Source organism: Polypterus senegalus, chromosome 2 (genome assembly GCF_016835505.1).
Source record: "Polypterus senegalus isolate Bchr_013 chromosome 2, ASM1683550v1, whole genome shotgun sequence".
Taxonomy (NCBI): Eukaryota; Metazoa; Chordata; class Cladistia; order Polypteriformes; family Polypteridae; genus Polypterus; species Polypterus senegalus.
In genome coordinates this window covers 299759840-299831928 of record NC_053155.1, presented here as the reverse complement: position 1 = coordinate 299831928, position 72089 = coordinate 299759840, and positions in this window count along the sequence as shown.

Here is a 72089-nt window from a genome sequence, read left to right as displayed (position 1 = left end):
AGGACGTGCAGCATTGGATTTCGTTCTCTCCTTCACTTTAACCTCTATGGGGTCGTGAGTGTGTCCCATGACTGAGCCTGCCCTTTTAATTAGCGTTTTAATTTAGTGGTCCTCTCTTGAAGTAACGTTGCTGGACCACCTCTAAATCAGGCTGAAAAGAAAGTTGAAAACAGTTATCAAGTTATTACAAATGTTGCTAATCCTCTTTTGAAAGAAACTTACTGTAGCGTCTTAGCATAAGAAATGAAAAGTAAAAGAGTTCAATACTTGTTGAGGTCAGACTGGACATTTGACTTCCTCCATTTCCTTCAGCTGTCCCAGGCTTGTAGCACTTCAGTAAGCCATGAGCAGGAAGGTGTTTCGCATGCAGGTGAGAATTGTGGCTGTGCTTGTGCCACACTATCAAACTTCAAAAACATTGGGAAAGTGAGGAATATTGAATATACTGAGACTTGAGTACGCAAAGCTTCAAGACTAAGCACTGAAACACTGAAGTCAGCCTTTTGATCATCAGCTTGAAAGCATGAAATGATGCTTGTTGCTTAGCAACTAAAGTAAGCAGCTTGCTAGAAGAAAAGCTGCCACTGTTCCAGTGTGGTGCTGAGGTGTCACCCGTTCCCAATCCAGGTGGTATGTCGTGTGGTGGGTGTGACAACACGCTGTAATCAGTGCCTGGCCCTAACCTAGAGGAGAGTCTAGCAATATTTGCTGGTTGGGGTACTGAGAGTGGGAATGCATTGTATGTTGGTCAGACATTTTAATGCTCTTTATAAAGTCATAGTAACACTGGAAAAAGTCCAGAGAAGAGCGACTAGGTTGATTCCAGAGCCACAGGGGATGAATTATGAAGAAAGATTAAAAGAGCTGAGCCTTTACAGTTTAAGTAAAAGAAGACTAAGAGCAGGACGGAATTGAAGTGTTTAAAATTATGAAGGGAATTAGTCCAGTGGATGGAGACTGTGACTTTAAAATGATTCATCAAGAACACGGGGACACAGTTGGAAACTTGTGAAGGGGAAATTTCACGAAAACATTAGGAAGTTTTTCTTCACACAGAGAAACACAGACACTTGGAATAAAAGACCAAGTAGTAGACAGTAGGACTTTAGGGGCCTTCAGAATTCCTTTTGAAGGAATTGCGTGACGAGCTTTGTTGGGCTGAACGGCTTGATCTCACCCAAATTCTTCTAATCTATACTAATAAAAGGCAAAGCCCTCACTCACTCACTCACTCACTCACTCACTCACTCACTCACTCATCACTAATTCTCCAACTTCCCGTGTAGGTGGAAGGCTGAAATTTGGCAGGCTCATTCCTTACAGCTTACTTACAAAAGTTGGGCAGGTTTCATTTTGAAATTCTACGCGTAACGGTCATAACTGGAACCTTCTTTAACACACTACTTCTCCGCTGCGAAGCGCGGGTATTTTGCTAGTATTCTAATATTCATGCTTTTGTTTCTGTGAAGCATATTGACACGACTTGATGTTTTTTTAGGTGGATTGAACTGTCAAGCTTTTATTGGCCTGAATGGCCTTGCAGTGATAACAGTAAAATGGCCAAGCAGTGAATTGAATTGCTGAGTAAAACAACCGTAAATGTAACACCAGGAAGGATAAAAGATACTCACATCGCCGAGTTACCTCTAAAATGTCGGTGTCTCTGAGATCCCGTTTTCGTCTGTGCGTTTCTTCCAGCTCTAGACCTCGTGGTTTTGATATCAATAGGAAGTTCGGAATGTGTTACAAGCTTGGAATTTGTAAACTGCTATGGGATTAAAATAAAGGCAGGAAACCAACATCCTGCTTTATTTTTGTTCTGTTGGCAAAAGAATGCTTTGAATTCAAAGCGAAAGTAATACTGTCCTCTTTATTTTCATGATAGAAGCTTACCAACCACAGGAAGCTTAGTCACTTGACAAATATTTGTTTCTTGTTTCCTTGTTAATCTTTAAATGTATAAATAATTAGTATGATACTTTTGAAACCTCTAATTTACAGACTTTGGTACATAGTTTGGTCAGGAGAGCTATATTTTAAAGCAATAAAATACGCAGATTTTTTTTTCTTTATTACACTGGACTGATGTTTATTCGATGTGACATTTTGCTAAATATAAAAATTTGATTAGGAAGTTAACATTTTCTTTTGGCTGACCCAAAAACGACTTGTGGACTTCTGTCCAGAGCCAGCAGCCCTGCCTCCTATGCTGCGCCTTCTTCATCCTTTATATAGGCAGCGCTAACCTCACCTTTAATCATACGTTGTGCTCTGCCAGAGACCCACCGATGGCTTCTTGATTACTTTTGCAGGGGGAAAAGAAAAAATGGAAAACATTTTACCCACCTCAGCCCATGCCAGGATTAACGTACAAAGGCCAAATTCAGTTTGTGGTTCTTAATGGCTGTCTTTAAAGGGAGCGCAGGGCTGAAGAAGGCCGTATACCTCCTGTCATTTGGAGTCCATCAAAAGGCAAATCTAAACAGCTGTGAACATATTTAGTTTATGGCAAATATGGTTGCCCGCAGAATGTTAAATTGGAACTTTGTAGACTTCATACTGTAAACGTCCTTCATCTTGTAAAATGTTCAGTGACATTTAGGGCCCATTCACACTTGAGCTTTGTAAATTTCCAGCATTCGTTTGGAATTTTTCAGGCTCTTTAATGGAATTTTGTATGTAATAACACCCACCACCCCCCCCAGAGATTAGAGGGGGCATTGCTGCTAACATTGTCGTCTCCTTTATTCCTCCACATACCTTAATGGGGGCATTTGGCCCCCACCCCTCTGGTTCAGCTATCATATAAACCTGGGCGCCCCAGAAGGTGGCGTCATTGGCTCGAGTGACCCACTGGACACAGCTCAGCTGAAAGCCACTAGACCACGCAGCCCACCTTACTGTTTAAAGTTTTCCCACATGCATTGAAGAGAGTTTTGATTTTCTGCTCTTTTTTGTTTTTGCTTTGTCCCCAGCCCTACATGTAGGCCCTCCAACCTGCAGGGAAACACCTGGGCGTTGGTGGCAGAATTGTCACTCCAGCCACCATAAAAAACGTCACACTGGTTCCATTCCTTCTGAACTAGTGTGGTGCTGAGGTGTCACCCGTTGCATGGCTGCACTCGGGTCCTAACCTGGGGTCCTGAGTTGGTTTGTCATGTGGTGGGTGCGGCAATGCGCAGTATCAGTGCGTCCTCCTAATCTCCTTCTTGGACAATAAAAGTTACGACCCAGTTGGCACCCCAAAATTTTCTACCTACCTCAGAACTGTCAGTCCTGCACCCAGCCATACTGTCAATTTTGTTCTTCAAAGTTTGCCAATTGTTGAAATATAACTCTTTATTCAAACTTGGGTGTCCGTTTGGGCGCCTGCATGTCTGAAGGAGTCTGTGGAGATGTCAGTTCTACTGTGAGTTACAGTTTTGTTTTCAGATGAAGTACAGGGCTCACCTGTTACAAGCTGCAGTTACACCATTTGCTCAGGAATTCCATAGTGGGTTACTGCATTTCGGTTAAATCTGCCGTGCTATCCTAACAGTCCCATTGTGACACTAAAAAGCATAGCAAAAAAGGGCAATGCTCACTTTGTCCTACACCAGCTCCCACTTTTTCCTTCCTGTGACGGGACAGCCAGAAGAATACAAGCAGCCCAGCTGAATTCCCTATAGCATCTGCAGCATCTGTCCTCCCCTGGTTCTTGCCTCAACTTCAATATTAACACAGAGGACTTAATCTCAGACTCTGCTTCGCCTTCTACCCTAGTCATGTAGCTTGCAGAAGTTTGCTACACTCAGCCAATAAATTCACTACACCAACAGAAGAAATCCCTCGCTAGGCCTTTTTAAATATCCTTTTGGGATACCTGCAGCCAATCAGACAACTCTCCAAGCCCTCCAATAGGGTGCCAGATTTGCACTGCTGCATCCAGTCTCTTGATTACAACTGCTGTTTCATGGGGTGACAAATTGTCCAGCATGTGCATGGCCTCACAGTGAAGAGATCCACAGTTCAGTCACCTTTCCTGAATGATGTTCAGGTAGAATCTCCCCTGAACCCTCTCTGGGCCCTTGTATGGCTTCATATTCACTGGTACCCCACTTGCTGCTCCTCTACCACGGGTGATGGGTCACCACCAGGGTGTTGGCACCATCCACAGACTTGTATTCATACACCCTTGTCTACAACTTCCACTCATGGAGATCTCCTGTGTCCTTCGCCGGCATCCTGAACTGCACCTTTAAGACGTGGTTTATACTTCACACTCAGAACGCATCATGGCTGCCACACGTTCCCAGCGTTCATTTGAGGCATCCTCTGAGCTCGTCCTCAGAAATTAATGTGACATGTACGTGAGTTGCAGTACCATCAAAAAGTCGGGGGGCACAATGTGATCAAGTCGGTACGTGTCTCTGTCTACAATCAACATGTGACAGAAAGCCACTTTGATGATCCTCCGGGATCGATGTGCGTGCTTTGATGTTTGATGAATGGTTCAATGCGGTGAAACAAAATGTCGACATAAAAATGCATTCGTGGTGCTTTTATATTCAAGTGTTGTATAATCCCCATTGTAATGACACGATACATTTTAAAAGTCTCACATGCCGTCTTTTTTTGTTTTTTTGCTCCTTCACAACAGCATCAAAATTTATGGCAGCGTATTTGAGCCACAGAGAAAAAAATTAAGGACACGGTGAAAAGGTCTGTTTTGTGATTAAAGTGGAAACTTCGGCTTTAATCTCGAAATGTCCACTTTAATCTCGTAGTTTATTTTATCATTAAAGTAGACCTTAACGTCATCTTAACTCTTTCAGGGCGGATGTCGACTTTTGTCACCAGGAAGTTTTGACAGTGGTAACAACTGTAAATGGAGGCAAAACCTAACCGTTATGCTTTAGTAGGACTATCTTTGCTAGGATGAAAGTTAGCTTCAGTGGGATTCAGCGAGATTCCCCACACTCGCGTGAGTAGCGATGCACAAACAGCAGCAAAAATGGCATTGACTTCTGGCGAGAGATCAAGGAGAATGCGTAAAGCAAAATACTCCGTGGACGACGTTTTGCACATTATCACTGAATTGGACTCTGACTTGTCGAACTCCGGTTTTGATACAAGTGATCGAAAATGAATGTGAGGTACCAGCATCAGCTGATTGTGGTGCTGAACAGGCGTTCGTGTAGCTGACACGCCGAGAGCAATATTCGCCTGGGTAGACCGCCACTTACAGTGACGAGAAGTACAAACCTGATTGTGACACACCATGACCGCCACTGCCATCCTTGCACCACAAAGACAGCCTGGCAACCAACCTGCTGCGCATTCCTGGCAAACTGGCAGCCACAGCACACAGCAACAGATGCCTTATGTTTATTTCTGTATGAAACCATTGCTTTATGTTTTTTGGAAAAAATATTCAGCCCTCAAAGAGTTAAAAACGACCCATTTGTTAACTGCTACCTGCTTCTGGGGCTTCCTCCTGACCTGACAGCAGCAATCGCCACACAGAACACGTTACATTTATGATATTCCAGCTCTCTGCACATTTACAATCCTTAATATTTATACTTGATATCACTCTCATGATGAAATGTGCTAGAGTGTGTATGTTACAATTTACAGATAAGTCCTTAACTTTACTTAAATAATGAATACTATTAAAAATTACACATGCCTGACACCTTATATTCCAAATCGTAACCTCAGATCCTCAAATGAGTGTCTCCTTAGAATTCCAAGAACAAAACTTAAAAGAAGTGGTGAGGCGGCCTTCTGCTGTTATGCACCTAACATCTGGAATAGCCTGCCAATAGGAATTCGCCAGGCTGATACAGTAGAGCAGTTTAAAACACTGCTGAAAACACATTACTTTAACATGGCCTTTTATAACTTCAATTTAACTTAATCCTGATACTCTGTATGTTCAATTCATCAGAATAACTATTCATGGTGGCTCTAAAATCGGTACTGACCCCTACTCTCTTTTCTGTTTCTTTTTCCGGTTTCTTTATGGTGGCGACCTGCGCCACCACCACCTACTCAAAGCTTCATGATGCTCCAACAATGATGGATGGATTAAAAGGCAGAAGTCTACGTGACCATCATCATCATCAAGCCTTTCCGTGAGAATCCTAAATCCACAGAGGACTGTTTCATTTATGTTAGGTAGAATGCCCAGAGGGGACTGGGCGGTCTCATGGTCTGGAACCCTACAGATTTTATTTTTTCTCCAGCCGTCTGGAGTTTTTGTTTTTCTGTCCCCCCTGGCCATTGAACCTTACTCTTATTCGATGTTAATGTTGATTTATTTTGTTTTATAATTGTGCCTTTCATTTTTCTATTCTTTAATATGTAAAGCACTTTGAGCTACTGTTTGTATGAAAATGTGCTATATAAATAAATGTTGTTGTTGTTGTTGATGTATTGGCGGCACAGTGGTGGAGGGGTAGCACTGCTGCCCTGCAAGGAGTTGCATCCCTGGTGTTCCCTGCCTGGAGGTTGCAAATTTTCCTGGTGGGTTTCCACAGTGGGCTCCGGGTTCCTTCCAAAGACATTAAGATTTGGGAATTTGGTGACGCTAAAATGACGCTAGTGTGTATGTGAGTGCTTGTGTTCACCTTGTGATGAGCTGATGCCCCATCTGGAGATTGTTTCTGCCTCGTTCCCGATGCTTGCTGGAATGGGCACATTACTGGATCGACTAATGTAATCATTAAGCATCCATCCTTTTCAGAGATATTGTGGCAGGGTGTCTTTGGGATTTAATGGATCTTTCAGGCAATTCATAACACAGCTAAGCCAAACATTTTCTCACCGTGATAATATCTTGCACTGCCACCTGGTGGAATCTTCCAGATTTACGTAAAGTATGCACACAAGTATAAACAGTAAAACGCTTGCATAGCAGTAGAGTCTGCTGGAGTGTGAGACGCGTGAAGTATAAACCTGGCCTGGCTCCTTCATTTCACTGAATAAATATAATTTCTTTTTTTTCTTCTTTTTAACTAGTCAAGCCCATGACATGTCAAGCCACATGACATAGGTGGCTTTTTATGGTTCCAAATCTTGTCAAAGGTAAACATCATTGTTTGTTCATTTTTACCAAACTGCATCAGTTAAGTAAGAAAACAATGAGATCTTTTAATTATGGCCTCCAAAACAAGATCAAGCCTTATCATTGTCATGATACACTATCGGTGATTCCTGATTATTTTGGAGTCTTTTTTGTTTTAGCTTTCATCTTATCTTTTAAGATCTTTGATTTGTGGTCTTTGATCCCCGCTGGTTGCTACAAACAATTCCCCTTTAGCATAGCTGCTATTCAAGAGCACAGTATTTTAGTTAATTAATAATCAAAACTTAAGTTAAAAATAAAAGAAAGCCACTCAAGTGAAAGAAAAGCTTGCTTTGATAAAAGAATAATGTAAGATTTCTACTAAAAGCACTCTTGTCCTTAAGAATCTTCTTTTGCTTCATCACAAATGTTTGCAAGAACTAATAACAGGTCCTCCAAGTCTTAATGCTTTGGTTTCTGGTTTTCCTGTTCATCCTCTTCCACTTAGAAAAATAACACAATGATATACCTTTTTTAGGAGAGACATTCTTAGAACAAAAGAAATTCGAGAAACGAGAGGAGAGGAGAGCTTTCAGTCCATCAAGCCTATTTGTTTAGCTAATAGCTGAGCTCTTCCAGTATCTCGTCCTAATTCTTCTTAAAGGTTCTCAAGGTGTTTCTCCATCAGCTTCAGCAGTGATCGCTGTTTTCAGACTCCCACAACTCTTTGCATACAGAAGTACTTCCTGGCTCCAGTCCTAAATGCACTTTCCCTTAATTTCCAATGATGCCCGTAGCCTGAACTGCCACAAAAGCCTGCATATTGTAATCTTTTTAGTTACCCAACAAAAGGCGTCATTTTGCTTGATTTCTCATTACTCTGATGTCCTCGAGTACGGGATTCACTGTTTAGTTAAAAGAATTCAACCGGATCTACTTAATCAATGCCTTTGACGATTTTAAATACCTGGATGAGGTCCCCACGTAAATCTCCTTTGCTGGAGACTCAACAGGTTTAATCCTCTGAATCTTTCACAGTAGGACATGTTCTTCAGTCCCATGATGCACTAGGTTGCTCGCCTCTGCACAGCTTCAAGTGCTGCTATGTCTTTCTTGTACTGCAGTGACCAGAACTGCACACAGTACTCAAGATGCATTTTATTCTGAGCATAACATCCCTTAATTTAAATTCTGGTGGTATTGACTACTGCAATGCGGTGTTCACTGGATGTTCAAATTGTTCTTTATAAAGCCTCCAGTTAATCCAAAATGCTGCTGCAAGAATTTTTACAAGAACATGAAAATATGAACATCTAACTTCAGTTCTTAAATTCTTACACTGGCTCCCAGTTAAGTTTAGGGCGGATTTCAAAATCCTCCTTTTAACATATATGTTACATTTAATGCATTTAAAGCATTAAATGGCCATGGTCTGGCTTACTTGTCTGAACTTATCATGCACATTAAGATCTCAAGATGCCGGTCTGCTTATGATTCCAAGGATTAATAAAATAACAGTGGGAGGCCGAGCTTTTAGTTACAGGGCAGCTAAACTGTGGAATGGTCTGCCTGCTTCTATAAGAGATGCCCCTTTGGTCTCAGCTTTTAAATCGCGGCTGAAGACTCACTACTTCAGTTTAGGACACCCTGACTAGAGCTGCTGATTAACTGTACAGACTTCATCTCTGTTAGTCATTAGCACTAAAACATAAGTAATATGATAGCCACGGCCCACCTGCCATGTTGTTTTACCTGCCTAAGGTAAAGTCATCCCTGATGGAGGATCGCAGCAATTGTTAGGTAGTGGGGTCCTTTCATCGGATTGGCTGGCACAGCGCTATCCCAGCTGTGAAATGGCCAATAGGGGGAGGCAGCTTGTTGGCTTAGGTCTCCAGGACTCTGAACAAATCCAAATTATATTATGTGATATCATCCACTTTGGCGGCACGGTGGCGCAGTGGTAGCGCTGTTGCCTCGCAGTTAGGAGACCCGGGTTCGCTTCCGGATCCTCCCTGCGTGGAGTTTGCATGTTCTCCCGTGTCTGCGTGGGTTTCCTCCGGGCGCTCCGGTTTCCTCCCACAATCCAAAGACATGCAGGTTAGGTGGATTGGAGATTCTAAATTGGCCCTGGTGTGTGCTTGGTGTGTGGGTGTGTTTGTGTGTGTCCTGCGGTGGGTTGGCACCCTGCCCAGGATTGGTTCCTACCTTGTGCCCTGTGTTGGCTGGGATTGGCTCCAGCAGACCCCCGTGACCCTGTATTCGGATTCAGCGGGTTAGAAGATGGATGGATGGATCATCCACTTTTAAACTCTGCTCTGTACTTGTAATAATTTTATTTTACTTTTATACTGCTTTGAGGATTACTTGTGTTCTGTTCTGTGTATTGTATTGTATTCACCCCCTAATTTGACACCCACTACATACCCAACCTACCTGGAAAGGGGTCTCTCTTGAACTGCCTTTCCCGAGGTTTCTTTAATTTTTTCCCTATAAGGTTTTTTAGGAGTTTTTTCTTGTCTTCTTAGAGATTCAAGGCTGGGGGGCTGTGAAGAGGCAGGACCTGTTAAAGCCCGTTGCGGCACTTCTTGTGTGATTTTGGTATATACAAAAATAAATTGCATTGTATTATATTCAACAGTTTTTATCATATAACCTAACACTTAGACGATGAAAACGCTGTCAACATAAACCCCTAAAGATTGAGGAAAAGCTGTAAAATATCATTGCTAAAAATAATTACTTGTTGATACCACAGTAGTGTAATGTTATTAAGGCAGTAAATACGACGTTTTGATTCAACGTTAGTTGTTCCTGTTTAACAAACGACGCCTTACATCAAATTGCTCTCTTCATTCAGCAGGGCACTGACCTGGTCGTGTTGAAGCCCAATGATCATTACTGTATTAATGATCCATTTAATTGCCTTTATAATGCTTGAGGAGTTTCAACTTTTAATTAGGTACTGCAAAAACATTTACAACTAATGAATAAACGATTTAAAATCAAGTATGAATGTTGGCACAAGTTCCTGCAGAGTTACTAGCAGGCCAGACTGTGAAATTGCCAGTTTTACAGACTGTACAAGTCATGAACAACACACTTGCATGTGATAAATTAAACACGTGTAACTAATATTTAAAGATATTTGTCTCTACTCATCTAGACATTAGTGAATGCAGCTTACAACATGAATAATGTGCTAACAAATGGAAAAAAAATGCCTTACTAACTGTAAGAGACAATCTTAGAAAGATAAAGCTTTGAGTAAGTGTTTACTTAATTTGAATAAAATATAAATTTCTTTCCTAGTCATAGACAATGGTATAGTCTTTTTCCCATATACGTTAGCATGAGATTGAATTTACTTGCTGTAACTAAGATCTGTACAGTATGATAATTGAGTCAGTTGTTGTTTAGAACAGGTCCCGGTGCACAGGGACTTTAAAGACCCATTTACAACAGAGAAATGGGACAGGCATACAGTTTTCTGACCGTTTTGAAATGGTTCAGAAACGTTTAGAAGTGATTTGGTAACGATTAGAAATGAAACAAGACTTATAAGCTTTGAACAGAGCTTCTGTAACTTTTCAAATTTTTGCTATTTTATTGTTATTCTTTTTTTGTGTGAACTGTTTTACTTTGAATTTTAACTAAAACTTTTACAAACGAAGATAATTTGTCTGTGGAATAATTCCGATGCATCAGGCTTTTGCTGAATCCCATTTACAAGCTGGAGCTGCAGACTTTTGGTAATTTTGGGTAAATGCAGATACACTAGCCATTTGTGAAATAATTTGTAAATGCTGTGAACCACTGAGATCCGCACAGCTTCCCCTACTTGACACAGACAGGCAGAGACATGGGTTTAGCATGGCACATGTTTATTTACAGCTGAAGAAGTGCTTCTTCCTCACTCCCCAAAGCACAAGTCAGTACATACAGCACCACAGCACTCCACCTCAACTGCTCCCTCACAAGCTTTGTCCTTCTTCCTTCCAACTCTGGCTCCTCGAGTAGTGGCTGCTGGCTCCTTTTATAGGCCCCCCGGAAGCACACCAGGCGTCCAATGAGCTTCTTTCGGCAGCACTTCTGGGTGTGGCATAAGTGCTGCCATGACAGGGCTCAGCAAATGTCCAGTGGGGCCCAGGCAGGCTTGAGCTTCTATGCTCCAAACCCATAGTGCGGGAAGGGGGTTTTGCACTCTACTGCTCTGGGGGGAGATAGTGTCCAGAATCAGATAGTGTCCAGAATCAGATAGTGTCCAGAATTAGACAGTGTCCAGAATCAGCTCTCTCCCCGAGTCCTTCTATTATCGGAGCATCCTGCCCTGGTAAAGGCCCCAGCACTCCGTCACAATCTTTAAAGGTGTATTACCTAATGCATGAATCATCATTTAATGACATTCATAACCATTTCAATGAACATGACCTCATGATCTGTTAAGCATTATGTAATGCTTGTTTATTAATAAAACTTAATATAAAGTGTTACCCAATTATTTTCACTTTTGTTTCCATCGTCATTGCCTGGTGCTTCTCAGCAGTACATTACCGCTACTTTTACACTTAATTGGGCTTGAAATAAATTGCATTAACTCAACATAAACAGAGATATATCCAAAAAGCACAACCACTTGTAGTAGAGGATGCATGCACATGACTGAGAACGTAAGCATTAACAGCACAGGTTTTGCGCTCAGCCTAGTGGCAGACATGCAAACTAACTTACACGCTGCCTCAAAATTTGATGTTACAATACAATTTTACATTTTTCACTTATTTACATAATTTTTATTTTCTTGTAAACAAAGTATAGGGAAAGTATTGTAATCGTCCAAAGATTTGATGTTGAGATTTTGATGAGTCTCGACATTAAAGACCTCCCTGACTTTCTCGTAAACGAAGTATAGGGAAAGTATTATAATCGTCGAAAGATTCGATGTCAAGATTTTGATCATTCTCAACTTACATGCTGCCTCCAAATTTGATGTTAGTGTAAAATTTTTAATTTTTTACTTATTTAAATCATTTTTACTTTCTCGTAAACAAAGTACAGTGGAACCTCGAGATACGATCACCTCTGTATATGAGAAACTCAAGATAAGAGGAAAGTATGAGCGAAAAATTTGGATCTAAATATAAGCATTGGCTCGCATAAAGAGCCACGAGCCAGGCTGTGGGTATGCGTGACGCGTTTCCCGATCCGCCTCGACTCGGGGATTCACCCAAGCTGACGCTGCCCGCATTTAACATGAGAATAATTATTCCACGATGCCTCTCAATAAGATTGTTGCCTCAAAGTAAAAAAAGGAAGCCATGGCCGTTGAAATTAAGAAAGAAATCATAGATAAACATGAGTGTGGTGTAAGAGTGACGGAACTGGCAAAGACTTACGGCCGTTCGACATCGACGATCTGCACTATTCTGAAGAAAAAGGAAGAAATGAAGAAACTTGATGTGGCCAAAGGAGTTACCGTGACTTCCAAGCACTGTCCAAAACTCCTAGAAGATGTTGAGAAGCTGTTGTTGGTGTGGATTAACGAGAAGCAGTTAAAAGGCGATTCGGTGTCGGAAGCTATCACTTGCGCTAAGGCTAAGAAGCTGTACTTGGACCTTCTCCGAAAAACACCAGGTACGTCGGCTGAAGATGAGGAGGCATTTAAGGCAAGCCATGGATGGTTTGCAAAATTTAAAAAGAGAACCGGTATTCACAGTGTTGTGCTACATGGGGAGGCTGCCAGCTCTGATACAGCTGCTGCTGATAAATTTGGGCAAGAGTTCCAACAAGTTATTACTAGTGAGGGGTTTATTCCCCAGCAAGTGTTTAATTGTAATGAAACAGGTCTTTTTTGGAAGAAAATGCCTCACGCAAGAGGAGAAATCTTTGCCTGGCCACAAGCCAATGAAAGATAGGCTTACCCTCTTGTTCTGTGCCAACGCAAGTGGAGACTGTAAAATCAAGCCGTTGCTCGTCTACCACTCAGAAAATCCACGAGTTTTCAAGAGGGGGAAGGTGCAGAAAAAACAACTGAATATGATGTGGCGGGCCAACAGCAAAGCCTGGGTAACACGGCAATTTTTCATCGAGTGGGTCAATGAAGTTTTTGGCCCCTCAGTGAAGAAATATCTTCATGAAAATAAGTTGCCACTCAAGGTTTTGCTCATCCTTGATAATGCTCCTGCACATCCTCCAGGGCTTGAAGACGATTTGCTGGAGGAATTTCAGTTCATCAAAGTCAAGTTTCTTCCTCCCAACACCACTCCACTTCTCCAGCCATGGACCAGCAAGTAATTTCCAACTTTAAAAAGCTGTGCACAAAGGCCTTGTTTCAAAGGTGTTTTGAAGTGACTGAAAATACAAGCCTGACCCTCAGAGAATTTTGGAAGGATCACTTCAACATCTTAAATTGTTTAAACCTTATTGATAAGGCCTGGGAAGAAGTCTCAGTGAGGACCCTGAATTCGGCATGGAAAAAACTGTGGCCTCAGAGTGTTCCTGACTTTGGTTTCAATCCTCAACCTGTGGACAAAACAGTGCAGCTAGTCGAAGAAATTGTATCTCTGGGGAAAACTATGGGTCTGGATGTGGATGGTGCTGATCTGGATGAGTTAGTGGAGGAGCATAGTGAAGAACTTACAACGGATGAACTTAAGGAACTTCACAAGGAGCAGCAGCAAGAGGTGGTAGAAGAGCTTTCGTTAGGGGAGGAGGGAGCAGGGGATTAGGCCCTCTCTTCCAGTAAGATTAAAGAAGTGTTGGCAAAGTGGGAAGAAGTAAAAACTTTCTTTGAAGAAAATGACCCTAATAAAGCAGTGTGTGGGCGCACCATGAACTTGTGTAATGACAATGTAGTGTCGCATTTTAGGGGCATCTTAAACAGAAGACAGAAGCAAGTGTCATTAGATAAGTTTTTGGTAAAGCACCCTGCAACTAAAAGAACGTGAAGTGATTCTGACCCAGAACCTGCTTCCAGTGGGGTAAAATTCCCAAGAAGAGAGAGCCTTCCTGAATCAGAGGGGGACTCTCCTTCCCCACAGTAACCCGTTTTATTTACCAGTGTTATTTATTAAAGGTAAACTTTAATTACTTTAATTAAATGTAAACTACAGTATATATTATTTATCAGTGTTATTTGTTAGGAAAATTGATTTTTATGTTGATATTTTTGGGGGTGCGGAACGGATTAACTGGATTTCCATTATTTTCAATGGGGAAGTTTTGTTCTAGATACAAGAAATTCGCTATACGAGCTCAGTGCTTGAACGAATTAAACTCGTATCTAGAGGTTCCACTGTATAGGGAAAGTATAGTAATCATTGAAAGATTTGATGTTAAGCTTTTGATGAATCTCGACATGAAGACCTCCCTGACTTTCTCATATATGAAGTATATATAAAGTATTGGGTTCCTCCCTGAGTCAAAAAATAAAATTTTTGGAATTATGTCTGTGTGTGTGTGTATGTAAACATGATAAATTCAGAATGCTTTCACTTAGGTCAACCAAATTTTGCATAAAAGTATTAGGTACAAAATGTAGATTTCTATCAACTTTGGGCTATTTCCGTTAACCAGAAGTGGTACTTTACCTTTTATTAATTTATTGGATATGCACATTTGCATCTTTGAAAGTTTGCAACTTGAAGGTTTGTATGTAGGAGACTTTCTGCACTAAATATGACAGCTTTAATATAGTAGACCTGCCTTTGCTAAAAAGGGGGACCACGTAATAAAATGTGTAGCCATTTCTACATGGTGTGACCGAAATGTATGTGAAGCCCCTCAAAATGAAAGTCTGCCATGTGCACTTTAATCAAAATGTCTGAAATGTGTGATTTGTAATTTTCAACTATGTGGAGAAGAGGGGTCAATCAAGGAAAGAGTGCCTTTGTCCTAAACATTATATAGGGCCCTGTATGCAATAAAACAATGAATACATTTTCTTGAGGATGGAGCTGATAGAGGGATGACGTTTTTGTGTATTAAACGAGTGGCGTGCTTCAAATCTCAACATGGCCTATGTGGTTGAGAAAACAATGTGTGAAACCAGAGATCATCAGGGCAGTCATCTTTGGCGAGGAGCAGAACCTCATCTGTTATTATCCAGTCCCACTGATCATCTCATAGGGAAGAAAATTATAGTACAATCAAAATGAAAATATTTTCCTTTTAATCTTCACTTCAAATGAAGCGAGTTAAGACTGTGAACTTACTTTCTAAATGAGAAATCAGGATGATTCATGACTCCTTAACTCACCTTGTAAAAATTGTGTCTGGTATGCTGATTACATGTCTTATTTAGCTGAGGTATTCATAAAGTAAATTGATATCCTGTACACTTTAACAGTGGTAATGAGCTGTAGCCGCACACGACTTCAATACCCGAAGCAGTTCTGGTGACAACCTTAAAGATGAAATTTCATTCCTAACCGTTCTAAAAATAAATATGTATACGGGTAGAAGAAAACTTGGGAGAAGAGCCGATTATTGCTTCTGGCAAAGTTTGCTAATTGATATTTGCTAGTGTTTCTAAAACAATATAAAGACACCCCAAATGATCATTTACAGAACCATCATGCATAATTGGCCTAATTTACAAAGTTCACAGGTGAAGATATCCTGTAAATGAGAATACTACTGTGTCTCAGTGACCTTGCTGATGAAGTCTCTGGCACTGCATCACTTTTGGACGTCTTTTGGTCACCCACTCCAGAAAACTGCAACCCTTTACTTCTTGGTCTCTTCTGTTTTTTCTAATACTAATCTCTTTTTTGAGGGTCCAGGTTGTAACTCCATTTATAAATTCGAGATCTGATTAGTAGACACTTTTATCCAAAGCAACTTACAAAAGAGGTCAACCTAATCGAGGAAACATCTGGGGATCTGTTTGGGAACAAGAGTTACAGGACGAGGTTACAAAATCGATCGTCACAAGTGAACAGCTCAGAAGAACATCCAAGCGAGTTACACTTCCTCAGCTACAAGAACCTTTCAGGGCCATAATCATAATCTGAGAGAAATTCAACAAGCAAGAAAGTCTTCAGGCGCTTCATAAGCGCAGTGAGGGTGTCAGAATTTTGAATGAAGGTGAGCAAGAGCTACACATGAGAAGTGGCTGGACTGAGATATGATGCCATCACTTAGAAAATCAGAGTGGGTCAATGGTTTTAGCGTCACTTCTGTTTGGTTGTTTTGTTTCAACGTTTACACTTTTTAGTTTTTTTGACGGCCTAATATTTTTTTTCTGTGAGATTGCTGCCATTTTGTAGCTTGGTTGCTTGACATCACCAGCACGACTCTATTTAAGCCAGGACTGTGTGCCTGAAAGTGTCCGAGTTTGTGGATACAATTTGAAAACAATTCCGCATGTGCGGCTTTTTGGCTCTTGGCTACGATATTTGTTGACTTTGAGTTTTGTTTTCCTTTTCATATTTGTACTAGTGAACACTTTTATCTAAAGGCAGCTTACAAAAGACGTCAGCATAATCAAGTAAGCATCGGTTCTCGAGGACAAATATTACTGGACAAGTTGACAAAGTTGTTCACCACAAAGTGAAGAGCACAGAACAAAATACCAGAGCCATAGCGTGGCAAAATGACGCCTGCAAATTGTTACATTTTTCAACGTATGCGAACAGAAGAACAGTGGATATTCATTTAAATTGTGCCTAGATAGATGATATACTTGGAGTAAAAAAAGTGAGCCTTTTCAATCATTTATTCAACAAAAACATCAAGATATGCACTGGTGTACTAGGGAAGGGCCTCAGAATCCCCCTTTAGCAGAAATGGCTTCTTGTAGGCCTTTTGCATTACTGCCCACATGCCTGTGATATCGACTCGGTGAAACTGTTATTCATCCCTTGGTGCACAACTCCTTCAGTTGGAAGATGGTTTTGGGTTTTCTTTCATGTACTGTGCTTTTCGTATCCCCTCACAACATTTCGACAGGACTCAAATCAGGGCTTTGACTTGACTACTTCATAACCCTCAGTTTCGTCTTTTTGGGCCAATAATTGGTGTGCTTCGGATCATTATCATGTTTTAAGACCCTTTTCCAGCTCAACTTCTCTTCAAGCACACTTTGATATGATACAACTAGTGGGGCGAGGTTTGGTCGTAATTAGCAGATGTCCAACCGCCATCCCCCAGTTCGAGTTTCCGCACCAAACCTGCCTTCCCTCCAGGAAGGGGGTCCTCCCCGGGGTATAGCCTGGACGCATGGCCTGGAGAGGCCCGGGTAGCAGGTGTTATCCATCGGGGTGCCCATCTGGAACTCTCGTCTGTCACTGAGCTGCCTTTGTTGGCTGACGGAGGTTCAGAATTCATAACTGACAGACCCTGAGGCAGCAAAACAAGAACAAATCATAAGAAGTCAATCACTATGCTTCACAGTTGTTGTGAGGATCATCTCCTGAAGTGCTGTCTTTGGTTTGCACCAAACATGTCTAGAGTTACTGTGGCCAAACAACTCTTCTTGTCCAGAGCAGATTGTGCCAGGGGCCCTCATCTTTGCCTAGATGTTCAATGGCAAGCTGTAGTCTTCTTCTAATGCTCTTATTGAAAAAGGCAATGGCTTTTTACCTGGCACACCTCACATGCAGGTCAAATTTCTCAAATCTCTTTCTGATTGTAGATGCATGCACCCTAACATAAACGTTTACAAGATGTACCTGTAGATCTCTTAAATGACATTTTGGGGTTCTTGGAGATGTCTTTTAGTATCCAATGGTCAGCTCTTGGGCTGAATTTGCTGGACATTTGAAATTTACACCACTTGTGGATAACGTTCCTTAGAGTGGAATAAGTGCTTTGAAATAATTTGGCAGTCTTTTTAAATTCCTTGGTGAGCTCATAGGCATCCACAACCTTCTTTCTGAGGGTCTTAGAGAGCTCTTTTGTTCTTGGTATGATGACACCACACACATCAAAAGCAAAAAGAACTCTGCCGTTTAAATAAGACAGGGCCCACCTGCATTCTCCCTAAGGAGGATCTGAGTCACTCATAAATCTGGATACAGTATTCCTCATATAAAAGCAGGCAGTTGTTTACACAGGTAAAAGGTGACGATTATCATTACTGGATTTTTTAAAGGGTGGTATGATGAGACGTGATGATGTGTGTTTGGTTTCCTTTGACAAAGCAGAAAATAAAGAATAAGCATATTGAGGTAACAGAAATTACAACCCTGAATGCAAAGAACAACTACGAACATCAATGCACTAAAATGGTGATGAGAGTACACACAGCAAACTGTAATGAACACTACCATAACTAATAACAATCAATGCAACACTGCTTCATACTTAAAACGTAAAACATTATAAATATGTCACTGTCACTCAAATAGGTTAAAAAGGTACTGATGCAGTTTATTCAACACCTTAAGAAATGCACAATTCATCCATCATCCAACCCGCTAAATCCTAAGTACAGGGTCATGGGGGTCTGCTGGAGCTAAGCCCAGCCAGCACAGGGCGCAAGGCAGGAAACAAACCTCAGGCAGGGCACCAGCCCACCACAGGGCACAAACACACCCACACCAAGGTCAATGTAGGGTCACCAATGTACCTAACCTGCATGTCTTTGGACTGTGGGAGGACACCCACGCAGACACAGGGAGAACGTGCAAACTCCCTGCAGGGAGGACCTGGGAAGCGAACCAACGTCTCCTTACTGCGAGGCAGCCGTGCTACCACTGCGCCACTGTGCCGCCCCATGCACTATTCGATGAACATTAATAGTTAAGCATGCATTTAGTGTTTTCAAAGTAACCAGTGGCATCCTGTCCAGGGTTTGTTCCTTGCCTTCAGCTCTATGCTAACTAGGATAGGCTCCAGCAGAGCCCTGGAACCTTGTTCAGGATATGTGGGTTAGAAAACTTAAGATGGGTTAACATAGACCTCAGCGTTAATGTTTGAAGTGAACCATGCAATGGTGATGTCTCTGTTATATGCCATTTGGTATGGAATTCGTAAAAGCAGTGTTATTGTTTGTGATGCGCCATCTGTTGGAATGACAAATACAATGCATATGTTTCTGTTGTATGCCATTTCATAGGAGATTAATAAACGCAATGCGATTTTTGTGATGTGCCACCTGTTGGAATGACAAAAACAATGCATTTAACTCTGTTATATGCCGTTCGGTATGGGATCTGTAAAAGCAGTATTAATATTTTTGATGTGCCATCTGTTGGAATAACAAATGCAATATATGTGTATCTGTTATATGCCATTTGGTATTAGATTTGTAAAAGCACTATTAATGTTTGTGATGTGCCATCTGTTGGAATGACAAATCTGTTATTTGCCACTTTGTGCAGGATTCGTAACAGCAGTGTTAAATGTTTGTGATGTGCCAACTATTAGAATGACAAATCCAATACATATGTCTGTGCTATATGCCATTTGGTAATGAGATTTGTAAAAGCAGTGCCAATGATTTGTGATGCGCCATCTGTTGGAATGACAGATCTGTTATATGCCATTTGGTCTGGGATTTGTAAATGCAATGTCAATTTATGTGGTGTGCCATCTGTTGGAATGATAAATCTTATATGATATGTGGTATGGGATTCATAAAAGCAGTGTTAATGTTTGTGATGTGCCATCTGTTGGAATGACAAATGCAATGCATATGTCTCTGTCATGTGCCTTTTGTTATGGGGTTTGTAAAAGCAGTCTTAATGTTTTGGAATGACAGAGATACAGCAATCAGATGGACACACAGATACACAGACACTTATCTTCCCATTAACTACATAAAACTGCTTAGTCACATATAAAGTATGCATAATGTAAAAAAGAACGACCAACAGAGATAAAGAGTTGGGGTTTGTAGTGGATTCCCCCTTTAATTGGTAGCGTATGAATACAAAGGACTGTACAGCCTGTCACAAATGAGGACATAGTCCCGTCTCCTTTGGGTACAAGTCTGTGAATGAATGCGGCTCATTTCTTAAACAGCAGACAGGACAGAAGGGATGAGACTTCCAGAGCCAAAGTGGAGGTGATAACACAGGTTCTCCCAGTTTTCTTCCATTTGGTCTGGAGCTAAAGAAGGAAAGGTAGTTCACTATGGTGTCTGCCAATCTTTTCTCCCCATTACTTACTTGTTTAATAATGCTTCCTAGGCAAGGCCGTTTGACATAAGACAACGATGACAGTGTTTCATTGCTTGGCTTCATTGGCTCAGTCAAAGCACCGACGTAAACCCCGTAGAAACATTTATGGAGAGGCCTGAAGATGGCAGTTTATGGACGCTTCTCGTCCAATCAAATGGAGCTTGAGAAAGATCTGCCAGAAAGAATGGGGAAGAACTGCCCAAATCCAGGAGTGCAAAGCTTACAAAGACTTAGCCAAGAAGATACCGAGGTCGAATTTCTGCCAAAGGGGATTCTACAAAGTACTGCATTGAGGGTCTAAATATTTATATCAATGAGAAAATTCAGTTTGTGATTTTTAATAAATTTGTTCTTTAAGCATAACCTCTCTACACCTGATTGATGGAGAGCAGTTGAGATGGTGGTCCTCCCGACAGGTTCTCGTATATCAGCAGAGGACTTGTGAAGCTGGTCTGAATGCTAATGTGAATGACATATTTCAGTTTTTGGTTTTTAGTAAACATGCAGACCTTTCTGAAAACTTCACTTTGTCATTGTGGGTCATTGAATGTAGATTGATGGGCAAAAAATGGCAAATGCGTTTACAATACCATATAGTCTGCAGAAAGTGAAGGGGGTCTGATTGTTCACTTAAATAGCTGCAGGCCCCTCACAATAGAAGTTCACAGGGACAATACTGCAGCTATAATTGAAATCCTGCCAGTTCGAAATGATAGACTTTGTCATGTGCTCTGTAGTTCATCCCAAAATAATAGTTTCTACAAAAGAGCCTGCCAAAAACCACAAATCCTTCTACGCTACAACATTCACTAGTCATGAACACAGAAATATTTTTTTGGTTGGAGTCTGAAGCTTTTTCTTTGTAATTTGGAGCCCTCAGTTCAAATACACCATACTACGGCCGATTCCCAGGCCGAGACTCTCCATCTCTTTTATTGGCTGTTGCTGGATCGATCCCACAGACCTCAAACACTTCTCTTGAGGTCAGCTGGACACCAGCCACTGGAACCACTGCTGGATGATGAGCGACTGGAGTTGTTTTGGAGTTCCCCGACCTTAAGTTGGTGACAAACACAGCTGGCTTTGAAAGCCGCAGCTTTATGACTCACTCTTCTTATACAAAGTCTTTTTATGCCTATGAAATCAAAGTCTGTTATTATGCATTACATCACAGTGCTGTCAGATTGTATTCAGTTTTGAATAACATCAGATCAATACAGTTCAGGGATGCAATGGGACACAGCAAAGCAGGAGAATTGCAGCCCCCAACTGCCCCAAGAAGAAATTCTCTTTTTGGCAGTATAGAGTAGCGGAGCATCAAAGGATAGTATCTCCCAAAAAGTGAGCAAAGTTCTAATACATGTGGAGTAGCATGGGTTTCTTCCAGGTGCTCCGGTTTCCTCCCACAGTCCAAAGACATGCAGGTTAGGTGCATTGGTGATCCTAAATTGTCCCTAGCATGCGTGTGTGTGTGTGTGCCCTGCAGTGGGCTGGCGCCCTGCCCAGAGTTTGTTTCCTGCCTTGCGCCCTGTATTGGCTGGGATTGGCACCAGCAGACCCCCGTGACCCTGTAGTTAGGCTATAGCGGGTTGGATAATGGATGGATGGATTAGTAGTTAAAAATTAAATGAAGTTCAATCCCTGAAAAGAAATGCAAGCCTACCTAAATTCATGTTCTTTTGTTTGGTACTTCCAAAGTCTAGACCTGAAGGCCCAGTCAGGTATGAGGAGGATAAAGTCCATTAAATTAACTTGACTAGACTTGACAGACAAGGGGATCACCGAATCAGATGGAAGAAGATCAGGAACATTTCTGACAGTCTCATGGATGGAAATGACCAAAATTGATAACAAGATTTTTGATACGTGGGACAGATTACTGTAACGCACTCCTCTCAGGACGACACGAAAAAGACGTCAATCGATTGTAACGAGTGCAGAATGAGCTGCCAGAATCTTAACTAGGAAACGAAAATCCGAGCACATTTCTCCAGTTTTGATGTCACTACACTGGTTACCTGTGTCATTTAGAATTGATTTTAAAATCCTGCATATGGTTTACAAACCCTTAAATAATCTGCTCCATCTTACATTTCAGGACGTCTTTCACTTTACACTCCAAATCGTAACCTTAGATCTTCAAATTAGTGTCTGCTTAGAATTCCAAGAGCTAAACTTAAAAGAAGTGGTGAGGCGGGCGGCCTTCTGCTGTTATACACCTAAAATCTGGAATAGCTGACCAATTGTAATTTGCCAGGCTAATACAGTGGAGCACTTTAAAAAACTGCTGAAAACACATTATTTTAACATGGCTTTCTCATAGCTTCATTTTAGTTTAATCCTGATGCTCTGTATATTCAATTAATTATCATTATTATCCATTTTGGCTCCAAAATCCATACTGATCCCTACTTTCTCTTCTGTTCTTTTTCTGGTTTTCTGTGGTGTCAATCTGCGCCACCACCACCTAATTAAAGCACCTACATTGATGGATTAAAGGCCAGAAGTCCACATGACTGTCATCATCAAGTTCTTCCATGAGAACCCTGAATACAATGAGGCCTGACTGAGGTCATTGATGTTAGGTAGAATGCCTAGAGGGGGCTGGGTGGTCTCGTGGCCTCGGAACCCCTGCAGATTTTATTTTTGTTTCTCCAGCCGTCTGGAGTTTTGTTTTTTTTGTTTTGTTTCTTCCGTCCTCCCTGGCCATCGGACCTTACTTTTATTCTATGTTAATTAGTATTGGCTAATGTTACTTTTTAATATATTTTGTCTTTTTTCTCTTTCTTCATCGTGAGCTACATCATTTGTATGAAAATGTGCTATAGAAATAAATGTTGTTGTTGTTGACATTTCTCTCCATTACACTAGACAATGAAGATTTTGCATCTTGAACACTTTTGGGCATGCTGATCAAACAAAATCACCATTACATTTTCTTATCATGTACCGTTTTATTGCAGTCACCTATTTTTGTGATTTCTTCTCATACTTTAAATATACTGTGAATCACTAGGGGAAGTTGTAGCAACCCAAAACCCAGACACGGCCTCTAGATACCAATAAATACTGTATTAATCCTCTCTCTAAATTCACTTTATCATATACCCCAACTTACTCAGAGTTTTAGGGGTCAGAGAGCAGAGTCAGCTATTTGTACAGCCCCTCTGGAGCAATTGCAGGTTAAGGGCCTTGGTCAAGGTTCCCAATGGAGTAGCATTCCTTATCCCAAGTTGCTAGTTCAAATATTTAATAAGAACCTGAAGCAATGAATAAAAAGGAGCTACAGAGCCATTTCCAAGGTTCTGGGACTCCCCTAAACCACAACGAGAGTCACTTGCAACAACATTGAATCCTCCCAGGTACGTCTGGCCTGTCAAAGGTGTTCCAAGGCTGCAGTGTAAAGTCATTCAGGACATCACAAAGGATCTTAACTCAACAATCAGAAAGACACTGTGAATCAAGGGTCTTCATGGAGAATAGCAAAACAGAAAACAAAAAATACTGCTGATGAAGAAAAACATAAATGTTCATCTCATGTTTTCCAGGAGGCATCTTGATGACCTTTTTGGAGAATGTTGTATGGACAAATGAGGCAAAGGTGACATTCTTAGGATGACGTGGATCTGATGTAAAGCACACAGCATTCAACAGTAAGAACATCACACAAAGTGGTGGTAGTGTGATGACGTGAGGACGCTTTCCTCCTTCATGATCTGCGTGACTTGCTATACATAATTAAAGGCATCCAAAATTCTGTTTTGTATTGAAAAAATGAATGTCCAGTCATCTCTTCATTAGCTGAAGCAGATCCATTTCTAAGGTTCTGGGACTCCACCGAACCACAATGAGAGTCTCTTGGAAGAGCAATGAATCCTCCAAGATTTAGCCGGCTTGTTGAAATTGTTCCAAGGGTGTAGAATAACGTCATCCAGGACATCACAAAGGGTCTTAACGACTCAACAATCAGAAAGAATCTTGGCAAAAGGAGAGTGGCAAACTGCTGATGTAGAACATAAATGCTCATCTCGCCTTTGCCAGGAAGCACCTTGATGACATTTTGGAGAATGTTGTATGGACAAGCAAACCAAAGGTGGCATTTTTTTTTGTATGAAGTTGACCTGATATAAAGAACACACACATAACACACCATTGAACAGCAAGAACATCAAACATGGTGGTGGTGGTAGTGTGATGATGTGAGGATGCGTTACTTTCTAATGATCTGAGCAACTTGCTATAATTAAAGGAGCCAGAAATTCTGCTGTGTATTGAAAAAATTCTTAAAACGAATGCCCAATCATCTGTCCATTAGCTGAAGCAGAGTCATTTCTAAGGTTTTTGGACTCCACCAAACCACAATGAGAGTCTCTTGGAACAGCAATGGATCCTTCAAGATTAGGCCAGCCTGTTGAAGTTGTTCCAAGGGTGCAGAATAACATCATCCAGGACATCACAAAGGGTCTTAACGACTCAACAATCAGAAAGACACTGGATAAAAACAGAGTAGCAAGATGGAAAAAACAAACTGCTGATGAAGAACATGAATTGCCAACAAGCACCTTTATGATCCCCGTGTCTTTTAGGAGAATGATGTTTGGACAAACGAGCCAAAGGTGCCATTTTTTTGGATGAAGTGGATCTGATGTAAAGCACACAGCATTGAACAGTAAGAACATCACACATGGTGTTGGCAGTGTGATGACATGAGGACGCTTTCCTCCTTCATGATCTGCGTGACTTGCTATACATGATTAAAGGGATCCAAAATTCTGTTTTGTACTGAAAAAATGAATGTCCAGTCATCTCTCCATTAACTGAAGCAGAGCCTTTTCTAAGGTTCACTGACTCCACCGAACCACAATGAGAGTCTCTTGGAAGAGCAATGAATCCTCCCAGGTTCGTCTGGTTTGTCAAAGTTGTTCCATTTACATTATTTCTCTTAATTATATATCTGTCTTATGAAAGTGTGGATTACTTAATTTTGTATTCTATGTATTCATTATTATTCTTATCTAATTTTCACTTGTTTTTTATTTTGTGTAAAATTGTGTTTGGCATCACTTTGAGCTACACGTGCTACAGAAATTCACGTTGTCGTTGTCATTGTAAGAACTTCACTCCCTCCATAGACATGAAAATACTACTACTACCTGCTTTGGACTGGGAAGCAAATGCCACTTGATTAAAATCACTTTTTTTTTTGGTCTTTGATAAATTTTTATTAGGCCTTGGCTGTAAACGTTTATTACAGGTCATATATGGAAAATGTGTTTTTAAAGTTTTTAATTTATTGTTTACTTTGAGGAAGACTTTAATGTCGACCTTGTATCATTACTTTGATGCATGACCCAACTAAGTTTTAGCTTCAGCTCATGGACAGATGACTAGACTTTTCTCTTAAAAGACGTTTTTCCAGTACAGAGCAGCACTTATTGTTCCTTTAATTCAGGGATGTCCAACTAAAGTCCTGGTGGGCCACAATGGCTGCAGGTTTTCATTTTAACCATCTCCTTAATTAGTGAGCTGTTTTTTCTGCTGATTAAGTTCTTTTGCCTTCGTTTTAATTGACATGACTCGGACCCCTTAGTTGTTTCTTTTTCTTTAATGAGCAGCCAAACAGTAACAAGACACAAAACAAGCCACCACATGACCAGCTAACCTGAAAATAAAGAAAGGTGAAGGTCTTGGTCATGTTGGTCTGGTCAGGTTACCAAAATATCTTGAAGGTGGTCTTAGAAAAAACAGAAAATCTGCTGTGGCAGAATGAGAGCAGCAACAAGTCCTGATATTCAATAACGGCTTTAATTAACAGCAAGAATTGGCTTCTCATTAAGGAACTGGTTGGAGTGAAATTGGCTGGAGTCTGACGTTCCAGTTTAGCTGCTCATCTGTCGGCTCGTTTCGCGTCTCATTTCTGTTGGGCTGCCATTTAATGAAGAAACGAATCAACTCAGAGGACTGACTCCTTAAAAACAGGGCAAATAAAATGAAGGGAAAAGGAGTTAATTAGCGCAAAAACTGCTCACTGATTAGGAAAAGGCTTAGAATGAAAATCTGCAGTCACTGCGGCCCACCAGGACCAGAGTTGGACACCCCTGCTTTAATTAGAGCAGCTCTGATGGCTCTGAGGCTAGAGATCTGCACTGGCAATTGGAAGGTTTCCGGTTTGAATCCCGTAAATGCCAAAAGGGACTCTGCTCTGTTGGGCCCTTGAGCAAGGCCCTTAACCTGCAATTGCTGAGCGCTTTGAGTAGTGAAAAAAGTGATATATAAACGCAAAGAATTATTATTAACTCACCCACATCACGAGTAAGGAAAGCATCCTCACATCATTACACTTACCATCACCACCATGTTTGATGTCCTTACTGTTCAATGCTGTGTGCTTTATATCAGTTCCACTTTATCCAAAAAAATGTTACCTTTGGCTCATTTGTCCATACAACATTCTCCTAAAAAACACAGGGATCATCAAGGTGCTTGCTGGCAAACATGAGATGAGCATTTATTGTGGTATAGCGGTGCTTTAAAATAAATGAATCACAGGTTGACCCCAGTATTTGAAATGCGATGTTTGCCAGTCACATCTTGGCATCACAGATGAAGTGTGGGTTAATGAAATGTCCCTGCTTACATTCCAACAAAAGTAACTTGATTCGTGGGCAACCACGTATAAGAAGTACTGTCATTTCTAACCGAAATGTGTGCAAGTCCTCTTAAATGAAAGTCTACAATGTGCACTTTAATCACAATGTCTGAATTGTGTGATTTGTTATTTTAATCTTTGGAGCTGAGAGGTAAATCAAGCAAAAATGTGTCTTTATCCCAAACCTTACAGAGGGCTCTGTACATTTGCTACGACTATAAATAAGGCTCCAGGACGGTCACTCAGGGTAGCAGGCATTAACTGAGGAAGTCGATGTTTTTCCCATGGTCAGCTACAGTATATGTTGCTTGCTCCAGAGTGGGCATGCCAAAACATTACATTAATTTTAAACCATACTGCAATAATACATGTATGTGCTTAGAATAGAAGAACAAAATGATGCACTAATTTGTAAATGAAATATCACTGATGTAATTTGAATATGTTGTAGTTTTATTTTCACATTTCCACCAATGCTGATATTCTAGATATAAGAAGCCAGACAAGTTTAAGCTAATTCTTTATAAGCTGAAGCAAAAATAATAAATGTAGGGTTGACTCAGTGAAACAACAGCTAGTGCTGCCTGGGCGATTTTGGTTGTGGGTTTGAATACTGCGCCATTTCACTGTCTGCACCGGAGACATTTGAAAACTCTCATAACATAGCATTCTCAAGTGGGGTTGAGAATGTTATATTGCATTATGATAAATAGTGCAAAATCTGCCTTTTGTGAATATTATAAGAAAGTGCATGGTGTTATATAATTTAAACAAATTTTTCAGTTTTAAAGGGTTACATGGACATAATTTATTGTAATCTATGTAAGCAAGGTCAGGTTATTTATACACTGTGACGTACTTTTACCTTCTCGTGAGATCTGACCTTCATTAAGCTGTATTGTACATTTCAAGGCCATGACCTGACTGCTTTCCCACTCTGGCTGTAATGACAAATGGTCTGTGCTTGTCACACAAAATCACATGCTCATAGTGCCATCAAACAGTTGTGTGTATTAAGGACAGGAGTGGCTGTTGCAGAATATTTCCATTATTGCAGTAAACATTCAACCACCGGAAAAATATTTTAGAAGATGATACTAAAAGAAAAGGGCAACATTGCACATGTTAGATCTAACAAAGACAATCTGTACAGAAAGTGGGGTTTTACAGAAGACAAGAGCGGTGCAGTGTCAAACTGATGTGGCTAAGATATTCACAATGACATTCATGACACCAGAATACTGAGTGTTTGCCTTTGTTATTTCTTTGACGTTTTAATTTCTCTGTATCTTCTTACCCTCTCATAATGTTAAAGTTGTCATAGTTCTTGATTTAGCCCACATTAACAGCAAAACCCAACTGAAAATAAACAAATTAAAATGTAATTATAACACTCTTAGGTGGGCCCTGCATAAATTAATTTGGTAATATCTATCCTACTGACTACACAAAAGCAACAAAAAAGTGCATTCTTAAACCTGTACCCATATTGAAAATAATGTTAAAAGAACCCAAAGATCTGTGAACAACTTTATTTATTAAATAATCAAATGTACAAAAGGGAACAACATACACAGAACACTGTCCTGCACTATACCAGCATGAGACAAAGGATAAAAATTATGAGATTGCCCAGTGCTAGAGAAACAGACCAAAGTGCATCAGTTAACAGAGCGGTGTGTGTGTGTTTCTTCTTTGTTTAGCTAATAGCTAAGCTGTCCTAATTTCTCATCCAGATTCTTCTTAAAGGTTGAGCTGCTTCAACTCCATGACTCGATAGTTTGTTCCAGATAATACACAACTCTTTGTATAAAGAAGTGCTTCCTGGCCTTAATGCACATCTCCTCAATTTCCACTGGTATTCTTGAGTATGTGATTCATGGTTAAGCTGAAAGAATGTTGCTTGATCTTCTTTATCATTGCCTTGGAGTATTTTAACATTTTCAGTGCAGATGTCTACGTTCATTGACACGAGTCGTTGACTAAAGTCTACATCTAGGGGCAGAGGGCGATAATCAGCTGTAAATGTTGACAAAACACGCCATTATGGTAAAGGCAGACTCTCTTTGCTTGGGGGAATGTTAGACTCGTTGACCTGATATCTAATCTCTGCTTGTGAATATCAACGAGTTAACAATATCTAAAATGGCATCGGTATCTGATGGGAGAGTGAAGCAAATGTGCAAAGCAAAATATGTTTTGCAAATATTTTATTATTTTGAATTGGACTCTGACTTGTTGGACTCCGATTTTGGTGCAAGTGATCTGGGGCCTCATGTATAAATGGTGCGTATGCACAAAAATGTTGCGTACGCCCGTTTCCACGCTCACATCATGATGTATAAAAACTATATATACAGTATAAAACAGCAGTGCTACTGTTCCTGTGTGGTTTCCCTTTCTTTTTTAGATCCACATTCCTGACGCGAATTAACCGCATATTGTTTATTAGTTTAAGGCATCTGATTGTAATTAACCTGTAACAATATAATGGTCCACAGAATGGCCAAACTATTCCATATACCATAGCTGCTTTAGTGTTGTTACTCTCACTGCACCTTCATCTTCTTTTAGCTGCTCCCGTTAGGGGTTGCCACAGTAGATCATCTTTTTCCATATTACTCTCACTGCACCACTCAGAGTATTTATTTTACTGTATTTGAGTGGGGAATCACAGCTCTGCTGCAGCTGATCGGAAAGAGAAATATCGGTATACAGCATCAAGCACACACTGCCTCAGCCATGCTGTCTATTAAACTGCTCTCATGCAGCAAGCGCTTCAGAGCCTTTCCTGTACGGACATCATGGTTCAGAAACAGCTTCATCCCAAGAACTATAAACACACTCAATCAGTCCATCAAGTGCTCCTTGTAGAATTCTTTGTACTTATTAGTACCATTACCCCACTGTAAACTTGTGATACAGTTATAATATTGCACAACCTAAACTACTTTAGCACATATTTACATATGATGATAGTATCATTTTTAAGATGAAATGCAGCAAAATATGTTTATTACATTATACAGATAAAATATATAAACATGTGAGGGCACGGTGCCACAGCGCTAGCGAGGATCTGGTGTTGTATTCACGGGTTGTTCCTGCCTTGTGCTGTATTCTTGCTGGGCTGGCACGACATTGGATGGATAGATGGATGGAATAATTAAACACGTACTATGAAGATATTTCAATGTTCCTTAAAAGTTTTTAAAAATCGGTGTTCTAAGCATACAGATGGCTTAATGTCTATATCAGATCTGATTGTGTGGCGATTGGGTACTTTGAGAAAGAAAAGGAAAGACAGGAAGTGGGGGTTAGTATGTTTGAGAGGGACAGTACTGCTGCAATAAATTATTTCGTTGAAGGTCACGTATGGCGCAGTAAGCATCTTGCGGGAGGCAGGGCGCCAGCTTGTCACTATCACTGCACCACCATGTTCCCATGTTTAATAGCATATTTTAACTCCTACCATCATGAAAATATCAAGTATACATCTCAGTATTTTACTTATTCAGAGAGCTGTAATATCACGAATGTAATGGATTCTGTGTCCTGTTGGAGGAAAAGCCCGTTTAAGAAGAGCATATTGATTCACACACATAGAGCACATAGAAGAACATACAAAACAAAACATTTAACGTGCTACTTTAGTTCTGAAGGTATTTGAGAAACTAGGAAATTAAACGATTTAAAGATGAAATTGATGATGTTTTACTTTATTGACAAAATAAACTATGTGATTAAAGTGGAAATTTTAAGATTAAAGCTGACATTTCAAGCTTTTTTCACATTGTGTGACTATTTTTTTTTCTTTTTTCTGCACACTAATAAGCTTCCATATGACACTCAGACGGTAGGCTACGACTCGCCTTTTTACAGTGACTTTGTGAACTTGAGCTTTCGAGTCACTCGATCAACTTCCTTTTGTTGTTTATACCACTGTTTAAACCAACAAATAGTACGTTTTTCCTTGCCTCCACTTGGTATTCGCTGAAATTCTTTTTTTCCCCGTTGCTTTGGCCATTGCCTTTTCACAGAAAGCTGAGCTTAAGGGCTATTTATACTGATTTGCATATTCAAAGAGGTGTAATTCTGGGAGGAGTTAGGGAGTGGCGGCAGGCGCGTGAACGTATGTGACTTTTCATGCTGACTGGGATTTATGTAGCAGAAGAACGTGGAAGTTGGCGAACGCACGGATTTAGGCATCTGGATTTTTTTGTACGTACACACATTTCCGCTTTTGTCCATACGCCATGTTTTAGTGTGAATTCTACTCATGCCATTATGCATTAGCCCCTGGAGATTGAGATCTAAAATGAAAGTGGGTGCTTGAACAAGTTCACATAGCTGATGCGCCTATGGAAAGGTTTACCTGGGAGGGCCGCCACTTACAATGATAAGAGGTACAAATCAGATTGTATCACACTGAGACTGCCGCTGACCCGCACAGCTGCTGCCGTGGTGAACACGCAGTGAGAGTGGCAACAGAACAAGCATCAGACGTTTTATGTTGATTTATGTGAGAAACTATGGTTTTGTGTGCTTTTCAGATAAGTGAGTTTTTTTGGAAAATATTCAGCCCTGGGAGAAAAGAACAAAAAACATCAGCCCTAAAAGAGTTAAAATACCTGGATTAGGTGTCCATGCAGTCTCCTCTGCTTGAGACTAAATAGGTTTACTTGTCTGTGTCTGTAAGTTCTTCAGTCCAATGATGCTCTTGGTTGCTCTCCTCTGCACAGCTTCAAGTGCTGCTACTGTATGTCTTTCTTGTACCATGGTGACCAGAACTGCACACAATACTCCAGATGTGGTCTTACTAGTGTGTTATGTAGATTGTGTATAACGTTCATTGACTTAAACTGAACAGTTTTTATGATATAACCTAACGTGCTATCTGCCTTTTTAATTGATTCTGTGCATTGTTTAGATTATGACAATGTGGTGTCAACATAAACCCCTAAATCCTTTTCAGAGGTTGTTTCGTGTTGGACAGTGTCTCCCATCTTGTATATATAATTGAAATTCCTGTTGTCCACATTGCACTTTTCGATATTAAACTGCATTTTCCAAGTGTTTGCTCCATTGTGAAGCTTGTCCAAGTCAAATTTTGCTGGTCCTAAATTTGAAGGAGCCTGCAACTTTCCTATATGGCCCGAAGGGTACAGCCATGCATACTGTATACTGAAAGACCCAGCCATGGGGGCAATTTGCAGACACCATTTAATCTGTCTTTGATATGTGGGAGAACATCACACGTGCTATGATTCTGTGTTTTATTTAAAACTATATGGATTTCTTTATTTTATGTTGCATCATTTTGGGGATGTGTTTGAAATATGGAGAATTCACATTCAATGCTTATTATTAAAATTATTTAAAACATTTAATTAGAATTTTGGACTTTTTTGGACTTTTTGTACAGTTAATAGTCACACTGTTGTGAAGTAGTGTTGATCTTCGAAGTTTAAAAAAATAAGTACTTTATAGAGAGAATTTGCTAGGTTTAGCAGTGACTTTGTCTGTCAATTTTTTTTTCTCAGATATTTGCTGTGCAGCCGGTTTAGAATATCATTTCTTGCCCAGCGGCACATGATGCTTGTACAGTCACTGTGACATCACAGAGCTGTAGCAGCCATGTTGGATGAGGATGGCACTATCTGATCTGCAGTACCTGCCTGATCTGAATTTTCACACGTGCGTACTGTAGGAGTACTCCACCTCACACTTTACGGTACTCACCAATCTGCTTTGTGAATATTTTACAATGTATGTACACTTTGAGGATTTTAACTCTTTAAGTGCAGATGTTAACTTTTGTCAAAACAAGGGATTAAGGGTGGATGTTAAATAAAGTCATAGGGTGATGATCAGCTCTAAACATTGACAGAACTTTCTAATTGATTGGTACTTGTAGAATTTTCATTTGAGTGGTACATTAGATGACCATTATAAGAAAATTCTGCAAATACTGCACAGATTTGTTGCATGTTGTGTCTTCACAGCTGGAATAAGCATGTTATGTTCCTCACTATGTAGTGCAGATTGGGTAGTGACAGTGACAGCCCCCTGAGTATATAAAGCGGATGCCTTGTATCACAGGCTCCGTGGGTGTTAGTTAGTCATAGTGATAGCAGCTTCGGAGACACATATATTAATGACGTAGAGATTTAATTTTATTGGTGAATGTTGGCACAGTGGTTAGCATTGCTGCCTCACAGCTCAGGTTACATTTTTTGGCCACAATAAATGGTCCAACACAATTGTTATGTGCATCTCTAAACTTCAGGGCTACTTAAAAGACAAATGGGCTATTATAATCCACTCAAAACTAGTTCATTTCTTCTTCTTCATTGGCTGCAATGCATTTCACTACGTTCACCGAAATTCCCGTGCATTTCCACGTTTTTGAGGCAAGGCAAACTCAGCGGGGTTAGCGCATCACTGCTATGTAGTACAACTGAATGCGACGATCTGTAATGTCAAAGAATAGAGGGTTTAAAGGAGAGGTGTCATGAACATCCTGAACATCAAAGATTGGATAGAAACCTAAAGAATTTGAGAGTGACTGCATTGGTTTTCGGATTTGCACTGCACCTTTGTTAAATGACTTGGCTGTGACAACTGGTAGGAATGATTTAGTTTTGACCTTTGCTTGTTTCATGACTTAATGTTTTGTCCCTGGATTTCTATTTCAAAAATATCTCTGCACTTTCCCTCTTATGGTGTTAAAGCACACAAAGCACACAAGCACAAGTAGAATATACAAACCCCAGAGACAGAACTTCGGCTGCACTTTCACCGACATTCAAAGTATTTGTCATTTTTAGATAGTTCAGATAATCACGCCTTAAGTTCTTTATGGTAGTTAAGATAAATGTGCCCAAAACAGGCAGACGAATACAGAGCAGATGCTAATGTGAACAAACTCCAAAGGTTTAACGTCACTCTGAAGCGCGTGAGGCAAGCAGCTCAAGAGCAGATTCATTCCTATTTAGAGCTGTCTTGTTTACTGAATTTTCCCAATCCACGTGCTGTTCAACCGACTCGACACTTGGACAGGGCACAACGGACCTGAACGTCAGTAGACATGGAGTTTATTTTGTTGCTTCCGTTTTATTCCAGGTAGGTTGGCAATGAATCACAAGGATTCCGTTTCATTTATCCAAACCGTACGGCCCCACTGTTTTCGTCCTGACTCTATGTAAGCTTCACAATTGGAGAGAGCAGGGGGAGTGAATGCTTACTATTTATTTATTTTTTTTAACCACAGCATCAATTACTTGTACTCCATATATTAATCAGAGTATTAGTTTACCCCATCTCTCTCCTATAATGGTGTGTCACATGAAAGATATTTGAACTGTGTATTGCACCTTTTCATTTCAATATTGATGAGCAAAGGTGTGCTGTGATGGAGACCTAATGTACAAATTACAAAAGAAAAATCTAAAAACAAGTGGCTTCGGTGCCACATGGGCTATTTTTTTGTATCGTGTTTATTTATATTGGTGATGTTTTCGTAGTATTTCTAGTCAGGCGGCATTTAAAAATGTAAGGCAAAAGGAAAACGTTTAAATAATGAGAACATATCAAAACAAATTTAGATGATTTAACTTGACACAGAAAAACAAAAACAAAGCACTCTCAGCAAATAGGCGGAAGTTACTGATTATCATAAAATAATGAAAAATGGATGCATTTCAAATGGCAGCTATTGACATTTTCCCTTGAGACTCGCTGCCATAATGTAAACATTGGAAAATGTCTTTAAAATGAGTCGAGTTGTTGTGCTTACTACCAGTGTAGCCAACTATTTATTGAGAGGGGGCTTCTGTCAGATTATGGGCATCTGTGATCTACACAGGCAGCATCGAGTGCAAAGTAAGAATAGCCCTTAAGGGGGCACCGGTCCATCTCTGAGTCCCACAGGACCGATTTAAAGTCACCAAATGTTGAAGCGCTCACATACTGTGTCTTCAGAGAGCATTGAGACCCCTTCACTTTATTTTAATTAATCTGTTATGTTGTATCTAATTGTCTCTTTAAGAAGGGGGGACCGGAGGGTGTGTTCCAGCTACAGAGGAATCACTCTCCTCATATTCGCTGGAAAAGTCTATTTGGGGGTCCTGGAGAGGAGGTTCCATCGGATAGTCGAACCTTGGATTCAGGAAGAACAGTGTGGTTTTCGTCCTGGTCGTGGAACAGTGGACCAGCTCTACACCCTTAGCGGAGACCTGGAGGGTGCATGGGAGTTTGCCCAACCAGTCTACATGTGCTTTGTTGACTTAGAAAAGGCATTTGACCATGTACCTTGGGGAATCCTGCGGGGGGGTGCTCCGGGAGTATGGAGTACTGGACCCCCAATAAGGGCTGTTCGGTCTCTGTACAACCGGTGTCAGAGCTTGGTGTGCATTGCTGGCAGTAAGTCGAACCCATTTCCAGTGAAAGTTGAACTCTGCCAGGGCTGCCCTTTGTCACAGATTCTGTTTATAACCTTTATGGGCAGAATTTTTAGGTGCAGCCAGGGTATTGAGGGCGTCCGGTTTGGTGGACTCAGGATTGGGTCACTGCTTTTTGAAGATGATGTTGTCCTGTTTGCTTCATCAGGCCGCGATCTTCAGTTCTCTCTGAATCAGTTTGCAGTTGAGTGTGAAGCGGCTGGGATGGGAATCAGCACCTCCAAATCCGAGAGCATGGTCCTCAGCCGACAGAGGGTGGAGTGCCCTCTCAGGGTTGGGGGAGGGATCCTGCCCCAAGTGGAGGAGTTCAAGTATCTCGGGGTCTTGTTCACAAGTGAGGGAAGAATGGAGCGTGAGATCGACAGGCGGATCGGTGCGGCACCCACAGTGATGCAGGCTCTGCGTCGGTCTGTCGTGGTGAAAAGAAGCTGAGCCGTAAGGCAAAGCTCTCAATTTACCAGTCGATCTACGCTCCTACCCTCACCTATGGTCATGAGCTATGGGTAGTGACCGAAAGAACGAGATCGCGAATACAAGCGGCTGAAATGAGTTTCCTCTGCAGGGTGTTTGGGCTTTCCCTTAAAGATAGGGTGAGAAGCTCAGTCATCCGGGAGGGGCTCAGAGTAGAGCCGCTGCTCCTCCGCATCGAGAGGAGTCAGATGAGGTGGCTCGGGCATCTGATCAGGATGCCTCCTTGGCGCCTCCCTGGTGAAGTGTTCCAAGCACGTCCAACCGGGAGGAGGCCCAGGGGAAGACCCAGAACACGCTGGAGGGACTATGTCTCTCGGCTGGCCTGGGAACGCCTCGGGATTCCCCCAGAAGAGCTGGAAGAAGTGGCCGGGGAGAGGGAAGTCTGGGTATCTCTGCTCGAGCTGCTGCCCCTGCTACCCGACCTCGGATAAGCGGAAGAGTATGGATGGATGGATGGATATTATGTTGTATCTCAGTACTGTGACCTTTACTTTTTTCACTTTACATGCTTCCAATGAGATCTATCATTCAGAAAACATGATGTTAATTTTCACTCGTGTGCAGACAACACCCAGTTATACTTTTCTTTTAGATCAAATGAAGTTTCTCCAATGTTGTCTTTAATTAGTTGTGTTAGTGAATTAAAGGAGTGGATGGATGAGAACTACTTGTCTTTAAACAGCGATAAAACAAAAATGTTAATTATTGGAGGGAATGACGCTGATCACAACAATATTTTGTCATCATTTAACTTAGTTGGAATCACCATTAATTTTACTGAATCAGCTGGCAATCTAGGAGTTCTCTTTGACTCCAGCGTATCATTTAAGGCGCACATTACAAAGTTATCTAAATTATGTTTCTTCCATCCTAAAAATGTTGGGAAATTAAGGCACTTTCTAAATAAACAGGATTCTGAGAAATTAATTCATGCATTTATTTCTAGTAGGATTGACTACTGCAATGTGGTGTTCACTGGATGTTCAAACTGTTCTTTATACAGCCTCCAGTTAATCCAAAATGCTGCTGCAAGAATTATTACAAGAAAATACAAACACATAACTCCAGTTCTTAAATACTTACACTGGCTCCCGGTTAAGTTTAGGGCAGATTTCAAAATGCTCCTTTTAACATATAAAGCATTAAAAGCTTAATTGTCTGAACTTATCATGACTTAAAAACCAGAGCACACATTAAGATCTCAAGATGCCGATCTGCTTATGATTCCAAGGATTAATAAAATAACAGTGGGAGGTCGAGCTTTTAGTTACAGGGCCCCTAAACTGTGGAATGGTCTGCCTGCTACTATAAGAGATGCCCCTTCGGTCTCAGCTTTTAAATCCCAACTGAAGACTCACTACTTCAGCTTAGCACACCCTGACTAGAGCTGCTGATTAACTGTACAGACTGCATCTCTGTTGTTAGTCATTAGCACTAAAACATGAGTAATATGATAGTTATAATTTATTACTAACCCTCACCTATTCTGTTTCTCTTCTCGGTACTCAAATGTGTCTCTTGTTCCCACAGCCACCCTGCCAAGTTGTTTTGCCTGCCTAAGGTAAAGTCATCACTGATGTAGGATCACAGGAATCATTGGGGAGAGGGGTCCTTTCATCTGATTGGCTGGCCCAGTGCTGTTTCAGCTGTGGAAAGGCCAAACGGGGGAGGCAGCTTAATGGCTGAAGTCTCCAGGGGCCTCATGAATAACGCCGTGCGTAGAATTCGCACTAAAACATTACGTAAGCACAAAAGCCGAAATGTGCTTACGTGCAGAAAAATCCAGATGCAGGAATCTGTGCGTACTCCAACTTCCATGTTCTTACGCTACATAAATCCCAGTCAGCGTAAAAACTAACGCTCATGCACACGCCTTATGTCCCGCCAAAACTCCTCCCAGAATTACGCCTCTTTGAATATGCAAATCAATATAAATCGCACTTAAGCTCAGCCTTCTGTGAAAAGACAATAGGAAAAGCACAGGGGAAAATATAAGAATTTCAGTGAATACCAAGTGGAGGCGAAAAACATACTATTTGTTGGTTTAAACTGTGGTATAATCAACAAAAGGAAGTTGATCAAGTGACATAGCGTGTTGGAGTAACTTGAAAGCTCAGATATCAAAGTCACCGTGAAAAGTCGAGTTGTAGCCCACCGTCTGAGTGTCATATGAAAGCTTATTAGGGTACAGAGAAAAAAAAATAGGCACACAGTGGGAAAAAAGCACGAAATGTCAACTTCAATCTCAAAATTTCCACTTTAATCATGTAGTTTATTTTGTCGTTAAAGTAGAACATCATAAACATCTTAAAATTGTTTAATTAACCTGTTTCTCAAATCACATCGTAATTAAGTAGCACGTTAAATGCTTTGTTTTGTATTTGATCTTCTATGTGCTCTGTGCGTGTGAATCACTACTTGCTTCTTAAACCGGCTCTCTTCCTCCAACTGGACACAGAATCCATTACATTCGTGATATTATAGCTCTCTGAATAACTAAAATACTGAGATGTATATGTGATATCATTTTCATGATGATAGCTAAAGCACGTTATTAAACATGGGTTTCATGACGCAGTGCTTGTGTGCGACCTTCGATGAAATTATTTATTGTAGCAGTACTGATGGGTGGCTCTAGGCTTGTGGCAGCCCTGGGCAGAGAAAGAATCGGTGGCCCCTTCGCCTGCCAATGTCAATATGGTATCTTATGCACGGTGGATGACCACGTTCGTTGCGGACACTGCATAGCCGCCTCGTGCTCATGACACAAGCATTTAACTTTTGTCGAAATTTGCCACTGCGTTTTTAGCTGTGTCGTTATTTTCTCTTTCTGTTTTATATTCAATATATATTGGCGTGACGGCCACTGCAGTCCTTGCTTTTCTTTCTCCATGTAACTGATCACCATACAATCAGCTCTGTAATAGAAGTTAAGCCATCTGTAAGCTTAGAGCGCCGATTCTTCAAAACGTTTAAGGAACATTGAAATATCTTCGTAGTACATGTTTAATTATTCTATCCTTCACGCCAGTCCCAGTGAAGAATATAGATTATTTAAATGAAGTTAAAGTTTTATCTGTATAATATAATCAACATATTTTGCTGCATTTCATCTTAAAAATTATATCGTCCTCATATGTAAATACGTGCTTTATAAAGAGGCTCAGGTTGTGCAATATTATAACTGTAGTGCAAGTTTACAGTGAGGTGATTGTACTTATAAGTACAAACAGTTCTACAAGGAGCACTTGATTGAGTGCGTTTAAAGTTCTTGGGATGAAACTGTTTCTGAACCGCGAGGTCCATACAGGAAAGACTCTGCAGTGTTTTGCCGTGGCTGAGGCAGCATGTGCTTGATGCTGTATCTTGATAATTCTCTTTCCAATCAGCTGCTGCTGTAAATCCCCACTCAAATACAGTAACATAAATACTCCGAGTGATGCAGTGAGAGTAATATGAAAAATGATGATCTACTGTGGCAACTCCTAACAGGAGCAGCTGAAAGAAGAAGGTGCAGTAACAACGCTAAAGGTTGTATGGTATTTGGAATACTACAGCTATTTCCTGGACCATTATATTGTGTGGAAAGCGTACGCCCAGACACACACAGACCGACACCAGGATGTTCAAAACACACTCCTTTATTAAGTTATTGAGCACCACAATGTCTACCAGCACCAACTCTCTTCCTTTGTCTTCTTTTTTCTTTCTTTCTCTCTCTCTCTCTCTATTTTGACCTCCTCTTTCCTCCTCAAAAGCTTCGTCTCCTTCCTCCCAACTCTAACTCGACTACTGGAAGGAGGCGGCCCCTTTTATTATGACCCGGATGAGCCCCAGGTGCTCCCACTGACGTCACTTCCTGGTGTGGCGGAAGTGTCAGGAAAGCACCTGGAAGCACTCCGGGTCTTCTTGGAAGTGCTGCCATCCAGGATTCCCCAACTGTCCGGGCACCCCCTGGCAGTGGCAACGTCCTCTCACGAGTGTCCCGTGAGCTCCGTCCTTGTGGCCCCCAAATTGACCCAGGCGGCTGCCCTCTCGTGGCCGAGGAGAAGTATTGTCCAACTCGGGGACTGTCCAGGCGTCCCGGCCAGGCAGTGTTCCCGCTCATCTGTGACAATTGTTACAAGTTATTTACAATCAGATGTGTTACACTAATAAACAATATGCGGTTAGTTTCAGTGTATTTATAAAGCCGCGTCAGGAAAATAAGGAATAACCACACAGGAACAGTAGCACTGCTTTGACGCTGGGTACCGCCAGTCTGCAAAACCGAGCGGAGAACTTGCGTACGACGAGTCACAAGGTACCGTGGAAAAGTGCGTGGCTTTATGGCAAGTGTAGGTTTTATACATCGCGATTTGAACGTGGAAAGTTCTTACGCAACGTTTATACGTGAGGCCCCAGGTCTCTAAACAAATCCAAATCATATTATGTGATATCATCTACTGTTAAATTCTGCTCTGTATTTATAATATTTCTATTGCACTATTATATTGTATTGAGGAGTACTTGTGTTCTGTTCTATGTATTGTATTGTACTGTATTTACCCCCATTTTTTGACATCCAATGCACGCTCAACCTACCTGGAAAGGGGTCTCTCTTTGAATTGGGTTTTCCCCAGGTTTTTTTTTTTTTTTGGGGAGTTTTTCCTTGTCTTCTTAGAGTGTCAAATCTGGGGGGCTGTCAAAAGGCAGGGCCTGTTAAAGCCCATTGCAGCACTCCTTGCGTGATTTTGGGCTTAATACTGGGTAAAGATCTGATTACTTGTGTTAGTGTAATTATTCAATTACATATAATTCTTTCATATTTATTAAAAATAATTGAATAATTAAACTAACACAAGTAATCAGATCTTTACCCAGTATTAAGCTGAAGCCCCTTTGGCATCAGTCCCAGTCTGGAGTATTCTTGGTTATGGTGTGACATGCTTGGTGTAGGGAAGTTTGGGTATTCTTCTCTGAAGGCCCTCTCGAGTGTGATGCTGCCTCCAACTTGCCTCTTTGTATGAATAGTATTAGGTGGGTGATGAGCGGTGCTTCTGTAGACGAGTCCTCCAAAGAAGACAGGAATAGTTCAATCAATCAGCTTTTATTCAATCAGATATGAGACATGGATTCAGGCGTGGCAAAGCAGAAGACAGCAGATTCCCATTTTTGGTCGGCTTTATATTTTTTCCTCACAACCCCTTCCCCTTTCTTATCAAAAAGCATAATATCGTTTATGTTATGGTGTATAAAATCTGTACATTTTGGTTTCCATTATATTTTGTTCAAGACAAGACAACAGATGAAATTAACAAATTAAAGCAGGTTTTCTTCCCTTACACCTTACTTTTATAACACTTGTTCATAGCTTCGTGCTAATTTGGTTTTATAGCCCGGGAAAGGATGCTGAGGTGGTACCTCAGGCTATTGAACATTTTATGGATGGACATCTGGAACAACAAAGTTTAGTTTATAGCCTGGGAGTGCTACCTCAAAGTACATCAAAGGTTTTGTTGTGTGGGAAAACAGACAGTGAATTAATTCATCAATCATTTGGACAGCCAGCCAATCAGGTGCATGTGTTGTGAAACCAAGGCTTGACATTTCATAATAAATATGCCTTGGTTTGGAAAGAAGAGGAGAGAAGCAAAGGGAGAAGAAAGAGAAGCAAAGGGAGAAGAAGAAAGAAGAAGAGGAAGGACGAAGACGGCCCTGGTCGTCAGAAAGGCATCATGAACACCGACTGCTAAATCAAACGCCTCCCTGGGACATTCATCCTTGTCATCTGTAACTTTTTCGTAAGCTTTTTCTAAAGACTATATATATTCAGACTTTCCTATCACTACCTATTTTCTAGTATTCTTTGTTCTTGTGGTATTATTATTATTCTTGTAATAAATACCATGCTGCTTTTAACTTTCAATGCTTTGTCTTAATGTCTAGAGTGATTGAAGTAATAAGTTAGATTTCTTTGAGCACCTGGTGACAGCCGGATTTTTGCCATTATTTCTGTGCTGCGAGGTTTATATGGCTGAGAGTGAAGAGCTATACTCAACAGAAGGACAAATACGATAAAGAAGGTATTCTTGGCTGATGAATGGCCTATAGTCAAGAGTGCTGAGTCTTTGTATGTTTAAATGTATTCTTGTAGACCAAAAGTAATATTTAGGTCTGAGATATCACTAAAACATCGTATTGTTGTTCGTGCGAAAATAAGTAAGTCTCTTGAAGTGCTGAATGACAGGCTGTTATTCCTATAGCACTTGTGTGGTTTAAAGTGCTAAGGGTTAATCAGCGTGTGTGTGTCATTCATGGAGCACTGTTGTGGTTAGGGTCTGTGTGTGTGTTTATCTGTGTGTGTGTGTGTTCATCTTAAAGTGCAACAGTAGACCAACCCGATAACGAACTTGACGAGAACCCTTACCCTTGAGGAAACAGGTAAAAGGGCAAGTGGAGGGAAATACCACGATAATACATTTTGGCGCTGAGCAGGATTAACGGAGTAATCATGTGTTGCATTTTTGTGTGTTTGGTTTCATTTTTCAAAGACAGGGATGGATCGTCCACAGGCGGCAAATATGCTGTAATCGCATGCTGGCATACAGCCGGCACATGTCAGCGTGCATCAACAGCATTTGTAAAGTTTTTTAGGTATACGGTAGAATCAGCTGTTACAGCTGTGTTTTCTCCGCTAAAAACGGAGGCAGCAGCCACAACTTTAACGGCAACGGGTGTAGAGAGTGAAGAATCGCAGGCCGTTGCGCTAGTCAAAGACGCAGAGAAGCCGTCTCTGCATAAAGTGGAGGCAAAGGCGGCTAAAATAGAAAACATACACTTGTCTGCTGGTCAGACAGGTTATGTATTGTTAATTATTATAAAGCAGTTAGTTGTGGAGGCAAGACAGATGAGAAATAGATGGCCAAAAAGTCGCAAGCAGCTAGCAGTACACTTAGAAATGTATAAAGAGAATGCCACACAGATTAAGCAACGATCGCTCAGTGTTAAAGTGTGTGCTTTGATTTCGGGTCTTTTGACCCTGAGAAACAGGAGATAAATGCAGGATACTTAGTTTGTCACAGATCGCTGCACTCTCATATTTGCTTGCTGATAAGAGAGCCGCTTTTGTTGAAAGGCAAGAATACTCAGCTGTTACGCTGCACACCGGAGAGCAGTTTATAGCAGAGCAGATTGCTGATGGGACAGGAGGCAGTCATTCAAGTATGCTGGTTGTTGTGCAGGAGAAACAGGCAGAGGTGTTTTATGATAGCGAGGCGAGCGGCTTGCAGCAACAGAGATCAGCGGGGGAGGAGCAGTTGTCAGGTCTCAGCGAGGGGTGGAAAGAAAACCCCCTGAGGCCAGTGTTTTAAAGATGGTCCCCTGCAAATGAGATAAGCGGAGTGAGAGTGTAGATCTACACATACTGACCCTTGTTTTAAGGAAAAAGCACGTTTTTTAACTTTGATTTACATTTAACACTGAAGTAGCATCGATCCTGATAACTTTAAAGGTGAACAGCTGTTACAGGCTATAGGGCAGTGAAACATCCAGCAACAGCAGTAGAAATGAAGCTGGTTATTAGTAACACACCTTTCAAAGCCCATGTTGATTAGTGCTGCTTAGAAAACAAAATTTACTGTATATTGGAGAGGCAGAGTATTAGTATTACAAGCAGCACATTCATATTGGGGAATAAGAAAATGGAAGGCAGTGGCTTACCATCCAGTTTCTGGCATGTAGAACAAAGGGGTGAAAATGTAGCTAGTGAGCTGAGTTGAAAGCTGTTGCTTTGATAGTAAGAAGGACATACAGAAAGGCCTGTTGTGATTCACACTAACAGCTGGGTAGTTTTTAGGGTCTTTGTTACATGATCACCAAAGCAGGAAGAAAGACAGGTGTCACATATTTGTTAAGTCTGTCTGGTAGGTAAAGAGCTCTAGGAGTTATTGTGGAGCAGGGACAGAAGGCAGACATTTTAATAAAATATGTGAGCACTCTCTTTCTCTCAATTAGAAATTAATATTATTTCATTCACTCTGGTTGTGGACAAAGTATGGCAAGTTGCAGCACTATTAATAATTACACCTGATAACAAGGTCTGGATTAATAGTCTAGGAAGAACATCATCCAGAAAATGAGAAACATTTGCTGCTAGAAAAAAGGACAAAAGACTTGATTTGACTGAAAGCCAGAAAAACTGTTTTGCATCCATTTCTACAGACTTTTTTAGAACCAGAATGAACTGTTTATGTTTGGACTGAATTTGTGTGCGACAAAGTTTTTATACTAGGACCTGAAGCAAGCATCAGAATTCTGCTGAAAGAGGCCAAAGGACTGCATCATCATCACCACCATTGTCGAGCACTGGACTGAGGAAAAGACACCTGGACACTGAGAGATAAAAGCTAAGTGTTCTCTTCCATAAGCACATAACATGGGATGTACTGCATGCAGAGGGAAGCTGGTTTCTAAGGGCAAGACAGGATAGTTTAGGACACATTTGTAGGGATTTCAAGGACCCAAAGGGAGAACAATGATCAAGACAATCAAGAAGACTATGAGGGAATCACTTTGTCCAAAAGGCCTAGACAGATAGGTTATGCCTTATTTTGCATTTGTTTTAATTTTTTGTAGCCTGTATATTGATGTGTATAGCCCACTAGGCTAAACTAGGTGATTTAAAGTGATGTCCATTCTGGGGTGGGTTAAATGTCAATATAGTGTCTTGTGTTTTAATGGTCACTTTGAAACAGGCTATTTTCCTCCACCTTTTGAGGCCCATTAGTTGGGTGTCATAGATATTCTGTGCTTTGTGGGTGATGGAAAGGTGTAAAGGGGCATGAGTGTAAGACCAGTGGTGGAAAAGCAGTAAAGAAGCTTGCAATGTGCTAAGTGAGTACAAAGAGGGGATAAATGGAGTGCTGGATGCCCTAAAGACTATAATCTTAGTCACTTAGAGGCAAGAAGCTGCACTGCAGGGAGCTGCACAACAGTATCTGTGACTGTGGAAGTGATGCTTCAGCGAGGAGGCAGCTAACATTCCTCTGGTGGTCCTCCAAAGAGTTGTGCTCAGGGTGCACTTTAACATTTGCTACATTTGAAGGGGTGGCAATGGCATTTGAGTTCTGTGATTCCACCAGGCTGGTCCCACTCTAACTACAGCTGAGCTAACCACCACACCACAAACCACCTCACACCTGGTGTGCCTTTTATGGCTACCATAGTTAGGAACTGGGGGAAGTGCATGTCTCAGAGGGAACCATAAAACCAGGAATATAACATAAGGAACTGGACATTAAAGCTAAATTAATTAGATACATTTCAGCTTTGAATTCTAAACTAGAATGTTGGATTTGCAGTTTTGTTAATGTAATTATTTAGTGAGTAAATTGGTCCAATGATGTGTGCTACAAAAAAAATAAAGTGAACAAAATTTAGAACAAAATAGAACAACTAAATTTAGAGAAGTTTTGGGCCTTTTGACAAACTGGTATCCTACATTGTATAAGATATTAAAGTTCAGAACTGTAAAGTTTATCATAGAGAATTCATATGACACTATGGAAATGTAATATAATGTACAATGCAGGAGGTCATAGTTAATTTTTAGTTTTGAATGGGAAAGTGATCACATTAGAGAAGGACACTAAGAGTTGAAGGAGGCATTTCATATGAACACCAAGTAGTGGAATAAGCCAAAAATATTTTTAGTGCTCAAGGAGGGAACAGGAGAGGGTGTCCACCTGTTGGGTGCATCTTCCAGTGGTGATCTGTTGGATGGAAAGACACTTGATGCCCCATACAGGATGTCCCAATTTATTCTGGCCAGAATTGGTGGCAGTCGGCTCTCTACTGATTGAATAAATTGAGCAGGGGAAATTACTTTGGTTTATTTGATAGTTGAGATGAAGGCCTCATCTGAGGAAACGTGTTCCTTCCTAAGACCAAGTATTTAGTTATCAGATGCAAAGACATTATAAAAAACATTTCTGTTGTTTGTATAGAATTGTAGCTTAGATAGATGGACTTGTGTTTAGGGGTCCAGGGGTGGAGTAAATAGTTACCATTGTTTAGGTGAAACACAGTAATGTGGCAGACACTAATTTGGAATTGGCAAACCACTTGAACTTAGAATAGTTGTTTAAGATTTAGGCAATCCAGCTTCCATCTTGCATACAGCATCTTTGGCATTTGAAGAAATAAAGACAAGAGCTGCAGAAGTAACAGAACACAGGAATTACTAGAGTCAACTAGCCAAAGATTCAGAATCATCTTATGGAATCATTATGAAATGACAATGGCAAATATTGGGGTATATCTGATGGGATCCTAGTGTAAGAACTGCATCTGCTGATGAAATTTTTCTTTTCTGCTAATTGTAGGAGCTGTGAAGTATTTCAAATGTCCTTGGTGAGCCAAATCTGCTTGAGGGACTGAGTACTTGGGCAGTAGGAGGCGACTGGAAGGGCGTGGGAACACACTACCAACCCGGACGGCCAAGGGTTTGAAGGACTCACAGTTCATCTTTAGTTTGTCTGACCAAAATAGGGGTGGAGTGTTATGGTGTATAAAATCTGTACATTTTGGTTTCCATTATATTTTGTTCAAGACAAGACAACAGATGAAATTAACAAATTAAAGCAGGTTTTCTTCCCTTACACCTTACTTTTATAACACTTGTTCATAGCTTCGTGCTAATTTGGTTTTATAGCCCGGGAAAGGATGCTGAGGTGGTACCTCAGGCTATTGAACATTTTATGGATGGACATCTGGAACAACAAAGTTTAGTTTATAGCCTGGGAGTGCTACCTCAAAGTACATCAAAGGTTTTGTTGTGTGGGAAAACAGACAGTGAATTAATTCATCAATCATTTGGACAGCCAGCCAATCAGGTGCATGTGTTGTGAAACCAAGGCTTGACATTTCATAATAAATATGCCTTGGTTTGGAAAGAAGAGGAGAGAAGCAAAGGGAGAAGAAAGAGAAGCAAAGGGACAAAGGGAAAGAAGAAAGAAGAAGAGGAACGGACGAAGACGGCCCTGGTCGTCAGAAAGGCATCATGAACACCGACTGCTAAATCAAACGCCTCCCTGGGACATTCATCCTTGTCATCTGTAACTTTTTGTAAGCTTTTTCTAAAGACTATATATATTCAGACTTTCCTATCACTACCTATTTTCTAGTATTCTTTGTTCTTGTGGTATTATTATTATTCTTGTAATAAATACCATGCTGCTTTTAACTTTCAATGCTTTGTCTTAATGTCTAGAGTGATTGAAGTAATAAGTTAGATTTCTTTGAGCACCTGGTGACAGCCGGATTTTGCCATTATTTCTGTGCTGCGAGGTTTATATGGCTGAGAGTGAAGAGCTATACTCAACAGAAGGACAATACGATAAAGAAGGTATTCTTGGCTGATGAATGGCCTATAGTCAAGAGTGCTGAGTCTTTGTATGTTTAAATGTATTCTTGTAGACCAAAAGTAATATTTAGGTCTGAGATATCACTAAAACATCGTATTGTTGTTCGTGCGAAAATAAGTAAGTCTCTTGAAGTGCTGAATGACAGGCTGTTATTCCTATAGCACTTGTGTGGTTTAAAGTGCTAAGGGTTAATCAGCGTGTGTGTGTCATTCATGGAGCACTGTTGTGGTTAGGGTCTGTGTGTGTGTTATCTGTGTGTGTGTGTGTGTTCATCTTAAAGTGCAACAGTAGACCAACCCGATAACGAACTTGACGAGAACCTTACCCTTGAGGAAACAGGTAAAAGGGCAAGTGGAGGGAAATACCACGATAATATCAGTTTACCTAAGCATTTCATCTTATTGGCCATCCGTTTCTGTTTTGTGTATGTGTCAGATGGGCCCTAAAGAAGGAAAGGTCATTTTTCCTGTGTCTAACAGACGCGTTTCTAAAGAGGACGTTGTCCTCGGTCAGCTTATGCCAGATGCCTGTATGAATAACCTGCCGTTATAGCAAAACAGCTTTGTCAGCTTTTAACCCTTAGTAGCTTGCAAGCAGTTATTTCTTTCACACTTCATTTTCGAGACATGACTCTAATCTTGATTTCTTTGGACCAGAGAATCTTCTTTCTCACAGTCTACATGTACTTTAGGTGTCTTTAGGTAAGAATGTTATGTTATGAAATAAAGTGCAAGTCTGCTTCAATGAAAAGGCTGACCTTCATCTTAACTAAAGATGCATGTCTTTCTTCAATGTAGCAATGTGAAGTCATGGAAACGTGGAAACCAGTCAGAGGGGATGTCAAACTTGGAGACTACAGTTGCTGGTGTTAATGACTGAGTATGTCAGAATGCACAACTAGAAACTGCAGGGTACAACAAAGTACACATCGCTCTGGGAGGACTTTTGGTAACACTTTAGTTTAGGTGCTGCAACATTGCATCTATTACTCGTCTACTTCTATGTAACAAGACCTTGACAAAGACTTCTTTTGGTGTTCATAACACTTATACAACATTAGTAGGTAGGTTATTCATCTATGTGTTGTGCGGTGTGTTGACGTGTTGGTAAAATGACTTGATAATATGATGGACTCACAGGTCTTATATTAGACTAGCCGTCCTCCGCAGCTTCACCCGTGTAGAAGTGAAACAGGACAGTGAGGAGGACCATGCCTGGCTCCCTACTCTTAACATCACGCTTTCCCCTCCCCTCGACCCGCAGCCTCTGCCTCAGATTAGCATGAATATATTGCTCCGGCAAGCGAACTATGATTCTTAGCGAGATGAAAGAAGTTGCAAAATCAACCAGATGTTTAAGCAAATTATAGAAAAAAACCCGATCTAAATCTGTTAAGTAGTTTTCTCGTTCGCTAGCTAAGCAGATGTAAGATATGCCCCAAGGCTGGCGCGTAAGTGAGGAGAGCCCCGCCACCCTCCCCTTGGCCTACTGCGTCTTTCTCGGATTCACGCAAATAAATCTGTGCCACAAGTGAACTATAATACTTAGCACAATGAAAGAAGTCGCAAAATCAACCGGAATGTTCAAGCAAATTATAGAATAAAACGATCTAAATCCATTAAGTAGCTCTCTCGTGAAATGCAGACAGACATACAGAGGGACAGACTTTGGATTTTATATATATAGAGATTTTTAATGTCAAAACAACTGCGTCTCAGTTCAGGCCTCTCAGACCATTCCAAATTGAAGTCTTGTTAGTAGGTGTAATCAGAATATAAGTTTAATATGTCACTGTGCTCTGAGAAAATATTTTAAACCTGCTTTTCTTTCTACTCACAAAGCCAGGTTTAGCACACAGGGGCTCATCATTTAGAACTGCTAGGCAAGCATTAGAAGATAAGACAGGGACATCTGCGAAATGGCCGTTTCTGTGCGTCAGAGTCAGCATGACATTGTATCCTCTTTGCCATGTTTGGAATTGTATTATTCACTGAAGTGGGGGCCTGCACATGGAGAAAGAGTATAAAGCCTTGGCACATTGCCCGGCACACCGTTGAAGCCGACAGACAGACGGGAGATAACGTCATCCGATCCTGAAAATCCTTCCAACGCAGCGACGAAAATGGCAGACTCTATACAGCAGGCTCCCACTACCCAAAGGTCTAGTCATGGCTTCCTCGTCTATTATGATGTGCAAACCATCATTAAAGAAAGCTGTTATTTCTCCTATGTGATTTCTTACCGCCATATCACTAAGGGAGGGGTATCGCCTTTTTGTATTATATCTAAATAGTTTTGGGTTATGTGGCACGCTGCAATTACAAAAGAACTCATTCCAACAAGGGAGCTAGTGCCCCCTGCTGGATACATAGGTCACATTGCAGAGATGAATAAACACTTCACTGATGCTTAGTAAGTGTTATGGAGACCCAAAGAAGTGTATGTTAGGATCTCGTTACATACGAGTAAGTGGATGCATTTTTGCCATACCTTAACTAAAGTGCTGGCGGTCTTTCTAGCACAGTTTCAGATTCTCCAGCTCGTCGCGAGTTCATCCCTTTTTCTGAAAGCTCTTTTCAGGTCCCTCTAGAGATATTCAATTGGGTTCCAGTCTGACAGAACTGGTGCTGCTTGAATATTTTACAATGTGATGAAAGGCAAGGGTGGGTTGGCATCCCGGCTGGGAGGATGGGTGATCAACGGAGAACATTGGTGGATGGGAATCTCTGTCCCTTAAAACAGGAGAACAGGGGGTGACTGCCCCCTAAGGCCATGTGTTGACCAGGTCCACTGGATGGCAGCACCCCTCTGGTTGGACACCTGCAGAGCTGCATGGAAGTGCAGTTCTGGAGGACAGCACTGGCGGGGCTCTCGAGGGTCACTAGAGGGTAATAGCAATATTGAAATTTGAACAAAAAAAAAAAAGAATTCAAACATCAGCCAAGAGAAGGAATCGTTTTTGAGTAACTAGATAAGGTATGGCTGATATCCTGAATTTGAATCTTGTCCAAATATTGTAATGGTGTAATGTAACAGTGCGCTATTTTGTTTGTGAGAAGAAACCGATCTCGTTATCAACCATTCGAACAACAGTAGACTTCTTTCAGCTGACCTGAATCAGCAGATTTCTTTTTATTCATCTACGATGGACGTGCTGAGGCCCCTACTCGCCTGAGGCGTTGGTATTTTTGTTGCATTATATAACCCTGTAGCATTCTGCCTAAATGATTTCAGTTTTTCACTCAAAAACAAAAGTCCTTAACCCCTTAAAAGTGCTAATTCTGCAAAATAAAAACCTACTGTACTTGATATACAGTGCACACCATGGCATTGAACCAAACTGACCTCACACTGTATTTTGATATTAAATATAGTTTATATTTTGGAAAAGTACAATACCAGCATCTACTGTAGCACAAGATGACTGCTGTTAGAGAAGAAAATAATATGCAGCCCTACCAGATGCATTTTTATAATTAAAATGCTGAAATTATTTTAAACTAAGAAAAGCCGCCTTAAGGTTTAATTTAAGCTTTAATGTGGTACATGAAAGGTCTATTTTGGATTCCTTAGAGTCATTAATTGCTTTAAACTACTTCATTTATAACACAGTAATTCTCTGTTCTGGAGATCGACGTGCCCAATAAATATGAGAAACCTCGGGTTGCATCGCTTCTATTGAATACTTCTTATATTTAATGTGTGCTTTTATGTGTCACTTGTTCTTTTTGTTGAAAGGAAAAAGAATTAAAAAAGGTTCATCCGACCCATAAAGCCTTTATTTTTTTTCTTTCATGACACGTTGTGGACACCAGTAAATATGAGCACAATATCAAATGAATTGAAAATTTGTAGAATTATACATCGTGTAACTGGTATTGACGCACAATCTGTGTCTGTTTAAATTTAAGGGATCCCCTCTTGTCTCGAAAAACCTTTTGGAACTGGACCGTCTTGTTCTTGTGTGGTACATATGGTCTTCATCCTAACCGCAGCTTAAAAACAGTTTCTATAATGATGGCTGCCAAGTCTCGGATTAATGTGGTCTCTCTATTGTCCATCAGCAGTGCAGGGTCCCAGTTTTCTTGGGAGTAAAATGAGAACCAAATGTCCCACCCAGCTCCTTGACACTCCGAGTAAATGAATTATATTCACAGTTGTGGGATAAATGTTTTGCACATATTTAATGAGGATGGATTTTCCATTTAAGAATTCCAAAACATTTTGTGACTTGGAGAGGTCAAAAAGAGAGTGGGAAAAACCAAAACGCTCAGCTCGTAATAACTGCAAGGCTCATAACGACTGAGGCTTGATGGCATACCTACTGGGCTGTTGCTCATTTGTCGTCTACTGTCGAGCAAGCTAATGGTTTTATTCTTTGTGTCGAATGAGGAAAACAAATGAATACTTTATGATACAAGGAACACAACAGATCCACGAAGAAAGAAGAACCCAGAATTGTCTTTGAAATAACTTGAAACTGACAAAAGGAATTGGCATCCATCATTGTTTATTCCATATTTAACAAAAATCAGACTTATTTTTGATTCAACAGAATATCTCAAATAATAACACAAACGAAACATTTAATATCTTGGATCCAACATTGCTGGCTGTTATAAATGGATCTATCAGTGAGGAGGTTGTGCCCTTATTTTTTAATCATTTGCTGGTGTGACCCTGTCCTAAAAAGGCAGAATTAGATCCTGGTGTATTAGATAATTTTTGCCTGATTTCCCATTTGCCATTTTTGGTCTAGAATATTAGAAAGAATTATTTCTAATCAATTGGTCAACCATCTTAACGCCAATAATTTATTTGAGATCTACCAATCTGGCTTCAGATGTTATCATGGTGTTGAGACAGCCCTCCTGAACATAATGACATCTCACTTATTACTGACTTGGATGGGGCAGCAGTCCTTGCCCTCCTTGACCTTTCTGCAGTTTTTGACACCATTGACCATGAGATCTTACAGTTATAGCTGCTGGTGGGGCTTAAAGGGGCTGCTGTTAACTGGTTCGGGTCATATCTTACTGGTAGACACTTTTCAGTAAATTTCAATTCCTTATTTTCGTCAACTGCTCCTGTTAAATGTGGTGTACCTCAGGGACCCATCCTGGGTTCTATTTTATTTTATATTTATCTTCATCCCATAGGAGCTCTTTTTAGGAAGTTTAATATTTTGTTCATTGTTATGCTGATGAGATGCAGGTCTATATTCCTGGGTGTAGCTCGGCTGCACAATTGTCTTGTAGAACTGAGATCCTCAATGGCTGACAATCTTCTCGATCTTAAACGGAAGTGCCGGTAGCTGGTCCTCCTGCCAAAGCTCTTTCGCTGACTTTTGCAAACCTCATGTTCAGAATCTTGGGGTCATTTCTGATAGTATCCTCTCTTTTGAAAAACAGAAAAATTCTGTGGTCAAGAGCTGCTGTTTCCAGCTTTGTCTTTTAGCCAAGGTTAAGCTTTTTTCATCTCCTTGAGGTCTTGAGAAAGTCACTCTTGCTGTTATCTTTTCTCGACTTGATTACCGCAACTTGTATTCTGGGATGAGCAAATCCCTGATACGCAGGTTACAGTTAGTCCAGAATGCTGCTGACTTTGTTTTGGTTGGGGCAAGAAAGCTTGATTCTGTATCTCCAAAGTTAGAATCTTTACACTGTGGCAAAGATAAGACAAAGAGCCTCAACAAGGTTTGGGACAGCCACCCGTAGCATTTTTCCTAGCTGCAAAATTGTTGAATTGTGTACAGGTTTGAGTACAAAACAGAACTTTCTTAATGAGGCAAAAATGGTGGTTTTAAGGGAGAGGAGAGGAAGTGACATCATCAGGGATAGAACCGGAAATGATGTTGTTAAACACGGAACCAGAAGTGACATCATTGGCCCTGGAACCGGAAGTGATGTCATCGGGACCAGGCAGAATTTCCCATAATCAGTGTGCAGTGGAAAGAGAGAATGGGTCAGAACACTCCACCACCCCCTGGTCTGGCGTGAAATTACCCTCATTCAGGTCCTTTAGCTGCGCACACATTTGACAACTGGCTGCCTGTTAGTTTCAGAATTGATTTTAAAATTTTGCTGGTCTTTTTAAAATCAATACATGGCTGTGCTTCCACTTATTTATCTAATTTGTGTGTTATACACCATCCATCCAGAGAGCTTAGATCTACTGGTCAGTTGTCTCTTGTTGTCCCTCGCACTAAGTGTAAAACTAAGGGGGACGTGGATTTTGCAGCTGCTGCGCCTCATCTGTGGACCTCTTTACTTCACTACATTAAGGAGTCTCCTTCAATTGAACTTAAAATGAGAGAGAAGACGCAATTCTATTCTCTAGCTTTCCGTTATCTTCACTGATACTGATGGTTCCTTCCTCGTACTCATTTGTTTGTTTTCAATTTACTGCTGGTTTGTATTTTGTTTTATTGTATTTTATTCTATTTACCGTATATACCGGGTCTTGAAACAAAAAAATCAATCATAAAATCAGACCCCGATTTATATGCCCGTTCAAAATGCAACACTTAATTTTTTTTTTTATACCTTCTTGCCTCCTCCAATCTCGCCTCAGTTTCTCAGACACATGGAATTTTATTGCAGCAGCACAGTTACCAATTTCTTTGGTCACTTCAACAACTTTTAATGTAAAACCAGCTTCATATTTTCTTCTGATCGAGCGCTCCATTGTAGATAATGGATGCTCTTACGATAAAGGTGTATGAGGGTACGAGATACAAAAAACACAAAACAATGCAAATGTCATTTCAGAATAGTTCGGGTATTACGGTGTGGTCACGTAGGCACAATTCATAGAAAAAAAAGGCCACGTGCTCTGTGGTTACTCTCTCAGGTGGGCGTCTGCATATCATAATCTCTCGGACCAATAGCGTGAGTTTTTCGTATTCGACTTATACAATCGACATTATAAAATACTGGAAATTATATAGTAAAATCAAGCCCCGACTTATCCGCAGGAAAACTTATCCATGAGTATATACTGTATTTTGTTTATGTTTATTGTATATTTTAGTGTAAACCACTTTAGCTGCAGTCTTACTGATGTTGTTTTAAATGAATTATATAAATAAACTGACATTGACAAAAGAGCATGGAGAAAAATGATGGAACCAGTAAAATATTTTGCAGCAAGACCTTTAGAGTTTGTTATCAATGCAAACAAGCCATTCCTGGAGCTCTCAATGAGACGTATGCACTTGTCAGCAGGTAGTTTGGTCCACTAGTCCTGAGCAAACTGCTCCCGCTGTATCAGGTCTGAAGGGGTCTTCTCAAGACTGCATGTTTCATTTCGTTCCATAGATGGTCATAGGATTCAAATCAGGGCTCATAGAAGGCCACTTCAGAAGAGTCCAAGGTTTTGTTTTTAACCATTCTTAGGTGCTGTTAGCTGTGTGGTTTGGGTCCTTATCCTGTTGTAATATCCATGAATTGTGAGTGAGACAGGACGTTCTGACTCTGGGCAGTATGTTGTGCTCAAGAATGTCTTGATAGTCTTCAGATTTCATTGTTCCCTGCACCCCATGTCAGACGCGGCAAAGCAGCCTTAAAATATAACCGAGTTTCCTCCATGTTTCAGAGAACGTCTGCTGTTCTTTTCTTTGAAAGCTTCATTTTTTTCAGCTGTGGACAGAGAACTCATGTGACTTGCCAAAAACTTGTGTCTCGTCTGTCTAAATGATATTCTTGGAATTAGCAAATTCCAGTCTTGGTTTTTTATTTTTTTAACAGTGGAGTCCTCCTAGGTCTTCTTTCTTTGAGCCCACTGTCAATCAAAAAGCAATGGATGGTGTGATCAGATACTGGTGGGCCTCGACCTTGGAGTTCAGCTTGTATCTCTTTGGAAGTAGTCCTTGGCTTTTTTCTACCATTCTTGCTATCCTTCTGCCCATTGTTGGGTCGATTTTTCCTCTTTCAGCCACGTTCACGGAGGTTGGATACAGTTCCATGGAGTTTAAACTTCTTAATAATGTTTGCAACTGTTGTCACAGGAACATCAAGCTGCTTGGTGATCATCTTCTAGCCTTTGCCTATAACATGGTTATCTATCATTTTCTTTCTGATCTCCTCTGAAAAGTCTCTCCTTTGCTTTCTCTGGGCCGTGTTCAGTGTGGGACGCACGATGACACCAAACAGCAGAGGGATGACTTTTCTCCATTTAAATTGGCTGCATGACTGATTACACAATTGGATACATGTGTGATACTAATTAAAGAAAATGGCAAGTATTAAATATCACTTAAATCCAATTATTTTGGAACTTTTCTAGGGGTAGCAACAAAATGTGTTCAGGCCACTTCAGAATATCTTTGTAGAATAAGCAACACTTGATCTCTTGTCACAATTGCTTTACTTTACTCAGTGACATGTTAAAGGCATGCATGTATCAGGGGACTATCGCTTTCCATTTCATTAACTTTTCAGGAGGCAGAGAGCATTTTTTTCTATGAGCTGTAAAGGCACCAACAAATTTGTCCATGTCTGTCCCAAGTGAATATGACTGTGGGTTCAGGTGGGAGTCCACCAGAGGATATGTCCGGTGTAATGCTTGAGTCTCTCAATCCAGCTGTTACACACGTGTGTTTGGGAGACAGTTTACAGGCTCAAATAGATGCAGTTACCTGCTGAACCAAAGGATAGCACTGCTCTCTAACTCTTTTTCCTCTCTACCTGCAGAACAACTGAAAAACCCACACAATAACATCACTTCTGGTCCCAACCCTCAAGACCCCACTTCTTCATGCTGTCACTTCCAGTACCGAAATACCTTTCACCCATGACATCAATTCCTGCAACCTAATATATACACCGCCTCCATTTCTCTTTTTGTCAGTTCTGTTTTGAACTCTGTCTGTCAAAAGGTCATTTCCTTTGCTTGTGGTACAGTATATGGGGGATCCCCCCAACCTTTGACTGTGTTTGTGTCCTTATTTTACACAGCACAAAATAATCCTCTGGTTTCAGAGGTACTAATGAGGCATTCAATTTGTTTCTGCTGCCCCCACTCTACTATTGTGGATGAAAACTTGATTAACAATTCATTTTAATTCTAATCAGTTAAATGTTATATAAAATGAAATATCGCATTTTATGAATGTTCACCATCCTGGATTTCATAGTTTAACTCCTTTTTGAAAAAGTAACGTTTTAAAAAGGTATTCTAGCTGTACTTTCCACCTGCTTAGTGACTATTACTAACAAGGCCCAAACTGAAGATTATATTTTGTTTTCTAAAAATGTCCTCATTTGCCTCAGTTATCAGTCACACAGTTATCAGATACCTCATTACCATAAATCAAATGGATAATCTGTGAAGTGCGATATGGTGTGACTAGTGATGAGCGAAATGATTCACGCAAAATTGAATTTGCAGTGAAATCAGAATTTCAGTTCGCAAAAAAAAATGCACAAAAGAAATTGTGTTTCTCTTCCACTTAAATTTGTACCATACTGTAGTAATGCGTGGCCTCAAGCATTACCAATTTGTAGCACCCCCGACTTCTAGCAAGTGTGGAGGTTGCCACCAGATTTACGTAACAAAGAAGCTGCTACATTTTTAAAATGAGGGACGGATAGAAGTAACCCAACACCTAAGCCCTACTGTATTTCCACCCTGCTACCGAATATTAACAACACCCCAGGAAAATGCCCAAACACCCAACACATAAATATATAAATATTCCTTATTTACTAGAATAACTACTTCCAAGCACAGTAAAGCAAAATAATGACAAAAGTAGTAAACAAACCCCCACATGACGATATAGATAGATAGATAGATAGATAGATAGATAGATAGATAGATAGATAGATAGATAGATAGATAGATAGATAGATAGATAGATAGATAGATAGATAGATAGATAGATAGATAGATAGATAGATAGATAGATACTTTATTAATCCCAAGGGGAAATTCACATAATCCAGCAGCAGTATACTGATACAAAGAAACAATATTAAATTAAATAGTAATAAAAATGAAAAAAAATTAAAATAAAATTAATGTTCGCATTTACTCCCCCGGGTGGAATTGAAGAGTCTGTCCAGTCTGTCAGTGGAGCAGGACAGTGACAAAAGTCTGTCACTGAAGCTACTCCTCTGTCTGGAGATGACACTGTTCAGTGGATGCAGTGGACTCTTCATGATTGACAGGAGTTTGCTTAATGCCCGTCGCTCTGCCACAGATGTTAAACTGTCCAACTTTAATCCTACAATGGAGCCTGCCTTCTTAACAAGTTTGTCCAGGCGTGAGGCGTCTTTCATCTTTATGCTGCCACCCCAGCACACCACCGCGTAGAAGAGGGCACTCGCCACAACCGTCTGGTAGAACATCTGCAGCATCTTACTGCAGACGTTGAAGGATGCCAACCTTCTCAGAAAGTATAGTCTGCTTTGACCTTTCTTACATAGAGCATCAGTATTGGCAGTCCAGTCCAATTTGTCATCCAGCTGCACTCCCAGATATTTAAAGGTCTGTACTCTCTGCACACAGTCTCCTCTGATGATCACGGGGTCCATGAGGGTCCTGGGCCTCCTAAAATCCACCACCAGCTCCTTGGTCTTGCTGGTGTTCAGGTGTAAGTGGTTTGAGTCGCACCATTTAACAAAGTCTTTGATTAACTTTCTGTACTCCTCCTCCTGCCCACTCCTGATGCAGCCCACAATAGCAGTGTCATCAGCGAACTTTTGCACGTGGCAGGACTCCGAGTCATATTGGAAGTCTGATGTATATAGATTGAACAGGACCGGAGAAAGTACAGTCCCCTGTGGCGCCCCTGTATTGCTGCACACAATGTCAGACCTGCAGTTCCCAAGATGCACATATTGAGGTCTGTCTGTAAGATAGTCCACAATCCATGCCACAAGGTGTGAATCTACTCCCATCTCAGTCAGCTTATCCCTAAGGAGCAGAGGTTGGATGGTGTTGAAGGCGCTAGAGAAGTCCAAAAACATAATTCTTACAGCACCACTGCCTCTGTCCAGGTGGGAGAGGGATCGATGAAGCATATAGATGATGGCATCCTCCGCTCCCACCTTCTCCTGGTATGCGAACTGCAGAGGGTCGAGGGCATGGCGGACCTGTGGCCTCAGGTGGTGAAGCAGCAGCCGCTCCATGGTCTTCATCAGATGTGACGTCAGAGCAACAGGCCGGAAGTCATTCAGCTCACTAGGACATGATACCTTTGGGACCTATGAGCCCTGATTTGTTTTCCAAAGCCTTGGGACTCTCCCCTGTTCCAGGCTCATTTACAGTTCTGGAAAAAGTCCTTACTGTAGGTGATGGAAGTGGTTCTGGAAACGTAAACTATAGTTAAAGGATGGAAAGATGTGCAGAACACTCCCTTTTAATAAACTGGTTTGGATAGTGAAATACTGTCTGTGATATATGGCCGGCCAGTCATCCCGGCCAATACCCCCAGGCTGCCAGATGGAGCCCTCCGTGCAGCATGGAGGTGCCCCGAATGCCAGCAGGGAATCATGGATAATGGAGTTTTTATCCACAGTCCTGCTGGATACCATGGGGGCCACTAGAAGGCGCTGCAGGGAGGAACAATGATTGTTTTCCCTACATCCCGGAAGTACGTTCTAGTCACATGGACAGAAGAAATGACGTGTTTCTGGGTTGAAGAAAAGGAGTTTTTTATCTGACCCGTAAGTGTTACCAGTCACATAGACAGAGAGAGAAACACTTCCGGGTCAAGGACTTTTAAAAGGACTGTGGGAGATCCCAGGGTTGAGCTGAGTCGGGTGGCAGAGGGATAACGTGTCTGGGAGAGGAGGACTGGTTATTGATTTATTGTAGTGATTATTGTATGAGTATTGTGGCGTGCAGGGTGCTTTGTGCACTGTATTATAATAAAAAATCTAATTATTGGACTTTTATCTGGTGTCTGGCATCTGGTCTGAGGGTTCAAGGGGATGACAGCGCCCCCTATCTGTCACATGTCCTACTACCAGAGTCCAGAAGAACAGTCTTCAGGGGTGCGTCTCTTCTCAAAGGGCATCGGGGTCTGGATTGGGAAGAAAACGAACCCACCACTGTCCTTATATCCGGTGGCAGAGCACCATTCTTCTCCAATACAAATGCCCAGTTAATGAAATGTTTAGAAGCTGCTGATGATGAAGTTAATTGGAAAATGGTACAATCAAAAAGTCCTTCTCTTCTGGTTTTATCGGTACAGTGCATACAAACCACAACCTGCAAATCCAGGATATGTGTACACACAAATAAAATCCCCTATGTGGCCCTACTACAAATTTAAGTAAAAGTAGTGCTAAACTGTACATTGTCGCTTTTAAGAGTAAAAAGAAGGCAATGTAAAAAAATGGACCTTACCGTTTTGTCTTGAAGACGCTACCACAGGCACGAGTGGCTGTCTCAGCAGGTTCACACTGCTGGGTACTCTGTGTCTGAGCTTGTATAATTACCAGTGTGAGCTCCCTTATCAATGTTCAGCTTCACATGTCGGTGTCCTCGCAGCTGTCTATTGCAGGCGGTTTAAGGTGTGGCACACCCTCAAGGAAAAGCTGGCATTTGTAAGTGTAAGACAAGCGGATCACATATTTTAAGTAAAGGGGTTTAACTTACCAGAGTGAAGGCATCGGCATGCATGAGCTGTCCGTAGCCATTTGGCAGTGTGTGGGGCTTACACATACGTGACAGGTAGAAGTTCGATTTTAAATAGAAAGTCGTCCGAGGAGCTTCATCCAGGGTGTGAACATGCCAACATCTAACTTGATGCAGTAGGTGAGTGGAGTTGGTGGGAGTGGCTGGATAATCTTGCTGGTTATATTTAAGGAGTTGCCAACCAAAGGGGTCATCAGTAGACCTAGAAGGAGAGGTAGGGAGAAGCACTGCTTACCTATGAAGAGAGCAATTGTTTTTCTTTCTTGACAGCTTTGTAAATACCTCTTATTCATATACACTCTGAGTGATTGTTTTTGATGGAGGTGCTTTCCAAATACCTGATAATCTTCCTTTCTTAAGTAAAATATTGGAAAAAGTGGATTTTTTTATAGTTGAATGACTACTAAAAAACACTATCTATACTAATAAAAGGCAAAGCCCTCACTCACTGACTCACTGACTCATCACTAATTCTCCAACTTCCCGAGTAGGTGGAAGGCTGAAATTTGGCAGGCTCATTCCTTACAGCTTACTTACAAAAGTTAGGCAGGTTTCATTTCGAAATTCTACGCATAACGGTCATAACTGGAACCTACTTTCATCCATATAAACGGCTATAGCCTGCAGCTTGGTCGCCATGTGAGGCGGAGTTGTGCCTGCCCATATAAGGCTTTCTGTCAGCAGCTATCCAATAAACACGCTGCCGCAAAATATTTGCGGGTGAAGGACTATGCTTACAATTGAGAAGGCAGCAAAAGAATATGAAGCGAGTGACGCATACAAGCATACTCATAAGAGCAGCTAAAATTAAGTTCATAGACATGCTGCTGCTGGCATTTGTCATGCCTACGACGAATACGATATTTGCGAGATACAAGTTTAATGACAGGACGCAGGGTATAAACGAGACTTTTGATCACTTTGTAACAGAGTTAACATTGCTGCTGAAGGACTGTGCTTATGCAAACTAAGATGAGATGGTCAGGGATAGAATAGTGTTTGGCACAAACTCAGCAAAAGTGCGACAGAAACTTTTAAAGGGCGAGTCTGATCTAACATTAAATAAAGCCGTGGACATTGCGAGATTGCACGAGATAGCACAAGCACAGCTGAGAAGCTTCGATGCATGTACTCCGAGCGGCTCACGTGAACTGAATTTGCAGGACTGGGAAAGGTAAACCCGTGCATGCAGTGTGTGATGTCTCAGACACACTACTGCTCCGCTGCGAAACGCGGGTATTTTGCTAGTACTCAATAAATTCCAGTCAAGCTTTAGCTCTAAACGTTGCTCTTAAGCTGTCTTATTAAAAATAATGATTTGTGGTTGAACACTGATACAACTATCATCTTCTTCTTCTTTCGGCTGCTTCCATTAGGGGTCACCACAGCGGATCATCTTCTTCCATATCTTTCTGTCCTCTACATCTTGTTCTGTCACACCCATCACCTGCATGTCCTCTCTAACCACATCCATAAACCTCCTCTTTGGCCATCCTCTTTACCTCTTACCTGGCATCCCTATCTTTAACATCCTTCTCCCAATATACTCAGCATTTCTCCTCACCTCATTCTCCTAGATCTGAGTGCAACATCTGATACGTTAGATAACAAGACTCTTATTAACAGCCTTAGAAAAAGGATGGACTTATCTAATGCAGCTTTACATTGAGTCTTATCTAACATGGAGAAGTGTCTTTGTAAGTTCTGATGACTGTGTGTCAGTAAAAACATAACATTGAATATGGTGCCCCGAAAGGATCAGTTCAGGGTCCATTATTCTTCTCACTTTACATGCTCCCCTTAGGCTAGGTCACCACAAAACACAGTTTAAATGACCACAGGTATGCAGAAGACAAGCAGCTTTATTTATCTATATCCCCAAATGACCCAAAGACACTAGACTCTCTGAAAGATATTATGCAGTAGACAAGTTAAAGTTTACTAAAACAAAATAAGGTAACAGCTGAACTTCTTGTGGTCAGCTACAAAATAAGTAGAACTGTCAAAACTAGTTTGACAAACTAGAAAAAAATGTAAAAAGTAGGAAATCTCATGTAAAAAAAGTGGGAGTTGTATTACCTTTAGAGCTTAATTTTAAATCTCATATCAATGATGTCACCAGAATTGAATTCTTTCAAATCAGAAGTATAACACGTGTTCAGTCCTTTATGTGATTAAAGGATGCAAATGAGTTGATACATGCTGTCGCTGTGTTGTTGAGGGTTTTCAAATAGTTCAAAATAGATAAAGAACAGCTGCTAGACAAGATTCCCAGCACTAGTAGGACTTGCCATTCATAAAAACTCTACAGTCCAAGTTACCTTACCTTCTTTTTAAAATCTTTGTGAAATTCAAAGCAAACACACATAAGATAAGTAAAATCAACACTTGATAATACACACTAGAAAGGGAGAAATAAGCAAATCTTATGATATTCTGCTTGAGAATATCCAGGTTACATTCCTTAAGGTTTCTGTATGTTATCTCATTCACCATAACATACAGTAGAGACCAGCAACACGGTGAGAAAACTATAATGTCTATTTGTCTAACTTCAATCGAATGGCTATTCTACTGTAACACAGAGTTACCATTACGAACATTCAATTTTCTCTAATTTATTGGTGGTTAAGCTGAATATTCATTATTTGTGTTAAGCTACATTATGTTCAAGTTAAAAAACTAAGCAAACTAAAGTAAATTTACCATTAACATTAACTTAAAGCATTTGGCTCCGACACATGCCTTGGTATTTAGCCGTTTAGATTAAATGAGTTATGTTCCTATAGCAATGATGTTTTGTCATTAACATTTTTGTTTTTAATGAAGATGTTCTTGTGATATATACATTTTTTACTTTTATTGTTCCTCCTGGATTACTTTACTGCATTACATATTGTATTGACCTAGTGTTTCAGTTATTTATAAAAAAAAATAACCCCACAACTTCAACATAACAAGAACAACCATATCAATAAAATAAAAAACAGCGGCAGTAACAGAACAGTATCCTATCTCTTCCCATTCATGGTCATGGGGTCTACTGCAGGAGGAACCTCAACAAGGTCATTGGTGATCCCAGCACATCCACTGTGAGAAACTCTCTGGCGAATTTCTCCGAACAACACTAATACGACATATTGCTTTAGATGCAACAAATGTATGAGTTTGACTTTTAGCATCTGTGATAGATAAAGATATTGTGGGATGACAAAAATTAAGTACTGTATAAAATTTTTCACCAGATTCCTAACATTTTCTTCAAATGTCAGTGATGAATCAGTTATGGCCCCTGACCTTCAAACTACCACAGAGGCTTAAAGAGATTAACCAACAACCATTAATGTTAAATGACTCAATACAATCAACTGTGACTTACTTGCTGCTAGCGATATCTCAGGTTTATTGCTTTTCAAGTACAAGTAATTGACGTCATCTGTATCACTGCAAAAGTGCACAGTGGTGGATGAAATGTTGGAGTTTGTTTGGGAGATTTTTGAAGAAAGCAGCTAAGCAGAAGTTTCAGAAATGAACTCTCTGGCTCACTCTCATAAATGGAGAAAAGAAGATTTAGATTAGATAGATAGATAGATAGATAGATAGATAGATAGATAGATAGATAGATAGATAGATAGATAGATAGATAGATAGATAGATAGATAGATAGATAGATAGATAGATAGATATGATAGATAGATAGATAGATAGATAGATAGATAGATAGATAGATAGATAGATAGATATTAGTCCCAAGGGGAAATTCACATACTCCAGCAGCAGCATACTGATACAAAAAAACAATATTAAATTAAAGAGTGATAAAAATGCAGGTAAAACAGACGGGTGGAACTGAAGAGTCGTATAGTATGGGAGGAACGATCTCAGTCTGTCAGTGGAGCAGGACAGTGACAACAGTCTGTCACTGAAGCTGCTCCTCTGTCTGGAGATGATCCTGTTCAGTGAATGCAGTGGATTCTCCATGATTGACAGGAGCCTGCTCAGCGCCCGTCGCTCTGCCACGGATGTCAAACTCCAGCTCTGTGCCAACAATAAAGCCTGCCTTCCTCACCAGTTTGTCCAGGCATGAGGCGTCCCTCTTCTTTATGCTGCCTCCCCAGCATACCACTGCGTAAAAAGGGCGCTTGCCACAATCGTCTGATAGAACATCTGCAGCATTTTAGTGCAGATGTTGAAGGACGCCAGTCTTCTAAGGAATTAGATTAGATAAAGTTTATCAGATTAGATTAGATTAGATTAGATTAGATTCAATAAAGTTTATTAATCCCATGGGGAAATTCAAATGTATATAGCAGCAGAAACTTAAAAAACAAAGATACAGACTCACAGGACAGATGGTACTGCCAATCAAATGATCAATCAATCAATCAATAAAATAAATGTATATTGCGCAGAAATTTCAGAATAAAGTTAAAGAGTATATCAGAAGGAAGCATTGAATTGCATGATAGCAGTGGGCAGAACCATCTCAACACACCATGGTGGAATGAACCTGTGGCTACAAGTGCTCTTATGGAGTGCCTCCTGGAGGGGATGGAGAGACTTTTTCATGACCTCATCCACTTTTGCCATTATCCTCATTTCCACAACAGCTTCCAGTGTGCCCAGGGTTTGCCCTGTGATGGAGGAGGCTTTTTTTTCAGGCATTGTGCATCTTTTGAGCTCAGGTTTCTTCCCCAGGAGACCATAGCATATAACACCACACTGGCCACTATGTACTGGTAGAACATTTCCAGCAGTTTGCTACACACATCAAATGATCTGAGGGTCCTTAGGAAGTCCAGTCTGCTCTGGCCTTTCTTGTTCAGAACCACTGTGTTGTCAGACCAGTCCACTTTGCTGTTTATGTGGTCCTTCAGGTATTTTTTAGCTGCACCTCTTCCATGTCCTCCTCCTGGATAGTGATTGGTCTCGAAGGCTCCTCTGCACATCTGAAGTCCACCACCAGCTCTTTTGTGTTGCTGATGTTGAATTGCTGGTTGTTGTCCCTGAACCACAAGATGAAGTCCTTCATTACTTTCCTGTACTCTGACTCATCTCCATTATTAATGCAGCCTATGATAAAGGAGTCATCTGAACATTTCTATAGACGGCAAGCACTGGTATTGTAGTGGAAGTCTGTTGTGTAGAGGCACTTGGCTCTTGGTGCCACGGTCCACCTACCAAATTGTTTTTCCTGCCTAAGGTAAAGTCATCAATGAGGGAGGTTCACAGGAATCATGGAGTAGAGGGGTCCATTCATCGGATTGGCTGGCCCAGCACTATTTCAGCTGTGGAATGGCCAAACGGGGGAGGCAGCTTGATGGCCGAGGTCTCCAGGACTCTAAACAAATCAAAATTATATTATGTGATATCATCTATTGTTAAATTCTGCTCCGTACTTGTAAATTTTTTATATTTATACTGTATTGAGGATTACTTGTGTTCTGTGTATTGTATTGTATTGACCCCCTTCTTTTTGACACCCACTGCACACCCAACCTACCTGAAAAGGAGTCTCTTTTTGAAATGCCTTTCCCAAGGTTTCTTCCATTTTTTCCCTACAAGGGTTTTTTTTGGGAGTTTTTCCTTGTCTTCTTAGAGCGTCAAGAAGGGGCTGTCAAGAGGCAGGGCCTGTTAAAGCCCATTGCGGCACATCTTGTGTAATTTTAGGCTATATAAAAATAAATGGTATTGTATTGCATTGTATAGAGTGTAAACCGGAATGGAGACAGGACAGTTCCCAGAGCTGCTCCAGTATTACACACCACCATTTCTGACACGCAGTTCCCTCAGCCTTTTTACAAACTGCTGTCTGTTGGTCAGGTAGTCCATGGTCCAGGAGCTTGTGGGAGAGTCAAGTTTCAAAGTCTTGAACTTTTCTTCCCGTCGATGACGCAAAATGGTGTTAAGGGCATTGGAAATGTCAAAGAATATGATCCTGACTGCAGTGCCAGCTTTGTTCAAGTGGGATTAGGCTCCACAGAACACGTAGATGACCAAAACAGATCCAGAACTGTGCCACTGAGTAAATAGACGCATGCATGGTGACCAGCAGAACACAAAGGACTGTAAGTTCTTAATCATAACAGCGTGACAACTTCAGTTCTGAATGAAGTAACCTCACAGGTCCTGTGTCGGCAGTAATTCATTTATCACCTCAGTGCTGTTTCCGGAGCTAAAACCTGACTGACTGGAGCAGTTCTGACATTACTTAAATGCAATTGCAGCACCACAACGTGTTGAAAGATTTTAGACACCTCTGGTGACAATCACTGCCTCTTTTCTTTAAAACTGGTCTCATTGCTGCTATTCTTGGATTAGATGGCTCAGTCCCGGATGAAATGGAGCAGCTAATTACAGTAACAATCAAAAGGCAAAAAAAAACCAAAAACTGGACTTTCATGTGAAGATGGTGCTCTATCAAAATCCTGACACTTCTATAGAAAGCTCTTTAACAAAATGGGGATGAGCAGTTCATTAAAAGAGAAATAAATGGATACTTTGATGGCTAAAATTAATGAGAGGAAAAGAGGCCAAAAGGATGGACAGTAAGAGAGCTATGCGTAAATGTAGCCTTGCGAGCACAAAAGGAAATGATAAACACTATTAAAACACTTCAAAGAGAAAAATAATGAGCAGAATGATGAAGGTTTTGAAGAGTTTAAGTGAAAAATGATCAAAACTGAAATATGTTAAAGCTTTAGAACATTAGAACAATTTGGAACAGGCCAATTAGCCAAATCTGTTTGTTATTTACCTATTTTCTCCAAAATAATATCAGTATGAATTTTGATGTCCCTAAAGTGCTAAGCTCTAAGAACATAAGATATTTCAGTCCATAGAGCTTGTTTAGCTAATAGCTAAGCTGTCCCAATATCTCATCCAGATACATCTTAAAGCTTGTCAACATTTCTGCTTCAACTACACGCCCAGACTGCTTGGTAATTTCCATGTTTGTGTGGTTCTCCAAGTGAAGGTGAAACTTTCAAAAGGTTCTGATAAATTTGCCCTTATCAGATTGTCACCTGTGGCCATGTGTCGTTGTTGAAGTACTCCTTTTAAAGTGACAGTCTCAATCCACTGTACTAATTCCTTTTATAATTTTAAACACTTCAACCATGTCACCAATGAATTTTCGTTTAATTAAACTGGAAAACATTAACTCCTTCAATCTCTCCTTATGCTTAGCAGGGCTGGAATCAGCCTAGTTGCTCTTCTCTGGACTTCCCCTACCACTGCTATGTCTTTTTTTTAAATATGAAGACTAAAATGGCACAAAGTACTGTAGATGAGCAGCCGTGATGGCCCAGGTTGGTTCCACACTTCCTGGTTGCTTCGAGGAGCCTCTTCAACCTGCAACTGTCGATAGTCATGTACTGAAATGAGCCAGGCAAATGAGGACACACACATTCAGTAAAGGGTTGGTGCAAAAAATCTCAATGGTTTTATTGAAATCAATCCAAAAAACAATTAGTGCAATTAGTGCAGTGATTCAAATTGTCCGAATAAATAATCCATAAAATTGTGGAGGTTAAAAGTCCATGTAAATTTATAAAACGAGGTTAAAACACAAGGGCGAACGTATTCTTTTTTAAAGCCATGAGCTGCTTTCTAAAATCCAACGTCTCAACAGTTTATTCTCTTCGGATTCTTTATTAATCTATACACTGCAACAAACATGTATAACCATATACAGTATGCTAATATCCTTCCTGTCAAAAAAGAAATTAAATAGATGCAAAAATAAATATAAATTACTGCTGTATTTCCAACCGTGTGACACAAATTGTGACTGTGGAACCAGCGTGTAGGTGAACTAACTTGTTATGCTGCTGGTCAAAATTTGCATCATATATTGCATGTCCAATGGGGAAGTACAATGCAAAGTACAACGTTTTCCTAAAAGCACAAGTGGAGCTTCACCACATGCTCATGTCAGCCGGGGTGCAGCTTAAGCACAAGTGCTTATTTGATTTTATTTTAATACTAGCTGATTACAAGATAAAAGGGAAAAAAAATAAAATGTAGTATTTATAAAATAAGTTATTAAGTAGTAAAACATTTTGATAAAAGAATTTGAAGAACATATAAGAAGCGTATAAATTATTAAACAGTAAAACATTTCTATAAGATAATTTGAATGATACATAAGAAGTGTATAGATTATTAAACAGTAAAACATTAACATTTAAGAAGTAAAGATACATTGAGTACTACTGCAGTGGTTTCAGGTAAACTACCTGCTTGACAACCTTCCACAACGTGACTGTGATTTAAGAGAAAAATGATTCTGAGAAATGTTGACGCTGCCCTTCTGTGCTAAACGGGCAGAAGGTCCAAACAATTCCCAAGTCCAATACTTCACATGAAGAGGTTGATACATCTTCTTAGATGTAAACCCTCCATCTTCTTAAAATAATTCATCACAAAAGCAACCTTGAATGTTACGGGGTTTTAGTGACGAGATCTCACCTTAAGGGACAATAAGTAGCCGTGCACTTGCAAAGATTTCCACTGTGCAAGGAGCCGACAGGGCACTTGAAGTGTCACAAACAGTGCGAGAAGAGCAGACGCTGCCCGAAACTGCAAAGCTGTTGACACGGCAAAGCAGCCTGACTTTGTTGTTACGACCCCTCGTCGCTGAAGACGGTCTCGTCTTCACATTGTTTACAGCCTGGCGCAGTTAAAAAGTAGAAAAATGCAAAGCTGTTTTCTTCATCTCTTCTACTATCAAGTACTGCCAATTAAAAAAAAAGTTAATGTGGCAGTTTCCGTGACAGTCACTTGGATGAATAAATAAAACTTCTCTGTAAGAACGCGCCTGCCGGCGGACGGCTCAGCGCCGGAGTCCAGAGAGGAGGGCTGGGAGAGGGTGACGCGGGGCACACTTCTATGGGATAGATCGGCGTGTTTGTGTTTACTTCTTTTCAATATCAGTAAAGTAACTCTCACACAAATAATAACAATTCATAAAGACGATATAAAAATGGCGTCCACAAACGAAGTGATTAGTTCCTGTATTATAATATGTTCTGTGGTCATATGTAATTTCCATTTCGTGTGGTCATACGCAATTTCCGTTTTAAATGCGAAAAGAATTTTATATATATAGATAATACAAATAAATGGCAAAAATTCGTACAAAATAAATATTTGTAAAAATGCACTATTTGTGCTTATCTGAATACCGCATTCGGATCAGGCTCCACCCCCAAATTACAGGTTAAGGCAAAACGTTTAATTTAGACTTAAACCAGATGCAGAATGACACATATAACTGAACTAGCTCACGTTCAAGTCCTTCACTTGCAAATACATTACGTTAAGTTCACCGTTCTTAGAAAAACGAGCTTGTTCAATGAAGGCGCTGTTTTGAACTAGTTTATGCACAACACTGGTGCAGACAGCTAATGGCTAATACAGTGGAGCACTTTAAAACACTGCTGAAAACTCAGTACTTTAACATGGCTTTCTCATAGCTTCATATTAGTTTAATCCTGATGCTCTGTATATACACATAGCAAAATACCCGCACTTCGCAGCGGAGAAGTAGAGTGTTAGAGAAGCTTTGAAAAAGAAAAGGAAACATTTTAAAAATAACGTAAGATGATTGTTAATGTAATTGTTTTGTCATTGATATGAGTGTTGTTGTCATATCTATCTATACTAATAAAAGGCAAAGCCCTCACTGACTGACTGACTCACTGACTCATCACTAATTCTCCAACTTCCCATGTAGGTAGAAAGCTGAAATTTGGCAGGCTCATTCCTTACAGCTTACTTGCAAAAGTTAAGCAGGTTTCATTTCGAAATTCCACACGTAACAGTCATAACGGTCGACAACGTCCGCCATGTTGAACTTTCTTATTTATGGCCCCATCTTCACGAAATTTGGTAGGTGGCTTCCCTGCGCTAACCAAAACCGATGTACGTACTTATTTTGGTGGTATGATGCCACTGTCGGCCGCCATATTGAATTTTCCAAACGTCACTAATTCTCCAACTTTCCGTGTAGGTAGAAGGCTGAAATTTGGGAGGACGATTCCTTACAGCTTACTTACAAAAGTTAAGCAGGTTTCATTTCGAAATTCTACGCATAACGGTCAACAACGTCCGCCATATTGAACTTTCTTATTCATGGCCCCATCTTCACGAAATTTGGTAGGTGGCTTCCATGCGCTAACCGAAACCAATGTATGTACTTATTTTGGTGGTATGACGCCACTGTCAGCCGCCATATTGAACTTTCCAACGTCACTAATTCTCCAACTTCCCATGCAGGTAGAAGGCTGACATTTGGCAGGCTTATTCCTTACAGCTTACTTACAAAAGTTAAGTAGGTTTCATTTCAAAATTCTACGCGTAATGGTCATAATGGTCAACAACGTCCACCATGTTGAACTTTCTTATTTATGGCCCCATCTTCTCGAAATTTGATAGGCGGCTTCCCTGCACTAACCGAAACCAATGTATGTACTTATTTTGGTGGTATGATGCCACTGTCGGCCGCCATATTGAACTTTTCAACAGTCTTTGTTACTTATGGGCCCATCTTCAAGAAATTCTTTCGATCAAAGAACTGTCACTTACCGAGTGGTTTCCATGCCCGGAGATACCACCTACCTTTTCCATTCTCTTTGTTACATATTGCACGGCCATATCAGGCTCACTCTTGATATCCAGAGGAACATTGTGTCTTATGTATTGAATGACTGGGACAGGTTCAAGGTGTGGACTGATGACGGTACAGGAGATAATTATACTACACAGGAGCACTATAAGAGTGAAATGCTTAAGCCCTTCACCTATGGTTCTGCATGTGAGTTGATGGCTGCCGCTGAATTGTTCGGTTTTCGCTTTCAAGTGCACCGAAATAGCCAAACATTTTACAACTTTCGACAACCGCCAATGCCTCTTAAACATTTTCGATTCACAGGTGATGATTTCAGTATTGGACACTTTGATGTTTATGAATGTTTAAACTCTCAAAAGCTGGATGTGATTTTATCGATGAAACCGGTTGTGTGCTTAAAACGCTTGACAGATGCCAAATGTCACTTCAACAAAACAAGTCCTGCAAATACTGTCGTAATTGAAACAAACCATGAAACTCAAACCGATTATGACAGCAGCAATCCAAGCTGTGAGATTTGAGACAAGATTACTGTTCACATGGCCAACTGTACGTTGCATGCTCAAGAGTAAGCTCAGCGCACAGCTTGGTCATGTTACAACCGGAGGGCCGAACTCACAATGTGGTATACAAAGAGATCCTTAACAAATAATTATTGGCATATTTTCCCTCAGTTTAAAAAGGTTTAATTTTCTTCTTAATAAAAATTTTAATGCAGTACTTTGCATGCGAAGCGGTATTTTATATATATTTTGCTATATATGTATATGTGACAACAACATTCATAACAGTGACAAAACAATTACATTGACAATCATGTTACGTTATTTTTAAAATGTTTCCTTTTCTTTTTCATAACTTCTTTAACACACTACTTCTCCGCTGCGAATATATATATATATACCCAGATCTACATACTCTCAAATAGACAAGCCACACGCCATGGCGCAATCTAGCGCCAACATCCGAGGTTCGATTCCCGAGAGGGAATGCACTGAGTATGTACGCGCGCTTCCTGTTTCATTTTACCCTCGCATCTCCTTGGTTTGGGATGTATGAAAAAATATGCGGTTAACAAAGAATCATGTTACGTTATTTTTATAATGTTTACTTTTCTTAGCACAAGCACAGATGAGAAACTTCGATGCATGTACTCCATAATGCGTTAAAAAAATAATGCATTTAATCACACTTTTCCAAGCACAATTCCAAGCAAAGGGGAACTTTTGTCAATACATGATTTCCTGGTACATCCATTACACTGATGCACACATCACAGCTACAAAAATGTTAGAGTCGGAATAAAGCGCGTTACTACGACTGATCGGAGCAAAATTTCATTTCAAAAGACTGCCTGAGCGAAGCCTTGATAAAAGCATGGTTTTGTACACACTGAAAAGCAAGCAAAATTAGATGTATTACAGAAAGCGGACTTTGTGGCTCTTACTGGGGATCATTGGACTTCCGTGACCGTTAGTAATTCTAATTACATCTAATTACAAAATGTTCAATGATCACACTGTTTTAGCCTAATGTACAAAATCATTTTGGCTAAGGTTACTCAGAGTTTAAAGATTAAGTTGGTCAAATTACCTTTTATGTTTCTGACTTATTTTTTTAAGAAGAAAAACTGCACTTTATGTTGA